Source organism: Hyalella azteca, unplaced genomic scaffold (assembly GCF_000764305.2).
Source record: "Hyalella azteca isolate HAZT.00-mixed unplaced genomic scaffold, Hazt_2.0.2 contig6498, whole genome shotgun sequence".
Lineage (NCBI taxonomy): Eukaryota > Metazoa > Arthropoda > Malacostraca > Amphipoda > Hyalellidae > Hyalella > Hyalella azteca.
The window spans coordinates 697825-764161 of record NW_025936659.1 but is presented as its reverse complement, the minus strand read 5'-3'; the positions used below and the strand labels follow the sequence as shown (position 1 = coordinate 764161).

At 35.3% G+C, this 66337-nt stretch overlaps 2 protein-coding genes across 2 annotated transcripts; both read left to right on the top strand.

Moving 5' to 3' along the window:
* The first annotated feature begins 15322 nt into the window (after window positions 1–15322).
* LOC108675889 (nephrin) lies at window positions 15323–35903 on the top strand. The gene is made up of 13 exons (XM_018163935.2): window positions 15323–15603; window positions 26562–26694; window positions 27177–27379; window positions 29468–29554; window positions 30034–30231; window positions 31145–31296; window positions 31674–31818; window positions 32135–32265; window positions 32904–33063; window positions 33548–33710; window positions 34015–34151; window positions 34921–35033; window positions 35700–35903. Exons 1-13 carry the CDS (start codon window positions 15513–15515, stop codon window positions 35901–35903), a joined length of 1917 nt encoding a protein of 638 aa, XP_018019424.1. The 5' UTR covers window positions 15323–15512.
* A 407-nt stretch (window positions 35904–36310) lies between these two features.
* Window positions 36311–38858, top strand: LOC108675893. The gene is made up of 3 exons (XM_018163941.2): window positions 36311–36490; window positions 37856–38118; window positions 38498–38858. Exons 1-3 carry the CDS (start codon window positions 36334–36336, stop codon window positions 38822–38824), a joined length of 747 nt encoding a protein of 248 aa, XP_018019430.1. The 5' UTR covers window positions 36311–36333; the 3' UTR covers window positions 38825–38858.
* The last annotated feature ends 27479 nt before the right edge of the window (window positions 38859–66337 follow it).

Here is a 66337-nt window from a genome sequence, read left to right as displayed (position 1 = left end):
TGAGCTTTTGGAGATATTGGCAGACTCGTTCGTATATATCGCTTTCCTCTAACTTCTAAAAAAGCTTCCGTCCTTTTCCGATACTTTTTTGTTTTTAGTCAATATAAAAATCTATATCAACTAGAATCTTTATAATGCAAGTATGGAAAATGTTGTCACTGACACAATGAGGAAAGCCACACAAGCGAAAATTTAAATGAGCAGAATTTTAGAATTCAATAAGTGTTTATAATATAAATTTGAATAATACTCATACTTTCGGTAATAAATTTTGATGAATTATTGTTCTTCAGCAAAGAAATACAAGCAAGTTTTAAAATACGGAACAATAAACTAAGACGTCGAATTACGCATTATTTTATAAAAAAATAATTTTGGATTTAGTGCTCGTGCTGGTGAGAGCGTGAATTTTTTCATCGGGAATTTCTTTCATTGCATAATTTTTGTCAATTCCTGCTGTTCCAATTTTTTCATAAGTCACTGAATAATTTTTGTTTTTTCTCGGCTATTCTTGAGAGGGCAAACATGAACAGGTAAATAAATTTAATTATAAGCCTTTCTAATCCATTAAAACTTGACTTAAGTTTACACGTTTGTTGTTCCAGTGCAACTCGACATTTTTTTCAGGGGGTCCTTGCATTATCAATGTTCTGAAGATAATTTAATGGTTTTATACATTTATTCCCAACGTCTTTCGTAATGGAAAAACGTTGGAACATTTTCGGAACTTCAATGATAATAATTGCAATCAAAATGCAATTTTCAATTTTAAAAATATACAAATTCGTAGGTAACATCAGAAGCTAACAGGGAACAGCTATTCAAATCTTCCAAACTCAATTCTGTGTTTATTTTAATTTGCCCACTGAATGCTTAGTGTTTTTTTAGTGGATTTTTTTAGATGACTTGCAAAATGATGTTCAAAATTGGTGTGCAAATTTCATCTCAAGTGCATGAACTAATTTATCGGCATTCAGATATCAGTTGTATAGTGAATTCAATTGACTCAGGCACTGAATTGTGAATGTTGGAATTCGAAACATTTTGCAATGGTTCGAACATGGAAATTATGTAAGCTGTTTTGAACTTATAAGGTTGCATTATCAAACTATATATAATATGGGCATTAGAAAACAATACAGTTTATTGCATCATTATAGTACCCTTATTGGTGGATAATAAAGAGTTTTATATCTATTCATACAGTAAGTTTCGAGCTCCAGCATCTGCTGTACGTGTAATTATCATACAATTTTGAAAATCGTTTATCTTTATCATCGTTATAAGCAAAGTTTTAAAATAGTATAAAATAAGAATTGACGTCCACGTCCATTAATGCACTTGATTCGGCCATCATTGATCATTTCCGCACATCAATTATTGAATTCATATCTTTTACAGCATTTCTCGCCTCCAAATCCAAAATTTCATTAAAATCGTGCATGTTAAATCTGTTTTGTCTGCAGAAGCAATAACATAATTAGTTTCATATACTTTAGCACCTATAAAGTATTTCTGAATCGATAATTTTGGTCTTCGATTAGCTTTAATTAGTAAAGTCTCTCTCAACTTTAAAAATTCAATAAAGTCTCTCTTCTATATTAGAGACTTAACTTAATCACTTTTTGACAGAAAAAATTAAAGGAGTTTTTTATTAGTAATTGTTCAGATGATATTCTTTATTTACATAACTCAGGTCTCAGTAACGAACAAAAATGACGAATAAGGTAAGAGTTCGCACTGTTCACCAATTGTTCCTGTAATATAAGGCTTCTGAAATTTTGGTTTCAATGTCCAGTGACTTTAATGATGTGTCGTCGCATGTTTGTATGATCCCCCTAATATAAGTGAGGTGTCTTCTATTTTCAGTGTATAATGTAACATAAAATATTGATAAAAGTTTCATCTAAATGTGCCAAACTGTTTTTATGTGCCTCATAATTAAAATATTATAAGAATAAAAATGACATGACCAATGAATGTTTCTTTTTATCCGCAGAAACCTTGAAATTTCCCATCGAACCACCAATATGAAACACTTTAATTATAAGCGAATCCATGAGAAAATTGTTCAGAAATACCTATTAACAATCGCTAACTAATTCACAACAGCAAACCTTAATAAAAATCTAAATTAAGTTATGAATTATTCTGATTTATTCGAAAAATATAACAAAGCCTTTTCCAAAGCCCAGGTGATCGTCTAGGTCGGTTCCGTGAGACAACGTGTATAAGTTCAATTGTTTATATATAGAATTGTTAGTGAACCTCTAATAAGGATGAAACCAACCCTAAGACAAAGGCTAATGAAACTAATAATAATTGGCGACGACTTGAGGCAAGTCCAGAGAACAGGTCTGGGACTATATCATTATTGAGACTACTGAAACGAAATAGACAAAGGAGACTCCTGCATAAAACAAACGGAGACACGAGTATGCAACAACTAACTGACTTGGATGGAAACGTCGTACTCAAGATACCGCTACTATGGAACTTCATCAGAAAAATTATTGCTATCTACGATTATAAATTATCAAAATTTACGATGCAAGTGATTACATTATTTCGTAAACCTTAGACCTAGAATTCACTGTATTCAGTGTTCACCACACACGATACTACCATATAATGTCAGTTTCAGTCAAGGTCTCAGTCTAAGCTTAAAATGTAATAAATAGGCAAACTCTGCTCCATCCCAAACACCAGCAAGCTCATCACAACAACAAATTAAATATGAATGTAGTAATTGAAGCAAATTATCTTTACGTAACATAAAATTACGAATAATGAACTATATTATCGTTACACTTGACGCCAAAATCTTTCACGAAAGCGCAATAATATTTTTAAACGAGGTTATTTATCACCAAGTCGTCAACAGAAGCCCCGATGACACCGTACTGAAAGCATGCACAACACTGCTTCAGTCTGGAGAAGTCCGTCTGTTCGAACAATGTATTTACGAATGTTATGGGATACGATATGAATAAGCAAGCGAGATTAGTGCTAAGCTTGAAGTTCAGCCACTCAAGCTGTAGCTCAACAGGAGGGCTCGTCTGAACCTCGTCATCCTTCGAAACCCACGTTAACATTTAATAATGCATTCTCCTTCCTGTATATTCATTTTTACTTCTGAATGCACGTGTATTCTATACATTTTTTGAACGTATGAGGGAGCTGGTCTCCAAACTTTTTCAATGCAGATAAGGTGAATTTACTTGGCGTTTTCTTTCCTCTTAAATTCTTACTAATGCGTTTTGTTTTACGTAAGATCCTTGTTCCAAACAATTCATTTGTAGAATTTATGGACAAAATGGTGTTGACAAAGCGTTACTTTTAAGATGAATGAGGGTTCTGCTTGATTTAAGAATTTTCGATTTAAAAATTATTAGGCATTGTTATTATCAACAACATTGAATTCGTTATAAACTTTACTTAATATTATGACAATTTTTTCCNGGTACAAGCAATTGAAGCCATCAATGCTTTCCTGCTCTCATACGACCAGTTTGCTTTATAGATTATCGATATAACTGTTCAGGCTTAAATTTGTGAGCACGGTCTTGCGTCGCTTCATTTAAACATTTTTCATCTTAATTCTTCATCCTTGTCGTTAGCTCGTCAATATTCGACCGGGTTGTGCAAAATTAGCATGACTGTGTCGTATCCACAATAATGAGTCCTCATGATGTTCCCTGTCAAATTGCTGAGATTATATGTACATAAAATAGTGTGAAATTGAACGTATATGGAGAATAATATATAATATTGTGAAAAATTACACACTGCCAGCGTCAATCAAGATTTTGCAACGGTGTCTCCAAAACGCGGAATGAGGGCTGAGGACCTTAGGAATTTGTTGAAAGGTTAGAAAAAATTATTGTGCTAGATTATTCCAAAGAAGTAGCGAAAACCTAATGGTTACGATTGGGACTTTTGGACATGAGGTTTAATCCAGGATTTAAGTATTTTATTTCAGTCCTATCTTCACTCAGCAGTTTGCCCTATCTTTCGTACAACAGATACAAGTGTGCCCTCAGTCGATACTTTAAAAGAGATTAAATGCTACTTAGTGAGACGATGGCGATGTCATGCTTATATACTGCAATTATACTGCAAGTCTTATATACTGCATATATACTGCAAGTCGTATATACTGCAAGTCTTAATATGGATATGATGTAAGAATAATATACAATTAGTTTTACATGAATGAAATGATTGGATTGAATAGGAACTTGAACATTTCAAGCACTGAATGAGGCACAAAAACTCGTTTTCATTAGGAGCTTCTTGGTCAGTGTTCAGACACCGCTGCACACTTTGCCCAAAAAGTTAATCTGGCATGAGCATCGATGTGTCGGTTAGATAAGTTAGTTTATCAGGCATCTTATTCTCGTTTTATTATAAAATTAGGGAATCTGTAATAGAGACGCAATAGCTACTGGACGCAGAAGATATTGATTTAATTTTAGGTATTGATTCAGCATCAGCAGCATCACGTGAGCGAGACGACATTCCACGACAATAGACTTATTTCCACGACAAGGGTGGAAGCTCCATGAATTAAAGAATTAAATGTGTGGCAATGGCTCCGCTCCTAATTTCTTGTGCATGTTGTTCGGGCAGAGAGCGGGTAAAGTAAATACCGTTAGCATTAGTAAGACATTTATTGCTTAGGAAGTCTCACGACCAATAAGAGTTGGTGGCCGAACAAGCCCTCTGTTGTTCAAGTAATATCATCTGTAAATCATCTTTATTCTCAGGTAAAGTCGTCATAAATCTAATAAAAAATTAGGATTGAGGCTGCAATTTTGGCAGTCAAGACTATCATACCTCGCAAGGACAGATTGAATATAATGGAACACTAGGATAAGACATGTTAAAGGGGAATAATCGAGTAAGATTTTTTATTTTTAAAAACGAATAACTAAAACGAAACTTATACTAAAAATAAAATACATAAAAATAACTTTTTTAAAAAACTACGTTTTTTTCTTGTGGACTAGAAAGTAGAATAAGTAATTTTATTAGTATAGCTCTACAACGTCACTGAGAGGTTTATGATTAGAATTGGATTGAACCATTACGCGTTGCAGAACTTCACGGGTCCAAATTGATTCGCGTTGGAGAAAACAAAAATTAAATTCCTTGATTTTGCTAACGCAAAAAAACCCTAGGACAAAGAATCACTAAAATACACATAATTTTCGATGGTCATTTCGTAACAAATTTTTCGCTGACTAAAACTAAGATTGAGGAACATGAGAAACATTTGTTTAGTTGCATGTCGAAAGATGCTTTTTATTTGCCGGCACTTGATACCTGAAAATTATTTTTTTTGACATTGAGACTAAAGTGGCTAGCGCTGCCTTGACCTGAAAGAATGCGATTGTGCACCAACGATCCTTCTGAAAAACTTAAATTTAATTTCTGTTTTATTTTGCGTACATTCAATTTTTAATATAGATACATAATTTTGCAAATATATGTTCTTATTTTACCATTGAAGTGTTGTTTGAAATCATTCCTCAAGCTAATCTCACTGAAATATGAATTATGATAGTTTTTCCGGCATCTACAAATTGATTGTTTAGAGAAAAAGCGTATTTTTTAATTGCATACAATAGTTATAATTGCGTTTATTTTTCTATATAAACATAAAATAAATTTTTAATTNACCTGTCTCTTATACACATCTAGATGTGTATAAGAGACAGAGCTAGATGAGAGCAGAAAAAAAATTTAGAAACAGCTGCACAGAATTTCTCAAATTTTATTAAACACATTAATTTTTAGATTGATTTCCTCCTGAAAACGGCATTGGGCAATCCTTAATTGTCATCGTAAGTATTTAAATTAAAATTTCAGGCATTATAGTGAAATCACTTTTACGCATTTGGTGTGAGAAAAGTCCCGGGTGATGATTAAAAACGATGGAAAACATAAAATTAATGACAGAGTTCAAGTTAAAAAAATTCATTCCGTTTGCACAATACAAAAGAACATACCGCATTTAAATCATATAATGCCTTTCGAAAATTTATTCTGATTGCACAATACAAATCAATATGCCGCATTTAAATCATATATATCTATATATAAGACCTTTCGAATCCGTGCAGTCCAATAGCTGCCAAAATATTAGAGTGATTACCTGCGCCGTTTATATGAACGTCTTATTATACAATTTGGTATACCATTAAAGATTAAATTAACAATTCTCGATTGATATAAATTTGCTAATGCTAAATCAAGGGCTCTTGATGATCCCTAGCACCTGCGTCTATGCAACAATTCCTGCAATAACCGGACCCGTGAAGATTCTTTCCGCGAAGCTCAAACGAGCCGAAGTTTGTATTTGCCAACTTACAAGTTTAGCTTTACGAAGTTGGCGGCAAAGATGCCCGATGCATCGACTACTTTTCAAAAGGAACTCCATGTAGAGTGGATATCTGCCCTCTTGATCTGTCCTCTTGATCTGCCCTCTTGATCTGCCCTCTTGATCTGCCCTCTTGATCTGTCCTCTAGATCTGCCCTATTGATCTGCTCTCTTGATCTGTCCTCTTGATCTGCCCTCTTGATCTGCCCTCTTGATCTGCTCTCTTGATCTGCCCTCTTGATCTGCCCTCTTGATCTGCCCTCTTGATCTGCCCTCTTGATCTGCCCTCTTGATCTGTCCTCTTGATCTGCCCTCTTGATCTGCCCTCATGATCTGACCTCTTGATTATGTTCACAAATTATCATTGTAATTATGCTATTTGCCTTTTAAGTAAATCATTTGTAAATTTTAGCTGTGATATTTTTTCAAAATATCCTGATTTCATTTGCATATGAACTCTTTCATGTTGCCGCCAGATAATTTCTTGCATCAGAAATGGGGCCTAGCTTCCAGAAATGTAAATAAAATAATATCTCTATTATTGGCGAGCATCGTCGCCCTTTCAAGTGATAAAAAATTACAATCTTGCAACGAATTGTGCTGAAAAGTAACGTAATTATTTTTTTTATTAAGATGTCGCACAGTAGTCGAAATGTAAACAGGAACAGCATTTGAACCCAGTGTATCCAATCACAGATGATTGACTTTAAAATGAGTCTAAATAGCGCTGTAAATTATGAGCTGTGACATTGAAATAGTTTCATTTATATTTCTTTTATAATTTCCATGTATTACAAGTTTATTGTGTGATTGCCTTTTTGTTAGCATTGAAATGGATAGAAATTGTCAGGAATTATTAATGTAACACCATGAGGCGTGAGGTTTGTTTGAAAATTTCTTTAGTATCTGAAATAATATTGTCATTTTAGTTTGAAGTTTATAAATGGAAATTGCGGGTGGCTGATGTTGGAAGATTTTCGTGCCTTGCAAAGCAGGGACGGAAGATGAGCCCTGTTAAGATGTGATGTTAAGTGAATATATAAATAATGATTGGGATGATTTCTGAATACATTATCTCTTGATCTGCCCTCTTGATCTGCCCTCTTGATCTACACTCGTGATCTGCTCTCTTGATCTGCCCTCTTGATCTACTCTCTTGATCTACACTCCTGATCTGCCTTTTGATCTGCCCTTTTGATCTTTCTTCTCGAACACTCTTCTCTTTATTTTTCACTTGATCTAACCTCTTGATCGGCCCGCTTGATCTGCCTTCTCGAATTGCACCCTCTATTGCATCACTTGGTCTGTTCATCTGATCTTCCCTCTTGATCTGCGCTCTTGATCTTTTTCTTTTGACCTGTACTCTTGATCTGCCCCTCGTCTAGACGTGACTTCTTGATTATAGTCCCAAATTATGATTGCAATTATGCTATATGTTTTTGAAGTAAATCATTTGTAGATTTCATATGTGATATTATTTCAAAATATGCGGATTTCATTTGCATTTGAACTCTTCCATGCTGCCGCCCGATAATTTCTTGTATCGGATGTGAGGTTTAGCTTCCAGAAATGTAGATATAATTATATCTCTGTAATTAGCGATCGTCGTCGCACTATCACGAAAGAAAAATTACAAATTTGCAACGAATTATTTATTATTGTGCTGAGAAGTAACGTAATTATTTTTTTATTATGATGTCGCAAAGTAGTCGAAATGTAAACAGGAACAACATTTGAACCCTGTGTATTCAATTGCAGATGATTGACTTTAAAATGAGTCCAGATAGCGCCGTGACATTGAAATATTATGAGCTGTGGCATTGAAATGATTTCATATATATTTCTGTTATAATTTCCATGTATTACAAGTGCATTGTGTGTTGGCCTTTTTTGCAAGCATTAAAATGAATAGAAATTGCTAGGACTTATTAATGTAACACAATGAGGCTTCAGGTTTGCTTGAAAATTTCTCTAGTATTTGAAATAATATTGTCATTTTACTTTAAAGTTTATTAATGGAAATTGCAGGTGGAAATGGAAATTAATGGAAATGGAAATTGCTCATTAATGGAAATTGCTCATTCCCAACTGTATATTAATCAATGAATTTGGTTTTAAACTATATGGGGTCAATTTTAAACTTAAAGTTAAGGAAAATAGTCTGTTAAGTTATAACCAATCGCACTACCTGAATATTTAAATATTAAGATCAAAGGCACATTTTCAACAGCTGATGTTGAAAAATTTTAGTGCCTTGCAAAGCAGGGACGGAAGATGAGCCCTGTTAAGATGTGATGTTAAGTGAATATATAAATAATGATTGGGATGATTTCTGAATACATTACTATATCCAGAACTATTATGAATGTATTCAAATTTGTTTGTTGTGTTATGTTTATGATTCAGTATATTTTTTAATTGGTTCTTTTAACCTTGGGAGTTAACATCGAGTCTCAAAAGAGTCACCGAGAAATAGCCACCCATCAAAATGTTAACTTTCATAAACGTTTCTTCATTTATTTTACTCCGCGGCGCGTGCATTATTGTGTATGTTTCGCCATAAAGGTGCTTTCATGTGTTTTAAGTACGATTTCATCAGCAACTCTTAAACTCACAGCTCTATGTAACGTTCACGGTCAAAAACTTTCGAAATCATCCAAAATTAAGTTCTGATTGAGTATCAATAAATAATATTCAACAATAAATATTTGTAAGTCACTTTTGACAAACCTGAATCCTGAATACTACGCATGAAAGAAAATTCTAGAACATTTCGAGTAGAATGTACCTAAATAAATTTTCATCAGAGCTCCATCCAGACATTTGAAAATTTAAATTTCACCTCAAATTTGACAATTTCAACAACGGCTTTTGTAAGCCAGAAGAAATTCAAGGCATTTCGACGCGAATAAGACTGACGCGACTGGGAGTGGCGGAAGCCATCCTTTTCTGCTCGTCTCAGGCGTTACTGAAGCCCTCGAACAAATCCAAAGATTCCCTACAAAATTGGTCCGCTTTGATGTCGCTTCGCTTCCTTGATGCATGCGCGTTCGCTTTGACCTAACCTAAGTTGAACGTGAAGGGAATCCATAGCAATACCTATCTTATTGTAAATCTCCTTGCAACTTTTTTCCACTTATAATTGTACTAAAAACAGAACAAAAAACAGATGCATGCATGTTCAGGGAATCCATAGCAATGCCTATGTTATTGTAAATCTCCTTGCAACTTTTTTCCACTTATAATTGTACTAAAAACAGAACAAAAAACAGATGCATGCATGTTCAGGGGATCCATAGCAATGCCTATGTTATTGTAAATCTCCTTACAACTTTTTTGCATTTTTAATGATACTAAAAACAGAACAAAAAACAGATACATGAATGTTCAGGGAATTCATAGCAATACCTATGTTATTGTAAATCTCCTTGCGACTTTTTTCCACTTTTAATTATACTGAAAACATAACAAAAGACAGATACATGCATGCTGAAGTAATAAAAAAAACCCCTCATGGGTATCCTATACTGGTGTAATTTTGGTTTCAGAACCTTGACATGTAATTGCACGTTGTCAAACGTAGTCATAAGGGCTTTGTGAATGCCGAAAATTCAGTTTTCAACAGGAAGAAATTTCGACAAGATTTGGTAAGGAATTCCTTGTAGTTCTATTAAAAGCAGCCGACAAACAATGAAATCAGCATCTTATGATATGTTGAGTGTTAGCTCTGAATGTTGTCGATAACGAAGTACGTTAAATATTTTGATTTGAGCCTTTGAATTTAGCTTTAGTTCGGATCCAGTCAACTACGGAATAATAACGATAATAATAAGAAGCAGATGTTTCCACATCATTTTTAAATGTTCCTGTATAATTAACCTTTAATATAGAGGTTAGTTCTTTTACAAATTTTGGTTTGAATTACACCTTTTAATCAATTATGACTTCCATGGCGACGAAATCAGTATAACCCGAAATGTCTCGTCAGAAAAAAATCCTGTGAATCCATGGTGGAAACTAAATTTATCAGATCGATCATCTTTCTCGCTGTTCGTAACTATGCAAATGAAATTTGTCAGCGACTGATTGCTCTCGAAAAAATGAAGAGCAGGAGTATTTTTGAGCGCTCGTTAGCGTGCCTTCAATGGCACTACGAGCAACATTTGATGTGCAGCGGCGCGCGATATTTGGTCGTTAGCGATGTTCTAAAACCACCCGCGGGACTACCGTTGTGAAGTGCAATGACGTGAATTCCAATTCAGTGAAGGTCGCATTTTTGCGTACAACCGTTCTTTAGGCGCCTATGGCACCGAAATTTTATCAGCGAAAATAACGCTGAAATTTATATTTTTTCTAATTTAAACAAAAAAATCGGTATCTACCTCTCAGAACAACGAAATTTTTAAGAGAATCAGATTTAGTAGCTGACAAATAAACTTTTTTTAACAATTTATCATGATCAAATAATAATAATTATTTAAAGTTTGCCGGAAAATATGCCATATGGCTTTCATTGAACGGTCTCTCGAAATCTGAATTTTCCCAAATGATTTTATGCTGCGAGCTTCTTCAATTATTACGGTTAATAATAATTTATTACGAACACTGAAACCATCAACTACATATGATTAGGCTTGATTTATCATTGGCAAAGTATTCAATTAAAACTTAATTAAGACGAGTCAAATTCTATCATATTTTTAAGATAAGTGCTGAAACATTTAAATTATAAAATATTATGCGTAACATATGCGAATGCAAACAATTCTCTACGCTCCATGTAATGAGTAGACCGCCGGGAATTCCGACTTAACATAGAGACCATAAGCCGCGAAATTATTGTTCGTTGGAGAGAAGAGTTCAACTTAGCAGAAATAAACACCACCAATATCATGGCCTGAAGAGCTTGAAGACCAAGCCCTGTGTCAGTTTAGAGTCCAACATTTCGAGTCGAATAGACACGTTTAGGCCGGGATAAAGCAATGGTTATAGAGCCCAACGGCCATTCCTCGAAGGAACGCCAGACATATTTTGCTTTTGATGGGTGGGCTGATGTTGAACTGCAGCGCATTCTGGGCTTCATAGTCGTCGGGCGTGATGCAGAGAGGAGAGCAGTCGTGTGGGCTTGGAAAACAAGAGGGCTGGGCGGCGGTACTCACAAGCCTACGCCGTGGCGTGGCTGCTGCCCTCGCTTCAGTGCTCATATGACCGTGTGAGGGAGAGGTGGTGTGTCGTTCTAGAGTCTGTACGAGTCTAGCAGCTAGGCAAACGACAAGTGCGTTATCGGCACCAAGTTTTGCATCAATTTGGAACTAAAACAAATTAAGCCGATACATTCCAAGTGAAATACCATTCAGTATCACTTGTGTCGGTGACACTGTCAGCCAGCACCTGCCATGCTATGAGTTTATCGATGATTTATTGGACGGCTTTTAATTTGAGTTGTCCGGCGAGAAACATGCTGTTGACCGCATCGACTTTCTTGACACGATATGACGGCATCCGTTAAATTATATTGTGAACCAGTGTGGAATTTTTGACGCACGATATGATTTTTTCATCCCATATTGGGAAACTGAAACATTGGAAAAACGGAACTTTTTTCCGGGACATTCTATGCATAATTTACCTCTTGTTTCTTAATTGGAATAAATTCCAACCACTTGTAGATAAAATATTGTCTGGTGGTCAACGTATTTTGTTATTTATTGACAAATTCGAATTTAATTGACAAATCTCTGAGCCTTTGTCCATGCTATATTTCTGAGCATTATTAAGTAATTGGTATGAACTGATTGACAGCATCACAGCAGTTATATAATTTGGTTTCGACTCCTCAGAACGCCTGAACATTATTAATTCTTCTATTGGCAAAGAAATACGAGTTAGATGCTTCTAAATTATTGGAGTCTATTTCATCTGTAACAGATACAAGGTGCCAAACTATATTGATTGAATTTAGTTTAATTTTGTTGCACATGCACACATTTTGAAACATTTTAAACTCTTTGTGAAGCAAATCATTATTTCAGTCTCTTTTTTTGGGAGGCAGTTCAAAAATGTTCGTTAGTTGCAGCATTAATAATGACTTGACCTCACGCTACTTCGGCACTCACTCATGCCCTTATTACCCATCGCATGAGCATCGTAAGCTACCCGATTATTTTTTCTTTCATTATTAATATTAAATGGTCTGGTCGTTTGTTCACTTGCTATAGCCACAATTTGAGATAAGAAGAGAACTCTGTTGTTCTTCGAAACTTTTATTGAACATTTATCAGTATCCAGCTCCTCTGATGTTCTAGAATAGGGCATGCGACAATATAGTTACGATCAATTTTGGGGAAAAGTTATGTTCGAAATACAAAAAACTGATTCATTATTGCAACTTGTTTAATTTGAGAAGAAAGCTAATGACATAGCCTGTATTTCACTGAAGAAAAACTTCCTCTAAAATATTATTACGTTACTTCACAACCTCAGTTCATAGAAAACTTTGCATCTTTACATGAAAGGATGAAATTGTTGCCGTTTATGCTAGACGACTATGCAACTAAGCAACAATTCTTTCATTTGCAAATATTTCATGTGAAACGAAATGACAGCATATTCGGTCCCCACCTTTTCGCAGAAGCCTACATCAGATATGTTAACCTAAACATATTGTTGCCCTTTATTTTACCCCGCATACTTTTAACAATAGCGATGGATGTCGATAAATAACTTTGGCGCTATAGCAGCTGTTGGCCGCATGCTTTGTCAGCGGAAAATCGGCATGTGCCTATTAATTTACCCAATGAAATCCATTTCAACTTTAAATGACAGTGGTAAACTTTGCTCAATGACCGCCGTTCCCGGCACATTTACCGGGGAAGCACGACTGTAGCATTTGATGCATGAAATAAATCTGCTCCAGCGTGACAGTAATGCATACTTATAACTTTTGTGGACTAACCCCAGAATAAAGTTGCTTATAATCCAGTCTTCCTATTTTGCTCTTAAGATAATTATTCTTGCATGCATTATAATTATTTTTGGTGATTCCTAAGCTGCACAGTCAAACATAAGAGGAAAAAAAGGACATAGTTAACTCTTTCTTTTGTCGGCTGATTCATTATTGCACTGTTGTCTCTGCCAACAGTGCACACACATGTCATTCAAGTATAGCATTGACAGCTGACGACGCGGTATAAGCTGACGCTCACACTAGTAGAAGCCTATAGTTAATCACATATAGCACATAGCCTATAGTTAATCTCAACTAAACCTCACGCTACCGCCCACTGTCGTTTTTGTAAAATCTTACTAGCCTATATCTAGTGACTATGCAGGAGCATATGTTCAGTCTTAAAATGCCTAGCAAACTACGGACCAGGCAATAAGTCCAGCAGCTATCTCAATCAATTCGTCAGTTATGGAAAGATCGGGTTCCAAAGGCCGGATCCCTTCTGAATCAAGTCACGAAAAGTTCAAGAAGCGGCAACAGGCCATGGGCCTATTTCTTCAGCGCCGACACTTCTATTCTATTCTAGTCTCAGCTTATTACCCATCGAATAAACTTCATAAGCTAACCAATCATTTTCTTTTTTTTCAATATTAATATTAATTGGTCTGGTTGCTTGTTTACTTGCTATACACATTTGAGGTACAAGAGAGAACTCTGCTGTTCTCAAAAACTTTTAATTTAACATTTATCAGTAATCAGCTCCTTTGATGCTCTAAAATAGGGCATGCGACAATATAGTTCGATCTATTTTTGGGAATATTTATGTTTTAATTCCAACAAATTTTCCGTAAAATTTTTTAGAAATACACGGCCCCGATATAATCTGAACTTATATATAAAGTAATAGAATTAATGTCATGTTGTTGAATGAAATAAAATGAACATCAACACTGGATATGATTCATCCGGTACCCAAAGTACAATATTTTATTCTATATTGCAACTGAACAAATATTTAGAAACACCACATAGAAAATCTCGTTTAATCTCTTTAATCATAGATCTCGTTTTAAGCAATTAATCTATGAGCTCTCTAAAGACAACTATTTAAAACAATAACACTTGCTCACTATTTCGAAAGGTCGATTCCTTACGAGACATTAAAGAAATTGAATAACTATGAAGCTGGTCTTAGCATAGTAATGTAGTATAAAAAAATAAACTCAGTACTCACTACAGTGAGTGACAGAACGGATTTTCTCGTCGACGAAAACGGCATGAAGTCTCGGACGGACAGACAGACAGACGGACAGACAGACGGACTTGGCGAGCACAATAGCGCCTTTTTTTCCATAAGTAAGAAAATTCGCTAAAAACTGTTTTCATTTTCACGATTTCTTGATGACGGACGCTACTGAATTTTAACTTGTTTACGCAATCCAGAATGAGAATGAGTGCACGTCACTCTATCATGGCCCATGCCGTAATTTTGGCATTGCTGAATATGAACTCTGTGCTCGCGCGTGTGCAATAACCTAAGTAATATAGAATAAAAGATTAGCGACGAATTATTACGCTTTGGAAGAGATTACGGCGAAGCAGAGCGCCGGTCTCGCTAAGAATACTTCCTGAGAATGGGGTACTTCGAACTCCGGGCAAGGCTTGCCGCTATGAATTGATTTTTATTTACCATATCTCAAATTCTCGGTGTTATAATCGCATACATTTTGCAGATAATTAAAAATATATTACATGATCCAATTTAAAATTTGATAATTATTTAGTAAATCTGTGTATTTTATCCTCTTAAATATTTTAGTATTAAATGCAAGTTTACAAAAATATATAAAAGAAATTTGTGTTTTTTGCCTCGTTTTAACGTTTTAATTGAGGAAATATAAGAAAATTAATTGTTCTTCACAGTGGGACTTATATGCAATTAAAATAAACGATCAGGTTTCGATATTATCGACCGAACGTATTACTGTGAGTTGAATAAGTTTGAGTTTCAACCCTCGAGGCTAAATGCCAGTCAAGTTTATTTTGCGTATTTCTCGCACCATTGGGAGTCGCGTATCTCCCATCTATGGACCAGCCTAAAAGAAAGCCCAAGACTCCACGACAGAAAGAAGGATTCTTCTACGATTATTTTCGTCGCTTCGAAGATCTGGTGTTCTGGAGATGAGGCGGTCGTTGCTGATGATCCTTGTGTTGCTGTTCGCGATCGTTGTACGATCCCTGGCCTCTGCCCTCTCCAGCTTCGAGGCCTCGGGTAAGTAGGTAAAAATGACAGAACTCACTTTAGGCGATTGGATACCTGACCTTTTAGCTGCCATTTCACTTCAATGGTGAAAACGCGACGAAATACATGGGGCTTTTTTGCATTTACTGGCGGGAGGGTAACAGCCGTTTAGGGCATACGTTGTTTTCTGATTTAAATTATCGAAAATAATTGCTGGATTTTTGCTCGAGGCTTAAATAATAAGGGTCAGTATAACTCAGTTTAATGCATCCATTTACTTAATTAAAGTAATTTTATTAGTATAGCTCTACAACGTCACTGAGAGGTTTATGATTAGAATTTGATTGAACCATTACGCGTTGCAGAACTTCACGGATCCAAATTGATTCGCGTTGGATAAAAAATTCTGAAAATTCTTCGATTTTGCTTACCGGGCTCAAAAAACCCTAGCGGAAAAAAAATCATTCAATGACTTATACAATTATTAAAAACATTTCTCAAAAAGAGTTTTCGCTGACTAAAGCTAAGATTGAGGAACAGGAGAAACATTTTTTTAGCTGCATGCCGCCAGATGCTTTTTTATTGACCAGCACTTGATAGCTATAAAATAGTTTTTTAAACAGAGACTAAAGTGTCTAGTAAGGCCCTGACCTGAAAGTATACGAATGTGCCCAGCGATCCTTCTGAAAAAACTTAAATCTAATTTTTCCAGCATCCCTTAATTGGTTTTTTTATAGAAGAAACGTATTTTTTAATTGCGTATAATAATTATAATTGCGTTCTTTTTCAATATAAGCATAAAATAAATTTTTAATCGTATTTATAAGTCATTTGATTAAACTTAAAAAAAGTGCAGAACGAATTACGTCCATCAGCATTATCAGCCTATATAAATAGAGTTTGGAGCCTTCTGGTGCACTGAACGGAAATTGAGGGCGTCAACTGAATCCGTCGATAATCTGAATATCAATGCTTAGAAATGTTGAATGTGCGTCAAATTACTTTGGATGAATGCATCCGATGAATAGAGTGGAATGTTGAAATTACAGAGTTCACAGTCATACATACACAGCTCAGAGACTGCTGTCATCACATTCACAGCTCAGAGACTGCTGGCATCACATACACAGCTCAGAGACTGCTGGCATCACATACACAGCTCAGAGACTGCTGGCATCATTCGGTCGATACGCAATTTTCTGGCTGACTCAATCAGCAGCAGGGATTCAGGCAAGAGGTTTGGGAATCGTTTGGCTTTTTCCGTCGTGGAAGGAAAAAAAAAATTCCGACGCAATCGTTTGACCAGAATTAGTAAAGCTAAGTGTCAAGATGTTGAGGCGTGTCAACCAAAAGCAGATTATCTCAACGAATTTTAGTTTATATCCCTGATAGGTATTTTATGTTCCTTATCAGATATATATAGTATTATATATATATGAGCGGTAGTAAAAATTTTTCATCGTAAAATGCTTCAACAGTTCTCCATTTTCTGTGTGAATAATGTGTATTTCTCGTTTGAGTAAAAAACTTGAGGGTGTGATATGTTTTAATTTCAGGGTAAGTGAAGAATTCCTTTCCTTGGTCTCGATATATTATCACCACGTAAATTATATTATTTAATGCATTTTATGTCGAAAGCCGTACGAAAGTTAAAATTTCGTCACTGATTCATCACCTAGAGCGAATTTTAATAGCATCATAGATCAAATGACAGGCATAATGATCGTCATTAAAGCTCTAGGCTGCGAGTCACAAATTATGGGGCGATCAAATGATTCACAGAAATGTTTTCAGTTTGCTATTAATAAATTCCCATGTACGTGTGCTGCTCTTCTCACGCAAAAAAGCTTGCCTTAAACTTTTTTCTGTCACTTAAGTAACCATTTTATGCCATCAATCTAAAATTGGCAGTTTGACTAAATTTTGAAATTTCAGTTATAAGTATTTATTTCATCGCATAATATAACTGTAATCAATTCCAATCGCTCCAATTGTTCACTGATATAGTGCGGCGATATTTATAGCCTCGTGAAGTATGTTTTAATTTCAGAATAAGTGAAGCATTCCTTTTCTCGGTCTCAATATATTATCACCACGTAAATTATAATATTTAATGCATTTTATGTCGAAATCCGTATGAAAGTTAGAATTTCGTCACTGATTCATGTTCTAGAGAGAATTTTAATAGCATTATAGATCAAATGAAAGGCATAATGATCGTCATCAAAGCTCTAGGCTGCAGGTCGCAAATTATGGGGCGATCAAATGATTCACAGAAATGTTTTCAGTTTGCTAAAAAAATAATCTCCCATGTACGTGTGCTGCCCTTACACACAAAGACTTGCCTTAAAAATTTTTTTCTGTTATTTACGTAACCATTGTTTGCCATCAATCTAAATTTGGCAGTTTCATTAAATTTTGAAATTTCAGTTATAATTATTTATTTCATCGCATGATATAACTGTAATCAATTCCAATGGCTCCAATTGTTCACTGATATAGTGCGGCGATATTTATAGCCTCGTGAAGCCATTGAAACGAAATTGACGACTCGTTATTGATTGTAGCTGAGATATGCTGTGCCGTGACAAAGAATTGATCGAGATTCGGGCGATCGATGACAGCTTTTTGAGCCTTTTATGACGTCAGTAATCACGAAAGCACCTTAATGCAACCTTAAGATAAGTTATGTATAAGAGTAAATAATATGCTTGATCGCTAATGTTGTTTTAATGTTATGTGTAAATTTACTTTGGCTATCAAGAAGCCCAAAAGACTTACGGAGGAATTCGAAATACAGTTTCAAATTCAAAGTGATAATTTTAGCCCTAACAAGCTCATCACGAATAACCACAATCATTACCAAGCAATCTGCTCTCTAGTAGATATTTTGTTCAATTTGATAATTTTGATAGTTTGTTCAATTTTTGATAATTTGTGTTCAATATTATTATTGTTCTTGAACATGCAATGCCATTCTGTTCTCGTCATATACGGCTGTCTAACTTCAGATTTCCAATAGACTGACTTGTTCAGTTAAATGTCAGCTTTAGCCTGGCAAGAATTTCGGCCTGACTGCCAGAATCAGCACATCGCATGTCAGCAGCTCGCTGCCATCCAATANACTTTCCTCGCGCTGCAGTACATGAGTTAAGAAATATGGTTATCCTATGAATAATATAAGAATTATTAGAATTAAGCATTCCATAATTCTGTAGCGAAGAAACTTTCCTCGCGCTGCAGTACATGAGTTAAGAAATATGGTTATCCTATGAATAATATAAGAATTATTAGAATTAAGCATTCCATAATTCTGTAGCGAAGAAACTTTCCTGGCGCTGCAGTACATTAGTAAAGAAATATGGTTATCCTTTGAATAATATAAGAATAATTAGAACGAAGCATTTCATAATAAGCTACAAAGAAAGTAGAGAAAGATTTTGTAATTGTATAGATACAGTTTTTATTATTCAGAAGGGAATGAGGTGTCTTCACCAGCGTGTATGCGCTCGCCTTGGTTCCGTCATTTGGTCAGGGTTTTGCTTCCTAACTTTTTGTAGACAGAGCTATCAAGAATGGAGCACAGATTCTTGTTTACACTTGATATTTTTAAATAAATTGAATAAGCTTTATTCATTTATTCCTAAAATTTAAAAATTTTAAAGAGCTTTACTTAGAATTTTCAGAACTGTTGTTTGTTGTTGTCAGAAACTGTTGTTTGTCTTCCAGTTATGACTATCAATGTAAATAATTTTTAATTCATTACTACCTTTTTGCCACATTTTTATTGCATTTATTTTTGACACATTTTTATTGCATTTACCGCCTTTTTTGCCACATTTACTGCTAATTTTTTGCATTGACCACCATCGAATTTTAAATTTCAATCCCATAATAAAAACAAACAAAGCGCTATTGAGCATTAATCATCTAAAAATGTTGCCTATATGAAATTAATGAACTTATCATTTGGGGTAAATTAAAATTAGACAAACCTCAAGTAACGTGCAAGAAAAATTACATGACATTACGCGATGGTCAATTTTCAGTCACAACCTCTGTTATCAGGGCTCCACGAAAAACTGACTAACATTCATTTGAATAAATCATTCTGTTAAAATAAAACGCTTGCCAGAGCCATGGTTATCCTAACTGTGGTAATTGTGGCAATATATTTATCTTCCACGTTAAGCAATAGAGATGTAACTTCAGGTTGCCCAGTGCAGCATTATGGCGCAGTAATTTAGCACTTGCACGGCCGTTGTCATGAAGGCTACACGCAAGCACCTACACGCCATGCGAGGCGTGTCACACTAATGCAGAACATCCAACCTATTCTGGACATGTCGCCCACTTGGATAAATTAGGTCACGTCTCTAAAATACTTTTTCTGTAGGTGTGCTCGATGCTGTATTATTGATGATAGTAATTCACTTCAGTCACCGTAGCCGCAAATAACGACCTGTTCTGGCTCCATAGTGCACACTGTTAGAAAAAAACGGCGAAAAAACGGTGAAAAAACGGTCACATTGGCGTTCTAGTGGCCGGTCGCCCCGTGAAAATAAACTGATTCGCCGTTTTTATCAGATGTTTTACGTATTTCTAGTGTTAAATTAGAATAAAAACGGCGACACGGTGTTTCTTTTTCATATGTCTTGTTTCCGATCCTGGAATAGCTTGTGTGAGTATCGGATTTACAAAAAGAAAACATTCTCATTAGATAGGAAATCATTAACTCATATTTACTTGTTTACTCTAATTATATTTCTTCATAATGAAATATTGATGCCGCTGTTGGATTAAGATTTTATTAGCTCATTTTTAAGCCACAGAGCTTATGTTTTCTCGAAATATTGCTTGTGTTATCAAAGCGTTGTTTTGATAACTCCGTTTGTTTTAAAAGATGATTGAATGACGATCAGTCATTAACTTCGATTGTTTGCTTTATAATTACGAGAATGATGATATCATTTGCACTATTTTCCAAGCTATTTGCTTTGTATGATGATTATAAATGAAATCTCGTAAGCGTACGTTGTTTTATAGCAAAACTCGGGGATCATTTTTTTTAAATCGTAGTAATTGTTCATAGACAAATGACCTAGGTGCAAACTGAAGATGCAATTATATTTTAGTATTCTTTTATTTTGAGTATCAACTGAGTTCTGCGAAAATATTTGAGTTAGCAGGAACTTTTCTTTTTGAGTTCCAAGCAATTGCTTTGCGTAAGCTCAACTTAAGAGATTATAAAATCTCTTAAGATTCATATTATTGTATTATATTATTATATTAAGGTCTTAAGAGATTATGAAAATCTCTTAAGATTTATACTATTGTATTATATTATTATATTAAGGTCTTAAGAGATTATAAAAATCTCTTAAGACCTTAACGGTAATCTGTGAAACTACACAAAGGAAAAAGAATAAAGATTGACTTATTCGGCCACAGAAAATAGGAGGAAAAAGTATTTCTTTCGAAAAAAAAGGGTTTAGTAACTATAAAAATGAACTGAAGTCAAATTTTGTCGCCTATATGGCAACGTACGACTCTTTGCGCAAATTAACAAATGGCAACTGAATTTATTCGAATACAATTTAGCTGCTATTTTTTTATATTATACATGAGCAATAAATTATGCTCTGTAAATTAAAATGAGTTTCAGTTATAGTAAAAATTCTCGTTAAAAATATAAGCTTAAAATTAAGAGTAAGTCATGAATAAAGAACCGGTGGCTGATGCCTTCATAATGTCCAAAATTGTGTTACATATTATTTGGGATTCAGGGAAGATGTTAAATCAACATTCTAATATAACAATTAAATTAAATTAAATCTAATTAACAAATTAGAGATTAGATAGATTAGAAATTAAATCTAATTTAACAGATTTTAAATCAACATTAAGGGGGATGTTAAATGGCTAGTCAAAATATGGCCCTCCAGCCCAAATAATACTATTCAGCCTTAATTGAACAGGCTTACTGAATTCCTTTTGCAAATTTATACTCTTCTATGAAATTAATTGTGATTAATTAACATTTTTTAATCAGGTAAAACAGCGTGATCGGCAACAGACTTGAAGACGCTAAAATAATGGCATTGTCAGAATTAAGAGATATGTAGTCATTTGTACTATACTATACTATACTATACTATACTATACTATACTATACTATACTATACTATACTATACTATACTATACTATACTATACTATACTATACTGCTTCAAAAATATATCCAATGGCATTCTTTGACCTCAGCCGTAAATGATTAGAAATGTCACATTTATCATAAAATATTTATGTCTAAATTCTCCCCATAGCAACGTGTTGAAGCTACTCCTTGCTGCAAATTGCGACAAATGAGAAGTTAATTATAACTCGATATTAGTTTCTTGACAAAACCTTGCTGATAAATCAATGGCAATTAAAAAAAAGCACATTAACGATAAAAACATTGGATCAAAAGCAGATTTTTCACTTTAATATTGCCACCGAGAAGTGCTTAGCGGACAATTCGTTGTCAAAATATTACAGAGCAGCGGCACTATAACGAGCATATACAGGGAGTTCCACTGTCATGACAATACGTTGCAAAAAATCAGTCCAATAGTTCAAACTTTATTGTTTTTTCGTGCCTATAGGCTGCCAGACTAAAAATAGAGGCAGGTAACTTAGACTGGAGGGGCCGATAGTTCTATTATACAGCACTAGCCGAAAAAACCCAAAGGCATCACCTGAGGGACCTCTTGGAAATAAAACTGCGAAGCTGCGCTATTCGCGATAGGAATACGCATCAATAAGAAAACGATCTTGAATGTAGCACTTATTTTTAGTTTTATTCCTGTTATTATCTTTTTTTTCCACGCCACGAAGTTTAATATAATCGAATTTTTGCTGGATATCGCTGCAGTATAAAATATTTTTAATGTATAGTGATACAAAAAATGTAAATAGTTATTTTAATTTCCAAAATATTTTAATGAAACGGTATCTTTACAAGTTCGTATTTCGTAAAATTCAGAGCTCATATTTAATCGGTAGCTTATACTTCACCACAATATCTAACTAAGCTTTAAGCGTACATGTACGTACCTATATAAGTCACGCATAATTATACCGTTACATATAATTAATTAGAATAAATAATGTCTCTCAATTTCTTATTCATTTTACTCCACAATCAATTAAGGCACCAAAAATGAACGACTTGTGGCCTGGCTTTTACAGTTGATGGTACTAATAAATAGACCACATCATATTATAAGGTGAGCACTTCAACGTTGAGCTGCAGTGCGCAGATTATTTTTATAATGGTGGTAAGTTAATAGCAAGCATCATCATTAAGTGGAAAATACCAGGTTTATTTTAATGTTGATATTCTGTGGATGACTGAAGTGGGCCATGATTTCGTAATGATAGCATAATTTTTTATGTTTTAGCGCAAATAAATTTTTTAGATAAAATTGATTTTCCTCTCTCTTAGTTTTTGTTATCTTTTTTCCGAGTTGGTGACTAGAACGATGCAGGAAGAAAAGGTGTGAACTTCAAAATTTTCTGTTCAGAATTTTTTAACGTTATTAGCCATTTTTTCTAAAATTATGTTTCAAAATTCTTTACCTCTATCGGTATCTTGCGTGCATACCTTGCTGGCTCAAGTTGATCTGTTCGTGACAAGAAAATATAAACTTAGATTGAAGTACCTTGAATCAATCCCATCAGCTCACTAATCAAATTATAGCTGATCGGGTGTTCTATTAACAGGTTTGAGAACCTACCAATCAGTGCTAGTTAATTCCAGGCTATGTTATTGAAAAACTTCGAAAACATCTGAACATCTTTCTAAAATTTTAACATCCGAGTAGTGAGTAAACTATGCGTTGCAGTCACTTGCTGCTGTGCCTGACCAAACCCCATCAGTTTCGACCGTAAAGAGGTTTACATCCGCTCTTGAGTGTAGTTAAGTGCCAACTGATGAATTGATTCCGATCGTAACGGCTCTCCGAGTCCAACATAAAGCACAAGACAATTGTTTTCGTGGTATATGACTGGGTTTTAGGCAGCTCACTTTGCTTTGATCTTTTGAACCCATCTTTTACTTGAACAAATGAATTGAAAATTTATGCCGGTTTGGCATGTAGAAGGAACGTTTGATAAGGTTGCACCGATGTTAATGTTGGCTATCGCGCGCACGCAGTTCATTGACATAGCGTTGTGGGAATGTTATCCCTATTGGATCAAGTTCACGTTGTGAATGAGTTTTTTTTCCTCAGAAAGTGTATAGAAATGAGAACAATCTTTATGCTTTGAGAATCATAACTCCTAAATTCGTTTCCATACATAATATTTAGCCTCCGAACACATGTTAATCTTAAATGTATTTGTATAAATCCTAAATTTAGTTTAGCTGACAGTATTGTTGTCTGTTAATTAACTACCTAAATCTGTAAATCTGAACTCAATCAGCATTATGAAGCTTCCGCCGTATTATTCACATTTTAGATTTAACCACCAACGGCCCTAGGCGTTTCCCAGCTGCTCTTTCTCAAATTTCTTTCAGTTTTGGTAGATTTCTTTCTCATTTACTTGCGCGCTCCCATTGAGTTTCAATTTTCAGCCTATTCTCGCACTGTTGCGCTGGGTATTTGAAAAATCTGAACATTAGTCAAATTTCAGCCAATCATCCTTTCTTTCATTGATCAGCAAGCATCGACGAGCATCAAAGCTAAGAATAATGATGGCCGAGCAACTCTAATAGCTGTGCTTAGGATTGATGTCAAGAACATTATTGTGATTTTTGATCCGTTCGTCATACACCAACATTAGTAAACGTAAATAATTTTTCATACATAAATGAACGAACATTACAGGCTTATAGTCGCATAGGTTTCAGATATTTCTTGTGCATTTCCGACGGAAGCCGAAGCACAATGACTTTAATTAACTGCATGCACTCGCAGGTCTGAGAAGATCGCGTGTGGGCATGATAAGTATCTTTTTTGCATAAGGTACTATTTTATTTGGGTGAATGGCCAATACTACATGTAGGGTAATATTCAAGAAGTGTTTCATGCACAATTACTACCTCATTCAGCTGAGCGCAGTCACGCGGAGAAGTGCATTGTCCCAATAATTGCAATTGATTTAATTTTGTCTTTCACCTGAGGGAGGGATTTCTGAAATGAAGAAAAGTTTGAGCATGATGTATTTTGTTTTTAATCTATTTTTGAAAATTACCGGCTGGTTTCAATTTGTTGTTCCGGTTTTATTTTTTTTTTAAATACGTGGTTTGTATCTAGACAGCAAATTTAATTAAAAACTAGAAGTTGAGAAAACGTATTAACGGTAACACAATTTATCTAAAATTATCTAAAATAATTTTCAATACTAAAAGGTTTATGATTTTATTCGCAGCGTGATGAAACGATACATTTGAACCACAACAGTAAATAAAATCAAACGATATAAAGAGACGAATTATGCATAATAAAACATACAATGACATATTTTTTTTTACTCCCTGCCGTATTTGTTCTTTCGTGTCTACAGCAATGATTCGCAGCAGTCATCGAAACTTTATGCTGCATCCTCAGTCATTTGATCTGTGTGATCTTCAATTGCTAATTTACAAACACATAAAAACTATACATCGAATTTTTAATTAATGTATTTGCTCTAATTGCTCTTAGGACCTTGTAGAGAGTCCTGCCGTAGTCCACACTTAAATAATTATTTAATATATTAATCAAAATAATCTACTAACATTAATCGTTATAATTTTAAATTGCTTTTAATTACGAGATGCAGTATAGTTCGACTGATAGACGGCTAGAGGTTATTACCATTATATTGTGATGCTAATTTATGTTTGCTATGAATTAAGAGCTAAAGCACGATTTACACCAGTATGAGGTATGAAGCTGAGATTAGCATCGAACATTTTTTTGTGCTGAAATCGAGTAAGTAATCGAACAAAATTGCGTGCTAAAATTGGTCATAATGAATACGCTAATTTAGGACCTGTGTTTATATATAAATTTTACTTGGGACAAAAATTGCATTTGTCTTATGCTGGGCAAACTTGGAGTTAATTGATTTATCAAGTAATACGCAGAGCTCTGCGTAACACAAAATGATTTTCGCAGAATAAAAAAAAATAGGCCATGACAATATCTTTCTTATTATCGATCAACACTCGATTGGCTTTTTACTCGGTATTATTAATAAAAAAACATTCAAAAGTTTCTGATTCACACGAATTTCGTTTTGTTATGTTTTTATAATAACTATTAACAGTTGTCTAAAAATAATTCAATTTGTGCAAAATCTCGAAATAGCTACGGCCTGGGCTCATAATTTGATGGCCTGAAAGACCGCTCGTTTGCAAGGTATATTTTTCCAAGGCCCGTTTGATTATAATGGGCAGTGCTGGACCTAGGTAAAGTCATGCAGTAATTCATACATTAGTTGATTTGAGCTAATGAACATCATCCGGGCAACGAGCGCCTCCAAGATGATCAATAAACTCCTTAGCTTTATGGCGTCTATAACTCTATGGTTATGGAGCCCTCGAGAACTACAGACCGCGACCCGCCCTTGGCTGACTTAAGGCCTTTGTGTTCATATCACCGCCAGGCAAAACCATCTTACGAAATTGAGCTATTTTTTCCCCGAGAGTAAAATTAAACAAACATTTTTTTAAGCTCCAGAAGGAGTGTGAAAGTTTTGATTTTTACCTATCTAATGAACACGTAATGATTTATAACTGCCTCCCTCTAGGGATCTATTGAATAAACTTTATTTTTGTATATTAATAAGACTAGTTTTGACTCTTGACTGAAAGTCTCAATGTATGTTTTTTTCAGTTCAATCACGATTTTATATCTGTGTGTGTTGCAGAGTCAGAATCAGTTTCGACTCTTAACTAAAAGTCTCAATGCATTTTTTTCAGTTCAATTACAATTTCTTATTTCTATGTGTTGCAGAGTCAGACATTTCTCAGGTGGAGGTTGTTGAAGGCTTCAACGCCTCTCTGCCCTGCGCCATTCACTCTCCACCTCACGACGAGCCTGTGCTCACCCTCTGGTACTTCGGCACCGATGAAGCACCCTTCTACAGGTACCTTTCATATCAATTTGTAATCAACAATACAATAAATTTACAGTTTTCAATGTCATCTACTACAATTTTTGTAAAAAAATGTGTAATTTTGAACTTTGTCATCCCGTCTATTAAATGAATTTTTTTCTGCTCGTCTAATTTGTAATAGGATGCTATATCATTATTGATAATAGTGGTCATAATATAATATAATAGTGGTTAATCAGAAAAAAATCATATATTGAAATTCTTGAAACGCCAATTATGATGACGAAGTATTACATTCGGTCAAATTAGCTATTGAATAAAAAAATGGTGAGACTTTCTTCATCTTTATGAAACTATATAGAGGCTGTGCTTCGCGTTGCCGAAAACCAACTCATCACAGGAATGTATAATCTGCCAAATTGTTTCATCACTACACAATACACGCTTTATTAATGCGCACAATTAGATCCAACTGCAAACTAAACTGCCTTGGCATGTTTCTATTTATCCAGCTATGACCAGCGCTCGGGTCGCCACCCAGAGATCTGGTCGGACGCGCGCCAGATCGGTCACAGGGCTGTGTATTTGGCACACGAATATCCTCCTGTGTTGGTGCTCCTAAACGTTACGAGCGGCGATGCTCGAACTTATCGCTGCCGCGTTGACTATAACTTCTCCAACTCCAAGGTGGCGCTCACGCAGCTCACTGTCGTGGGTGAGATATCAGCTATCTAATATTATAGTAACTATTAGTACCATAATATATCATGTCACCATATTCTCAAACAAACTAATTATAGACTAGTTTTAAGGTAATGTATCTACGGAAAAACTTCGGTAGGTAGTTTTCACTACAGCAATTCACCAACCGTAACATTGTTGGCCTCTTGTTTGGCATTGTAAGTATTGAAAGTAAAAAATATAGCATTGAAAGTATTGGAACTGAAATTTTGAGGAATATTTTTGAAGCTATTTAAATGTAGGTTCGAAATATATAATCATTAAATATTATATTATAGATTGACTTACATTATTCAATAGTAAATACCTCACATCAGCAGCCATCGAAGTGATAATGACAAACTGTGGTAGAATGATAGGTAATTAAATACCGTGTTAGCATCTCCTGTTCCTAATTGTTCTTCAAATTTATTAATATATGTCGCTAAGATGTGAATGTATTAAGCAGACGGATACATTTTTGCGATAAGAACCAGAAATAATTGTTAAATCGTCGTCATTATTTTAAGACTTTCCGTCAGGTACTAATCAGCTTTTTTGATAGGTGCGCATTTATTTGGTTACCAGTGAATGTTAAGCATGAGATACTGTGTTTCATACTTTTATAAATGATAATTTATTATTACTTATTTGTCGCTAAAAAAATGTACGAAAACGAAAAAAAAAAATTTGAATGTTCATTTTCCTCGCTCACCTGAGATTAAGAGTATTTAGTTTTCAATTCTACAAGAATGTTAAGAAACAATTATAATGTATTCTATAAAAAATATTTTAATTTAATATTATCAATGTTCAGTCACGTTATTTCCTCAAAGAAAATTTTTCTTGCCATCCAGGTTTCATATTTTGTGCATCATTATTTATATCACGGCTGGGATTTGCAAAGGAATACTACTGCCTAAATACTGCCCTACTCGCACTGGCAGCATTCCGCTAAAGGCGCGAATTTCCTGGGATTTGCAAGGAATACTACTCCCTAAATACTCCCCTACTCGCACTGGCAGCATTCCGCTAAAGGCGAGAATTTCCTGGGATTTGCAAGGAATACTACTGCCTAAATACTGCTCTACTCGCACTAGCAGCATTCCGCTAAAGTCTAAATACTGCCCTATACTCGCACCAGCAGCATTCCGCTAAAGGCGAGAATTTCCTGGGATTTGCAAGGAATACTACTGCCTAAATACTGCCCTACTCGCACTAGCAGCATTCCGCTAAAGGCGAGAATTTCCTTGGAATTTGCAAGGAATACTACTGCCTAAATACTGCCCTATATATACTCGCACTAGCAGCATTCCGCTAAAGGCGAGAATTTCCTTGGAATTTCGATGAGGAATTCCAAGCGAAAGTAAAGCAGTGGGGCGACTCTAATCAGAAGTTTGTCGCGCGCACCGGTGCCTCAAAACAGACTCAGATTTGCCGAATGTTCTGCAGCAATCACTTATTTTTGCCGGAAGTTATGAATGGAGATTTGTTCCTGCATTTCAATCTAAATCTCAATATTTGTTGCCTGGAAACGAAATAAATAGGGAATGAATGCTAGGAGACTTTTAGGCTGTAAATACCCTTTTATTTTATTCAATTAAGGTTAAATTCTCGAGGCAGTTTTGTTATATAAATAGAATCATTTTTCATTTCGTTTCGACATGAATAATAGTCGAAACGAAATAAAAAATAAATGACGTTGCCTTGAAATAATTTGGGCTAGAAACAGCGCTAGTGAACATCATTTTCGTTACAAGCAAGACCAATTAAACATTACAGGGACAAATTGTAATTTTCATAATTGTGGTCAATGAAAATAAAAATATCTTATCCATACAAAGCTATGAACATTCATTCTGAAAATAATAATCGAATTCTTTACCTTAATTTGGGTGCTGGCATAGAAAGTTACTGTTTAAATTCAACACACTTTTTCTCGCAGCATTTATCAACCAAACTATATGCTATGCAACATCCAAGCCGTTAGAACAAAGGCACTATACACTCGAATTTTTTTTATATTCACAAATGGTTGGAAGAAAAGTTCAGTTGATTAAAAGCATTGTGTTTTGTGCTGCAGTTCCACCGCGCAGCATTCACCTGCGAGTTACAAAAGAGACCGTCGATGAAGGCCAGAACAACGACGTCGTCTGCTCTGGAGCGGGAGGTTAGAGCCTATTGTCTCGACCACTTTATGGCTCCAAAGAGATACAAATATTAAGCGTGCATGCTGCTCTAGAATTGGGATCACTTCTGCCGCAAACGCTGCAACAATACGGCTAAAGGGCCGCAAAAATTCCTCTAGTGATGAGTATAGATGAGGAAAATGAGGATGAATAGGATGAATTTACGTAAAATATACCTTTTATTATAATGGTAGTTCTACTTTGTAGATAATTACGCTATAGTTAAAAAATTGTATCATATCATGATATTTTGTGGTATTTTTCCCCATATTGCACGAAAATTCTAAAGGGGAATCATGACATAATTTAAGCTGATTTTTAAATAGAAAAGAACGGGTTAGTTTCACATAGGCTCAGATAATCGTGGAAAATTTTATTGCACTTGTTAAGACTCGTCCGCAAATTTGTACTTAATCATCCCTGAAACGTTGTGAAACACGAAACAATTACTAATTTCTAGGCTCGCCTGCGCCGCGAGTGGTATGGGTCCAAGAAGGAAACGTTGTCGACGTAAACTTCAGCGTCAGGAACGGAGTGTCGTACAACAGCCTTGAGACACCGGCGTCTCGTCTCGATATGTCAGCTCCCTACACATGCCGCGTCTCCAATAATGACGTCACTCCGCCTCTCATTAAATTTTACACTAGGAACGTCACAGGTAATTTCTATCGCATTTTCTCATTTATGGAAAAAATGCGCTATTGTGCTCGCCATGTCCGTCTGTCCGTCCGTCTGTACGTTCGTCTGTCTGTCCGTCCGTGACTTCACGTTTTCGTCGACGAGAAAATGCGCTCTCTGTCACTCACTGCATATGCAGTGAGTAGGCCTACTGAGTTATATTTTTAATCGTCTAGCGTCAGTGGACAGAAATTTTCTTTTTGTCAGTGAACGTTACTGTCGTTAATCTCGCTATTGTTCACATTTTGATCGTCTCAATATGTTTGGAAACTTATGTGGTAAAATGATTGCATGATGAATTTATATAGGTCAATGAAGTTGACGCTATATATCTTTTCACCGCAACAGTGAATTATGTAATTACCTCGAAAGAAAAAAGTAAGCAAGCAGTAAAATTAGAATGTAAATCAGATTGAACTTTGGGATTTTAAAATAAGTGAACTGCAGAAAATGGTAAATGAACGTAATTCATTTCGATTTCAATTTGAATAATACATTCAACGCTAAAATCTCTCACCACAATTGTAATCCAATCTACTATAATTGCGCTCATTTCGTGTTCTGTCAGACAAACATAACGCAAGCTGAGTGACCAGATTCTGAGTCAAGGAAATAACATTGTTTGCCAATTATTTTTTCTTACTCGCTCAATACATTTACTGGTACATCTCACATTCATAATGAACCAAAACAACAAATTTAACTTCATAAGACAGATAACCGCTTTTCCCCTGCAATGTAAGTTCCCATACTAATTCTGACACATTTTCTCTCATTCAATTTTATTAATTAGACCTATTTCAAATTTTCCCACCCATTGAAGCTTCCAAAATTTATTAAGACATATATTAACCCTGAATTATAGTTCGTTAGTCCTAAAATGTTTCTTGCAGCGGGACCGCTGAGCGTGAACATCCTGCTGGAGGTGGAGCCCTTGGTGGCAGGACGCGATGCTCGCTTCATGTGTGAGGTCAGGGGTTCTAACCCGCCCCCCTCAATAAAATGGTTCAGAAACGCCAAGCAGCTTCCCCTCGAGTCTTCCATGGTGGGTTGGGATACTGCGCATGAGTAGCTGCAAACCCATGACTTTTCGTAAATTAAATTTATGATCCGTAAAAGTATGTCCCCAGTAATGCATCGATTACATTTAATTAGTAATAATTTTTTTATTTGTTTTCTTGCCAGCAGTTCTAATTTGTTAATACCACTTCTGCAAGTATCAGCGATAACTGATAAAATGTGTTTTTTTTTTGGCAGATACGCCATTCCGAAAACATATCGACTTCTATTATCGATAATGCATGGATTATTTTTTAGTATTAATAATTTTGTTATTTGTCTTCTTGCCTGCAATTCTAATTTGGGAATGCCACTTCTGAAAGTATAAGCTGTAGCTGATGAAATGTGTTTTTTTAATCGCAGATCCGCCATTCCGGCAACATATCGACTTCTGTTCTGGTGCTGGACATCGTAGAGGCAGATCATGGCACGAAGCTCACATGCCGAGCCGAAAATCCTCTACTTCCAGCTGCTACGCTGGAAGATATTTATACTCTAGATGTCGCGTGTATGTATTGATACATCTTCACCTTGTTTCAAATTATTTAATTATTCAAATTATACATTCTTTCTTCAAAACAGTCTATAGCCTTTGCTTAGAAAATATATTTTAAACCAAGTTCCATCAACTAACTTTATCACTTTTTCGGTACCTGCTAACAAATATCAACCACCGTATTAAGATATTTATACTTGAAATTTTTATTATTTTTATTATTTTCGGCCAATTTATTATTTGTTACCATATTTATCTATTACTTTTTTGGCCATCTAGTGCTTTTCTAGTGAGATTTATTATCTGAATCGCTATCTGTCTTCGGCAGACAAGCCGAACGTATCGCTGTCGCTGGGCTGGTCCCTCAAGTCGCCCGAGCTGAAGGAAGGCAACGATGCTTTCTTCGAGTGCCGAGTTGACGCTAATCCCCCGCCGTACAAAGTCACGTGGCTGCACATGGTACACTCTTACTTTAAATAGAAATGAATTATACTCTCTAAATTGCAGTAAAAGCTAATCCCCCGCCGTACAAAGTCACGTGTCTGCACATGGTACACTCGTAGTTTATTTAGAAATAAAATATGCTCTCTAAATAGCAGTAAAAGAGTGTAATGGTTCATGGAAAGGAGTTCTCTGAGTTTTAAAAATAATCAACAACGCGTGAATTTATTGTTTGTTTTCATTTCTAATTATTATTTTATTCAATGAAAAAAGCCTAATGTAAAAACACAGCTATTATAACTTCATTCTCTTTCATAAAATTTCAGGAATTTTCACCTCTCATATGCCTTCGAAAGGTACATTGTGCATATAAAAAGTTTTGTTAGAAAACTAGGAATTCAATACTCATGAGTGCGTTCATAAGTTATTATGCTAGACTTCTGCGGGAATAAAAAGTTCAACCATTTAATACGTACAACCATAATATTCATATAACTCTCCGCTTTTCTCGTAGTTTACAAGGAATGTTTTCAATTATTCAACCACTCATATGTTTATGCCTGACAGTTACCTCAATTCCAGTAAAGCTGTTCTCTGCCTACGGCTTGAGTTAGGCCAATGCATTGCATGAGATGACCTACAAATCCCGTATTTAGGGTTTGGAATTGGAACACAACGTCCGTGAAGGAATCTTGGTGAGCGAATCGACCCTCGCTCTGCAGAGGGTCAACAGAAAGCAATCAGGAGCATACCAGTGCAAGGCTTCAAACGTTGAGGGCGACGCTCTCAGCAACCCGGTCAACATTTCCATCAAATGTGAGTTCGATGAGCCAAATTCTCACGCGATAGTGTAAAAAATATTTTTGTTGATGTTACGTTCAAAACATTTAAGTGAGAAATACTGCCTTCGCACCACATTCTCCTGAGAAAGGTGATTGCAAAAATATGTTGTCACTTTAGAGTAGCCTGAAACATTTCGACTGGTTTCAAGGATCACTGATCGTCGCATTGTCGTTCGCAATGAAATTAGTCATTAGTCTTGTACGGAAAATTCTGTCAATTTCTTAATGATAAGAGCAATTATTATGCGCAAAACACTATCTCGTTCGACAAAATAGCTCCAAATCAACCAACAATCACAATAGTTTCATGTTTAGGAGAAGTGTCTTTCATATGCTGCCATCAAATTGTTAAGTTTATCGGAGATCACCTCAAGAAGCTTTCACGAATATAAGTATTATTTATTAATTTAATATTGAGTTGAACTAATATTAAAAATCCTCTTCACTGTTTCCCTCAGATGCCCCACGCTGCTCCGTTCCCCCGTCGCTGAGGGGCGTGGGGCTGTACGAGCCTACGACCATAAGATGCGCTGTCGACGCTGACCCCTCTAACGTAACTTTCCGCTGGACTTTCAATAACTCCGCCAGGAAAGACGCCAGCGAATCTGTTTCCGAGAGAAAGTAAGTGGAAACAACTCACTGAATATAAATTCAAATTTATAAGTTAGGAGGAACGATAAATATGATAAATACGGCGATAAATACAGATTGAAACAAGCCATTGCATGGGCAAAATAATTTGAAAGTCATCATATTATTTTCAAAGACTTTGCCTGGAAATCTCAATCAATGAATTATACCGCTATTTGGGCAGTGAAAACTAGGAAAACAATACCGCCGAAAACGTATAATTAAATCTCCCTTACAATTATCTATTCAATAATCAAATAAATGTTCTATTACGCACTACATTATTCCTGCTCAGATTTACTACAAACGGTCTAGAGTCTGTACTGTCCTACACTCCTTTGTCTGAACGGGACTACGGTACATTGCTGTGCTTCGCGTCCAACGCGGTCGGTGCACAAGAAAATCCTTGCTCGTTTACGGTCATTTCTGCAGGTGAGCTCTCAAAATAACGAGTTTCTTGTGATAAATGACTTAATTTGTTTTCCTTTGCATTGCCAAGGTATTTGTTACTGTGACTTTCATGATATATAATTATTTTCCATATTATTTTCTCGCGTCATTTTCTCAATGACTAATGATGCCTGTTTTGCAATTGCACAGAATGCGCTAGAATTAAGATTTGAATTTTGAAAAATGAAAGTGTTATTCACGTGGATGCAACGCCATGGTGATTATTTAGTGAAAAAAATGTTGCAATATAAATCCTGCATGCGACAAAGATAATTTAATTTTGTCCTCACTCGCAAGGGATAATTCATCAATTAAACTATACCTCACCCAACAAACTCGTTATGAATTGGTCGGATCATCAAGCAGTCAGTTCAAACAGTCTTAATTCTCACTTCTCTCTCTCTTTCTCTCTCTTTTCTTTTTCTCTCTCTCTTAGGTTCATTAGTTCCTCTAATTTTAATGCATTAATAGCATATAAGTTTCATGTTTCGGTAGGCATAGAAGAGTTATGAACGTTCGAAGTCTACGATACATCACCTAATACGTCCATTACAATTCATCTTAACTCAAAACACGAAATATCGATGGCAGATTCCACCTAACCAAGCCTAAAAGAAATACGAACGGTTCTACTTCCACTTAACCAAACCCAAAAGAAATACGAACGGTTCTACTAATAAATCCTCATCGTCGTTCGACTCCATTAAATTCGTTGCGCCTAGGTTTTCGTTATGCGGCTCACGTTTTGCAGGCCCACCGGAGGAATTAACGGACTGCGTGGTGGGTAACATCACGTCACACTCGGGCGGGGTATCCTGCCAAGCGGCCTTTGACGGAGGGCTGCCCCAGAAGTTCCTACTTCAGGTAACTTGCGAGACCGAGCAAATAATCCTGCTGAACTTAGCGGCAAGATTCAATGGAGGCCTCAGAAACTCGAGTCAATCAAAACGAGAAACGGTGGAAATTTATGTTAGAAAAGAGAATTCTTAAATGTATTTTTATAGATGATAGTTCATAGAAATCTCAAATTTATTACTGTGCGAGAGAAATTTTCTTTTCTGAATGACAAATTGCAATTCGTGAAGGTACAATTGTTCTCGTTATACGAATCATGTTACTTATAATGTAAAACCAAGTTTAAAATAGAATTTACTTTGATTTTGTTCTCGTAACACAAATTATGTTACTTATAATGTAAAACCAAGTTTAAAATAGAATTTACTTTGATCAAATGGAAAGCTTTTTATTGACGATTTTCGATCGATGACACGTGCATTCGAGTAGTCTAGATTTCAATTTAAATTTCGAATACACATAAAAATTGCAAGCTTGAGTATGAAATACTTGTTACATAAATAAAAGAATGCAGAAAATATTTTTTTATTATTATCATTCAGTGTCTTAAACTTCATGTAAGTAGTAAAAGTTGATTCTCACCATGCCCTGTTAAATTATTATAATATAGATCACCATAATTACCTCTCAACGTCAATATAAAAAAATAAATTAGTTCACCCTGATCTACTGTAGGTGTGGGACGTAGAAACCGGCAATTTAGTTTTCAACGCTACAAGCAGCAAACCTTCGTTCACGGCTCACCCTCTGGAGCCTGGCTTGACGTATCGAGCGGAGGCTTTGGCCTTCAACTCGCGAGGTTCAACTGAGCCTTCGCGTTACAGATTTGATACAGAATCTTTGATACAGAAGCTTCTCTTCTTGAAATCAGAATCTTGATACAGAATCTTTCTTCTGGATCTTTGATGCAGAAGCTGCATATGGGTCTTGAAATTATACTTTTCAATACATAATTCAAAACGAAGCATTAATCACGCGTACAGTCATGGATTCATTTGATGGTATATAAACACTGCAATATTATATCATTCTCGTCGAATGTACGGTAAGTCGTACTTATATTTATAGTAGAAAACTCAATTGCATAAATGGAATTCGTGGATCTTTGTTATGATCCATAAAAATACATAGAATGATAAGGCATTATATTCATTGTCATGATATAAGATTTTAATACTGGCCATCATTTAGGCTAGAGATTTGAAATAAACATTTTAGCCTTCAAATAATAAGATTCTGAACATAACGTTTAATTCTTTTCTCGTGCCAAATTTGTATAGGCCTTCCATCAAGAGTGGAACCTTCCCCCATGGTTCTGGTGATGGGTGTGATGGGTGGAGTGTTGCTGGTGGTGGCGGTGTTGCTGATGGCTGTGTGGTGGATGAGGTCAAGGGACAGGAGATCTCATCAATCCACCAAGACTGTTACACATATCGTCAAGAAAGAGAAGAACCCAGATTTGTTACGTGAGTAATTAAAGGCTTTTATTATTGTTTCATGATAAAAAACTCGTACAACATGGATATTTTTATTATTCTAGTCATTTAAATTCTTAACTTTTGTATTTTAACTTTTATTAATTGACAGATCCATTAAATTCCATTAAAATATGTTTTGAATACAACACGAGTTTTGAGCATTTTTTCCAACGAGTATTCTTTGCACAATGTCTCGGTTAAAACAAATCGACTATTGTAAAAGGTTGAACGTAAACTTTTTAGCATAAATATTATTCATGAATTTCAGTCTTAAACTATGCAGTAAGTAGTGCTACAGCATCAGTCAACGTCCAGGTTTCATGCGATAATCATTAAATATGACCCTAATTCCAGGCATTTGTTCAATTTTTTACCCTATGGCCTTTTTCGTCCCATTGAATTTAATTAGCGATACTCAGGGGCCAGGCAAACGGTTATTCAAGGTTGCAGCCATTTAACGACACGCCTGATCGCTGGCATAACTCCCTTGTGAATTGTTATAGCTTGGATATGCAGGAGGGTGAGGTGTAAATCTTCAACAGTTATTTCAGGGCTCTTGGAAATGATGCGAAATAATTTGTAATATTAATTCGTTCAATGTGATCATTTTCTTGCCAGAATTTAGTTATCTAAATTATGTTCACAAAATATTTTATTTCTTAAACAATTCTTTTTAGTATGGTCAGCATTAATTAAGTGCATGCCAACTGCCTAAAAGAAATTGATCGAATCAGTTTTGATGTAAATTAACCCATTTCTTAATATCATTGTATTATGAATTTGTCTTACTAAAGTCACTATTTCTTCTGGTTGCATTTAGTTCCTAATTGAATTGAATAAATCCGAATATTTTTATTTCGGTAAAATTTATCTAGGATATGAGATAAATTTGTGTGAGATAAATTTTATCCTAGATAAAAATTTGTCTAGGATGCGAGAATTGTCGTTACTCAATTTAATTCATCTCAATCATATTAAAAGTAAAACCTTAGTTAAAATCCTATTAATCAATGTAAGTCGTCTCAGAATGCCTTTTCTAAGCCGTGAGCAAATTATTATTTTAGAGACAGAGAAATATAAGGTTTATTTGAAAGTTATTCAGCAAATTCACTAAAAACTTAAAAGCAAAGAAATCTCCATATAAATTTATACTATCTTTAAAGAGAACGTTTCTGAGTCCAGCTCCATCGTCAGTTTGAAAATTCTGAAACACAGATAAATCAGTTTTTTTAATTAAAGTTGGTATGAATTTATGTGGAGTTTTCTTTGCTTATAAGTTTTTAGTGAATTTGCGATTCAAGCAAACGAAAGACATTATTACTTACATTCAGCAAAGCATTGCTCTCTCTGCAGGCATGGACAACACTGATGACAGTGACGGCGAAGACACTACTTGTGGAGTCCCTTTGAAGAGCAGCACGAGTCTTATAGACGACACTTCACTGGAGCTTGAAAAAGTACCAGAAGAAAATGATGGCATTTCTGGGTCTGCAACCCGTCTCATGAGCATGGCTCCTGCCAGAAGCTCTCGAGGTCGAGAAACTAAAGGAAGTGGAGTCCAGAACAGATTCAGTGCTCCACAGCAGCAATCAGTAATGGTGGATTATCCAGCCGCGGTGAGTAGCTTATCAGGATCTATTTTTATCCATTCACGCGACACTGATAGGAGGCAGCGGTCCAGAAATGGGATGGGTTGAATTTCTTGCTTATAAATATACACCACATTTCTGAAAATTATAAGTATCACTTTTTAGCGTGATGAAAGTGCATAGATCTGAAAAAATATGCGTTTATATATAGATGGGTATAAAATGTCGGACTTAAAATTTTCAATTCATGCATAAACCCAGAGAACTGACTAGAATGATTTGCGATACTATTTATGAAATAAGCCACTAAGCGCGAGATTAACGGACTCCTGCAAAAGGGAATAATATATTTAAAACCATTAACAATTGCTTACTAACAAGAAAAATTTATCCAAACTTGTCTCAGATAAGGAACTATGCACGGTACGGTGACGACCCGATATCACTGTACGCGTCATCTTCCCCTGACGTAAACGACCGCACTCGACTCACAGCCTCGGTTGCCTCCCCAGCCACGTCTACCAGAAGCGCAATGCTAAACTTGGAAGACAGTGGCTTGCTCGTTGACTCCATGGGGACTCCGAGCTCCAGCATCGGCGGTATAGGAGGCAGTTTGCTGCGTGGTTCTAGAGACAGAGAAGCAGAACTCAGTATTTCAGTTGCTGAAGCTGATCCCAGAAGACAGACGACAGTCAGGTTACTTCGGAGTTCTAGTCCAGAGAGCTCGTGTTAGAGATAGAAGGGCAAGTGTTAAAAGATACTGCTCACCTAGAATATTAGGTATCCTTTACAGGGAATGCTTTTTTTTTGAAATGAGACATAAATAATATCGATGCTGAATGGTAGTGAATAATGTTAGTAGTTACATAACCGAGCGCATGGCGCCATTTTCCATAAACAGCTTAAATCATAGGTTACCAATCATTTACCCCAAATCTTATCCAACAAAATTACCAATTACCTTCAATATTATTACGAACAATTACCCCGAATCTGCATAAACAGCTTAACAAGGTACCGATCATTTACCCATTCAATTTAAAACTATTCTGCATTATTGATCATATATATTTTCAGCAATGAAAACTAACTTGACTAGTATTCTCTCTGAAACAGAAATTTCCGGTAACATAATGTAATTTGAAACTCCAATACGTCGTTTCAAAATTAAACTTTAAACTGACGCGTTCACCTGTTTAATTAGTCTCATATCAGAGTATTCAAATCTTAAATATAGTGACGCGGCTCATAAATATTGAATAAATTATTTGGAACTTCGTCTCCAAAAATATTTGCATTCACCCAGAAAATGGCGTATAAAATTAAAACTATTGCATGATCAAGTTGCATTATGATTATTAAACATTTTGATTCGCGTATCAGGCTAATTAGGACGTGAAAATGTGGTCGAATAATCGTCTGTGCCTAGCTGTTTCGTCTAAGTAATTAATACATTAAGTAGCAAAGATTTAACAACATATCAGAAATTCATATCTAGTTCGTCGATACATATCAACAATATAGTAATGGGTAATTTTGATTTAATTTGGTAACATCACGCAAATTGCTTCTATGATGAAAAGTGCGCCGCTAACTTGGTATCCGGTAATCTTGGTCGATTCTAATGTCATTTCAAATTGAAGGTTTACTCAGTTTTCCGCTACATGCGCGCTTGACAAATGGTATTAAAAAGAACTAAATTCAAAACGTATTCTCATGCCTGCAATTGGCGAACAGTCATGCAATGTGATAATTCATTTGGCAGCTCGAGTCTTCTCTTGAAAGTACATATCATTTGTGTTCCCTACATCACAATTATTTATTTTGATGAAGATTTGTGTGCTCATCGCTCAGTCGGAACACTTCCTAATGACTGGTATTATATGTCATTTAAAACTCTTAGCATTTGAAAAAGGCACTTTATACTACTATGCTCTCGTTGTTCTTCCCGTTGCAAATTAGAACGACGCACGGATTTCCTGAATGCGCATGTGAAATATCATCCAAGTAAAACATTGGTGAAAATTTGTTGCATAAAGAAAAAAACTACAATTTTTCTATTTGCAAAATTTTCAGAACTCAAAGCCAACCTGTCAACACATATTCAAAGCCAAGATATCTTTTGATTTTAAGAATTTTCTTAAGAAGAAACTTACGAATTCTTAAGTTTTTTAGGAATTTTGTGTAGACAATGTACTTCGTTTTAATACTTGATTCAATATTATTGAAACGTAACATAGACACTTCATGTAAATTCATTTCTATACTTCAAACGCCATTCAAGCTCCTCTCTTTCGGACAATTGTAATTGTTCCGATTTCGTTTAATTTTACATGTTTGCATCTGTTACATCATCCACGGATCGTAGTATCTACGTTCGTCAAGTGCTGATCCAGCGCCAGGCTGTTCCTTAATTAATCATGGCCTGAGGCCCATAATTTTTATTGTTATGGTAACGGGCTTTGCCAGGCCATAACACGACGATGTCGTCAGGTATTTGTGTCAATTATCGCATAATGAGTGTTTCTGGACGGCTCTTGGATGTGCGTTAGAAAATATTTTTTATAAAATAAATTTGAGCTTAGATTGGACTTTATTGCCCTTGCTTTCCTCCCCTCTAACTGGAACAACATAAACAGAGCAATCCTTTTAAAAATAACTTTATTAAAAATTAAAGGATAAGTTATATTATAGATTCTCAAAATTTGAATACCAACTTAATTCTGTAAGCAGATTGAATACCAGATTAACTCTCCGCGTCTGATTTAACAGCTAATGACGCTCTTGAACATTTATAATAATAAGGCTGGGTCGTAAATTGAAATCAGTTTATCGATTTTAACAACACAACCATTAAAAATTTAATGGAATTTACTTTCACACAAATTGTATAATGGACATCAACTTGTGGGGTCAAAGAGCACAAAATTAATTTAAATAAAAAGCAGAATGGTATGCTTGGCAGACTGAAAACTTAAGGACAATAACATGACAGGTAAACTGAATAAAGATTTATAACACAAACTTTATGAGGCGCTCTGCTGCGCGTGTCAATCGCATTGTCACAGTTTCAATGCAACTCGTCTGTCAATGTCTAGCCTTGAAAGATGAAAAACTTGTCTCAGGATATTTGACTCTGGATTCAAAATTAATGATGAATTCGCTCCCAGAGCAGGGAATCCACGACGCATCAGGAATAATGTGCAATAATCATTAATACTTCCTTCAAATAATGCATGTAAGAATGCATGCTGCAAAAGTGACGGTGTCGATAAAGATCTTTCAGAAAATACTGCTTTCTTTTAGTATGCGCATAAATTCAATACCCACATGCTTACTTAATTTTCTTTGCAAGGTATGAATGCTATATTTAAGATTAAAAAAATATAACTCAGTACTCACTGCAGTGAGTGACAGAGAGAGCATTTTATCGTCGACGAAAACGTGAAGTCACGGACAAACAGACAGACAGACGGACGGGCCGGACGGACGGACATGGCGAGCACAACAGTGCCTTTTTTCCATAAATGAGAAAATACGCTAAAAAATATCAGGTTACTATGCAGGTCATGCATGTCAGGTGCCCGAAAATAGTTCCTGGCACGCGTATATGTTGATGACGCGACGTTGGCTGTCCTCGCCCCTGCTTCTTAGTATCTATCAGTGAAGATTACCTCTTCCCCGCTGTGCTAGACGAGAAAAGTTCCGATTGGCCTGCCGTCCATGAGGCTTGCGTACCCAAACTATAACAGTATTCGTCCCTGGCACTTCCGTGCGATCTAATACATGTCGATGGAATTGAATTGGCGGAGAAATAATGTCTGGTGCTCGATAAGCTCTTGGTTGTTGATAAAAAATATCTCGATGTTTATTAGTTCGTTGGAATTATAATATAGTTGTAGCGGTCCATCTTTTAGAAACACTAAAACACTGTGCGTTTGCTTCTGTTGGCCGCCAAACTTCTCCGAACATGACTAAAGATTAGAAGTGCAAGAAATTAGTTCTTGGAAAGTTGGATGTCATATTAGACGATCGAAACTCCAGCCTGAACATTCCTATATTGCAGGTTCGTGGAAAAAAATGTGCACTGTTCCTGTAAATTGTGTCTCTACGCATTATTCAGCTTCTATGTAATACCGATTTGTTTCAAACATTGACTTTTTTATGGTTTAACTAGTGATATGTGCATATAATGAGAATATACTCCCGTCAAAACATTGCTAAATCGTTTTTCCCTCTTCGAATGCTATAGGCAGTTGGAAAATCGGATTAACGTAAATGTAGCATATTTGACTGGCTACATAGTGTTAAACAAGTTTTGGTTATAAGACAAAAATTTCTTTCTCCATTAGGAATAAGTAAAAATGAGCGAGTGTTTCATATGGATTAATTTATTTATCAGTGAGCTTATGAGGTGGAATGGTTAAGTTTATTTTCTGGTGTAAAGCCGATTCTACTTCGTCTTAAGTGAGAAAGAGAGTTGAAGGCTGTATCCATAAAAGTAACCTGTTTGAACTTTCAGCTTCAACAAAACATAATTTGCAGCGAGTTATACTTCAAAGAAAAAAAAATGAAATTACAACGCAGAAAATCAGTTTATAAAGGAATTTGCTTTTCACTATCAAGGATGTTGTGTATGAATATTGATCGTATCGTCAGGAGGCTTCTTAGCGTTGCTGAAGTGGTTCAGTGAGCCTACACTGAAAAATAGGGAGCATATCTCGAGGCATAAAGTTGGGACTCTAAGCTTCTTCTTCTTATGTGTCACTGGCCGTAACGCCTAGGAATTAGCGTTCATCGCGTCTTTTAATCCTGAAATTGCTCTGAGATTGACTGCTGGCAAATGACAGGGTAATTTCTCCTTGATGAAAGGCCAAGGCTTCGAATGTTCCGAGGGAAAGCCTCGTGTTTCATTTTCATTCTAACCGAAAATTTGAGCTGGAGACGAAAAATCCTGTCTTTGTAGCTTTGAAGGAATCCTACTTTTTTTTCAAAGAAATGGAAAACTAGGATAATTTTCTTAGTCTGCGCTAGAGAATGAAAAATTGCAACATTTTATGGAACTTAGATTTTGATTTACTCAAAATTTACAATGGGTGTCGGTTTAAAAATTGATTGAAGTTTCCTCACTTTCAGACTACTAATGAAATATTCAACAGCAGTACGTTGAAGCCTTGAAAAGTAATCGCATCGGATTTTACTTCGAAACTTCATTACAATGAAGCACCATAACACACGTAGGTTTCAACGCAAAAGTAATGTAATCATTTATTAAATTTCGTAAATAATCTTACAGAAGTAATGTACTTTAGAATTAAAAGAAGTAATAGATACGAATTCAGTATAAAGCTCTATCGTGTAGTAATCTTTGGCAGAGATCTCATTGCGTGGTAAAAGGAGTCGTTTGCCAGCAATTGAAGCTCCATAAGTTCAGTGTTATTGCCTTTGCGTTGTTGTTAGAGAGCAAGCCTCCTGCGCGGCTCCCATAGGGAACGAAGAACATACGCCATTACCAACTGCTGCCACAGTGATAGATGTTGACACATATTTTTTGTTTAGTGCAATGAATCTATACAAAGTGAAGCACATTTCACAGACTAAAGAACTTTTAAGAGTGCTACTGCCACAATTAAATCTATCATGAACCCATAATGTTAAATCTTAAAGAACATTAACACATTCAATTAATCTAGAACTATAATTTGTTGCTCTTGAACACACTGTTTTTACGGCAGTGAGGTATGAGGATCAATGTAAGCACTTCGTAGTCAGCGTTAGTTCAGTAAAATTCGAAAATATTTGTTGCAGTGTAAACGTGCGTAATAAATTCAAAACAGGGGAAGGAATGAAGACTTATACCCTCTCAGTGTGTGTGAGGAATCATAAGGGAAAAATGCAGTACACTGGAGAAATTATAATAATTGTTTAAGCATCTGTATATATATCTCAATCATGAGTCATCAAATATTTTGTTCCCAGTTGGCGCGGAGCTTCCAACTTATTTATCAGGAGTCGTACCGTAATGTATCAGCATATTTATCCTTTCTCAGCTTGTGGTACATTCAAATTCTTAGAATATTTTGCAAAATTCTTGAAATTAAATAATTTCAACCTCTATTATCCCTGAAAATGAAAAATGCGACTAAGGTTTGAGTTCTTGTGGGTGATTTTTTTTTCGCTGCCTCTGATGTCTAAAAGCTAATTAGAGACTTTGTGGAGTTGCTTGGATTGTCGAATTATTTAATGCACCGCTTTATTTGAGCGAAATTTGTTTTACTGCCGATGGTCATTGTACTCTATGCGCAACTTAAAAGAGAATTTGTATGGTATAATCAAATAGTAGTAAATATTAGCAGGTGATATTAGCAGTAAATATCAGTATATAAAAATTATCTTCAAATATCAGGACCGGCGATACGTATTAACTGTACTTGACCTTCTATAGCTGTACACAATCAAAAAAACAAGAAGCCACTGCCCCATAGCAATATTTTTTCAGTTGCATAAAAAAAATGCTGGTAGATGTTAAAATACAAGGCAGACATTCTCCTGCTATTCTGATTTTACGAGAGAATTCTAGCATCCCAGTTAATACAGTATATTTAGCGGTGGGTGAAATATTCCTGGAACCACAGGAATACCTTGAAAATGTACAATTACAGCTTCTTATTGATTGCAAGGTGAGGAACTGAAGTGCAATTCACAGGATGATCGGTCATCGATCATGTCTCAGTATATCAATTTCAGACGCAATCGCAGGATTAGGCTCTTCGTTCTCACGTCATACAGAGGCGTGAGTAGGGGGCTCAAAGTACAGCTTTAAGAAGCCTCTTCGAGTAAGATATATGAAACCCTCGAGGCTTGGTCACCATTTAAGCTATTGCTTCACAGAAAGAAAAGAAGCCCATGGAGCAAAGGTGGTACGATTGGATGCGCAAGATTGCTACAAGGTGCATGCATAGAAAAAATATCTCAATGTGATTTTTCTATTGATTGCACGAACGATAATGTTTCAAATATATTTTAAACATATTATCTCTAAGAATAAGGGAAGTATAAAAATCATCGGATTAGGGAAATTAAGGAAGTTTGCGTGAGACGTTAATGAATTTTTCAACATGCGATATACATGAATAAATACATGTTCACAACGCGTCATTACCTGAAACCCAACTTCAATTATTGACTTTTCGAAATTTTTATCTCAAATTTATCATGTTCATTCTATAGCTTAAATAACTTCCTGCTTGCCATTGGACCGTACAAACAGGAATTGGCGAGTTGGAATTGGACTTTGACATAGAGCACAAGGCCCCAAAGTCTTATCAATCGTCCAGATTTATTTTATAGCCTTTGCAATGGTATCGGCTCTGTTTATGGCGCACGTTGAGGGCTGCTCTTGATGAACGACTTCAATAGATATGAACGGTTCCGTTGAACGGCTCCGATATAGTTTCCAAATTTTAAGAAAATATCGATGACAATTTCACCCTACCGTTTATTTTTTCATGAATGTTTGGAATTTTTTTTTGGATAGTTGAATAATATTTCTATGTTCACATACTTGAGTGAAAAATTTTACCGACTTTTCAACGTTCGAATCATAAATGAAAAAAAAATTCACCGATCTGTTTCTTGCATTAGTTATGGCTTATGAGCGTCAAAGAATGATTCCGGAAATTTTTCGGCAATGCAGATATTTGAACGTATACGTATGAACTATACTTAGATATATAGGGTCTTCTTTAATCATACGATAATGCAGAGCACTGCATTGGTAACTGAGCTTTAGGGAGGGTGGTCTTTATTTGCATTATTAACATAGTTTCCTTTTCACCTCGGCGCGTCACTAAATGTGAAGGTTCCCTTGACTTTCAGCGAATCAAAAGAAAATTCTACTTCTTAGTGAAACAAAAGGCAATTTCTTTATGTGCAAAATAGGAGGCCCTGCAATTGCTTATTGATTTTAAAGTCATCAATTTTCAAGATATACTGTACTTCGCGAACACTTCTACAGGTCATTTTTGATATTTATCCTTGTTTATCAATCAATTTATCACTAATTTCTTTTATATCTCCTTTGTACACAATAGAATTTTCCAGTAAAATTCAAAACGTCCAACACACAAAAAGAGTATAAACATTTTATTAGTAAAAATTCCACATAACTATTACGTATTTTAAAAATGTATGTAATACTGAATTATCTCTCATTGTGGTCTATTCCAGCAACATGAAATCATAAATCAAATATACTGCATGCGAAATCTCGGTCTTGCTCTCATAAAAAACTTTGTGTCAACTAAAATTATTAAAATATTCATTTATTTGTGCATGAGGACATGACATATGTCACAGCTTTTTTTCACGTGGCCAGGTCTCTTAAATGAATGGGACTGCAATTTTTTTTTCATTTCTTCTGTTTTTCATGTAAATGAATTGAATAATTTTTCAGTGCATAAACGTAGAATTTCGATGTTCGCTAACAACAATGCAGATTTAATGCTGTGGATTAAGATTGTTAAGGTGGTCAGTCATCTGTTTTTGTTTTAATAATTAATTTTTATTATGGTTCATCTCTACACTTCGTTTCTTGGATAACATAGATATGATAATTATCGAAAGCAAATTTAATTTATCCGTTGCCTTTTGTGAAGACAAAAATTTTACGTCTCAATTTATTTACGCTGTGTTAGCTCATTTCTACAACTCCATTTTAACAAACAAATTTTCGAACATTCTTGATTTTTTTTTGTCGTCGATCTTCACTTTCGCAAATAAATTTTCGAACGTTCTTGATTTTTTTTGTCGTCGATCTTCATTTTCGCAAACAAATTTTCGAACGTTCTTGATTTTTTTGTCGTCGATCTTCATTTTCGCAAACAACATTTCGAACGCATTTTATTCTTTACGCTTGTCAGATCATTTCTATATCTCCATTTTCGCAAACAAAATTTCGAGCGCATTTTATTTATTTTTGTCATCGGTGTTAGCGCAATAAGCCCCAGAAAGAGCATCTCTATTTGATCAGAGGCGATCTCTATGCATTGGCACCGTACTGTGAACGTCGTTTGGATGTCTCAACGACCACAATAAGCGCCTCCTACGCGCTCCAGATGACCGGCCCTGTAACTATCTGCCTATCATGCCAATACGTCTTCAGGCAACATGAGTGCGCGAATTATTCCTTTTGAAGTAAACGCTATGACAAAATAAAAGAATTAACCAGTATTAGGAAGGAGATTATAATCAAAATGATTAAATTATATCATGGAAGCATATTCGTTGATAATTGAGTTCTATGGATGAGCCTTTCAAGAATAAGCTTGTAGTCAAATGTTTTGCCAATACGTCTTCAGTCAACATGAGTGCACGAATTATTCCTTTTGAAGCAAACGCTATGACAAAATAAACGAATTAACCAGTATTTAGAAGGATATTATAATCAAAATGATTAGATTATATCATGGAAGCATATTCGTTGATAATTGAGTTCTACGGATAAGCCTTTCAAGAAAAAGCTTGTAGTCAAATTTTTTTTCTACAAATTGTATGCAAAAAAATTCGGTTTGACTTTAATTGTCATCATAACATCGGAGTGTGTTTTCGATGTTTGTGGAGTCGAGATACACGCCATTAAAATATTTATCCATGGAATGCTGATTCTACGAGTGAAGTGTTTACGCCACAGAGGAATAAATTAATATTAGTAAACACACCAAGTGTAATAATTAAAAGGTTTATTTCGATTGAAGAACGATTGTTCTTGAAGACCCATGAAATTGCAAGGTGGTCGGTTTTTTCTATATTACTGTAGTCAACCGTCTAATTTAAAGCATAATTGGAATCAAAGACTAATAACGCCGATGAAGGAATGTCGTGTAAAATCATAAAGATTAATTTTTCCCGTAATGCCGTCTCCTGCACCTGCGTGTGCAATTTTAGGTTCGTAACTCGGAGAAATTGCTCAATTAGATTGCAGACACCGCAGTAATATGTACAATTAGTCAACTTTACAAGGGGCAGATATAGAGGTGACTTTTAATTCTATAGTCGAGCATTTTAATTTATTTCCACCTCGTGAAATTGGGAAAATTACAGCGGCTGGAACAATGCACATGTGGGTGTGAGACAGTGTTTATCATGATATAAATATGATAAACTAAAACAAAGGTTAGGAACAAAAAAAATGTTTAAAAATTTTTATTGACAGTACACAATGCGTGATATTTTTATTATTATTCTGCACGCGGTGAGGAGTTGAACTCAATAAATAATTTCCAAATGTTTTGCGACGCAAAGAAAAAACAGCCCATAAAATGTTTTATGTGAGAAAGTAATGATAATCAGACAATATTCTTGAGGTGAATTAAATTTATCTCCAAAATGTCTTAAATAAAAATTCGAATATAAAAATTAAAATTTTAAATAGTTCGAAAGAAGGGATCAATACGATCTTGCATATTTTAACATTCTTTCTAAAATCTGTAATCCATTAACAGAATCATTTGAATACAAGAATGCAAATTTAGAATAATACACACTGAATAATTAATATAAATTTCATCATCGCATTCCAACATGAAAGAATTCTTCAGGTTTCTTTCTATTTCTTGGAGCCAGCGTTTAAGATTTCAAGACTCGGAGTTTCTACTTGGGGCTTTAACAAAGTTGTGGCACGTGTGCAAAGCAACCTAATCCTGTCCTCAACTTTCCCGTAGTCCAGCGTCTTTATATGATCCTCAATGACAGCCTCGCTGCCTCGCAGAGTCTAAAATGCTTTTAAATGCCAACCTTGGGGAGTTTCAAAATCTCTGTGCTGGATTTTCAGAAAAGGCGCTCAACTCGGTCGTGCGCTGGGCTACGGGGAGCTTTCCTTCAACGCAATCCTTTACTTTAGGACTTCGAGCTTCAGTGCGTCGTCCCATGTCCTAAATTTTTTCATATATGGTAAATTTTGTTTAAATATGATGTTCTGTTTTGCAATCTTGACAATTAGATCAATATTTATTTAATTTCAATTTGTTTAAATATGCCAACTATAGGACACCCGTTTCAACCACGGCACAACCGCTATTGTACCTATTGTATACCTTTTACAAAATTTGAAATTTTTGTATTGTTATTTTTTTACATTGGCAATGGAAAGTTGTAAGCCCAGCCAAACAACGCTCAAAAATTTCCAGAAAGAAAAACTTTAGATTTCTCACATCCTACGAGTCCTTGACAACGAAACTAAGGCGAGGATTTCAATAGCTGTCCCCTCAGCTTCAGTGGTCCGTGTGGCCTTGAAGCGATGGAGCGACAGAATTGCAGGCGTGTGACCAGCTCGCCTTAAAATTGCTTTGCTCTTCAGTTATCTCAAAAATTTTAGACCAACAATCCTCGAGTACTTCCCTGGCTTTGCTGAACTAAATTACCAGAAGTTGAACCGAATACCGTTGAGTAATAAAGAATACTGTGCGTGTTACTATAAGTGCACGAAATTTGTTAGCAATTATATTGCTCCATAATGAGCGGGGGTTTGGGCGGAACAGGAGTTACAGTCTTGATCAACTTAAACGAGCCTAAAATATAACTTATGAATTGAACAATGATTGATGAACAGTGAACCAGTGCAATCAACCCTGTATGTGATCAAAACAATTAAATCGGAATGAATTCTTCAAAGACTCAACAAGCACTTTTTCAATTCCACAGCGTATATCAAACGTTCTCTTCGGCAATTTCAAATTTTATTCTTCGTCAAACACATTTGAATGATTTGCCATTTAAAGTTAGTGTAGTTGAGTGCCTTACCTTTCATATTCGTTTTACTCTCCATTTTCACATATAAACTGTGAAAAATTTCCTCGCTGTTACAATATTTTAATGCGATGATAGAAGCTATTGCTCTCGCGTGAGTTCGTATTTTTGTGCTACTTCTTCACTAAAAAAGATAAATTTTACTTGCAATTTACCCACAGAAAAAGCGACTTACTTCAACTTTCTTCAGAATCGCCGGAATTCAGTTCCAAACCGGCCGCACAACTGCATGCTGTTGTTTTGTTCGAAACTGCATCATGGAAATTGGACCTCAAACCAAATTCCTCGGCTTCAGTTCGAAGATGAGATTTTTGGCTTTCATTCGGGTCGTCCTTCCAGCTGAATGAGGCTATGAAGTCGCTCGCTTTTTTATTTCAGCATCAGTAAGAGTTACTTCTGTTTTCTTCTGTAAACGCACAGCTTCTCGTAACCGGAAATTAAACAGAGCTCCTGAAAAACTGGATGAGGCTTCAGTTGCTTGCGACTATTGTACGTTGTCTTGCATGGAAGCACGACGCTCTACAACGGACTTCCTGGAACCTGGAAATAATCCAAGATAATACGTGAAAGCAAAAGCTGATGATGTGAAGCTTATGATATATTACATGTTCCCCGTTATGAGTATATTATAAGATGTGCCGAAGGACGTCGGATGCCGTTATATAGTGCATTCTATTTTACATGACTATAACTAACGAAAACATATTTATTAATCATCAGACTATCACAGGAAGAAGTAAATCTGCCAGCCTCGTATTATATGCTCTTCATATCCTAAATAGAAGATCTTTTTAAGATGTGTATTATAAACAGACGTAGTGAGTGTGCTTATTTTTCCGAAATAATTATAACATTTTTAAAATCCTCTATGTTTGTGTTTTTTATGGTTCTTATTTTTCTGGCATAATATGCAAAAAAGCAAGAATGATCGTTCACAACTGTCTTGTATTTTTCGCTATTGTCTCATGCAGAAGTGCGATTCTATAATTGTAAGCAGGTAAATAATTCGAAATTAAATATGGACGGAGTCTTTGTTCTTTTACCGATCTTTATTCTATCTTGAGCCGCCTTTATCATCCCGGCCAGGTCCTCGTATATATAATGGCTGGACTCACGGCTGTTTACAAGCACCCATTCATCTCCCCAATTTGTCCTGCTATCGACACAGGACACGAATAACAATTAGAATGAGGAACAGCCCAATAAAAACGCCAGTATGTCAGAGTTAATGAAGCACGACTTTCATCTGACTAGGCTCTTGGTGTTCAGTTTTTTCGAGAAAAGCTGTGGTCGAGGCATATATTAAAAGCACTTATCTTGATCAAAGTGAAGTTACAAAACCTAATGTGTGTGAGTGCGTGTTTTTTCATTAATTTATTGTCAACATGCTAAACGTAACTGAGTCATGCATTAAGCATTTTTAAATTCTCAAATTAAGTTAATTAATGTTGCAGTTTTTACTTAATTGAAATAAAAACGTGCTCGAACCATGTTCGAAATTTCAAATATTACATTAATACTTGTTTCCTTGCCAAAATATCTTCCGTCTTCACTTGAAAATTTTTCTGTGGCCAAGTCGAGTGTCTTATGAGGAAAAAGATCGTTTCACATCATCGTAACAGCAATACTCATAGTTGAGCGCTCGACGAAGATCATAAGACTATAGCACAAACTTATTCAATTTGTTACGAAACGACGAGAAGGCTGGATCCTCAATTAAATCATTTCTTTTAGCTACACGCCTCGAAAAATTCAATTTTCAATAATTAAAATAGGATGACTGCGTAGCACTAGGTTCAGTGCATCACTGCTGCTAATTGACAAGTGAAGCATTCCTGTTCGCTGCATCCACTAACTGAAGGCTTTCCGGACGATGATGTCCGTGTTCAGTCCAGCGTGAAATGCAGCTCAGGGAGTTACAGGCCGTGGCTCGGTCAAAACCTCCGCTCTTACCAAGGACGCCGGTGACCAGTGATGCCTATGTTCCCGACGTGTGGATTACGAAGGTAGTTGTTATTGTAACGTCTCACTGCATCAAACAGATAGAAATAATTGTTAATTTTGGCCAGGTTAATGTATGTCTGGTCAAAAATATTCAGAGATGCTGGTGACATGACAGTGAAGAACACCGAAGTTTGGATGACAAAGGATTTTTCAGTTACTGTTTAACAAAAACAAAGGTTTGTGTCAAATTTTGTATCGTCACTGCGTTAGGACGTATTCAAGGAGAAATAATTGGGAATGATGGCTTGGTTCATGCATGTCTGGCCAAGAATTCAGTCCTCCGGTGACTATTTGGTGACAAGTATCCACACATGCAACACGTGGACGGCTAGGTAAGTAGTTTTGGTGAAACAACGTCTATATGTTGTTTGTATTGGAGAGAAAATATATTGTTATTTAAATGAAAAAAAGCTTGGTTCCGTGATATATGATAGAAGCAAAATCTCAAAATTAGGAACATCGGTTATAAATTAATGAACGTGCCAGAAGACCAAAACAGAAAAATATTATTGGATACAGTTATAAAAAGCTCCTGTTTTCAATCGCAGGTTTTAATGAATTGGATTGAATTGGCAATTCGCATTGAAAATATGCTCACTCTGAAAGCAATAGGTCCTTTCAAGCCGTAATGATGCCTTGAATGGTGGTACAATTTGTTTACTAGAATCCACACTAGATTTATTTGCAGCCAGCGTTAATGTCAATAATTTTTAGATGAGTAATAGTGATGAAAATCAAATCACTCAAATTGAAAGGAATCGGTATTATATATTCTGCGAATTAAACTTTTTACAGAAATTAAAATACCGATGTAAATACCTGTGTGTAGCCTATACAGTTGTAAAATATAACGACAGGACACCTGGTGTTGATTGTCTTACCTTCTACGAAAAAAAATAATGTCACGAATAAAACATCCCTCACACATCTACCTCAAGCTTAACTAATTTCCATCTGAACCTGAATTGCAGTAAATAGGCAATTTTTTCATTATGAACTTATGCCCAAAATATTGCACAGAAGACAAATGGAATTTTTTCCAAGAAATTTTAAAGAGCCGTGCACGACGTATTTCCAATATGCTAGAATTATTTGAGTTTGAAATTAATTAACCTGAGCCGTAATATTTTTAAGGTGGTAATCCGCATCTAAGTCGGATTCTAAACTTAACACAGTCTTTAAAGACCACTTTTTCCAAGGTGCTCTTTATAAATTTATTTGTTCACTGAAAACATGTGATGTATCGAATCTTATTTCTTATGCCCATCAAATAAGTGTGTAAGTATTCACAAATAAGAAAAATACATTTATAGTCCAAAATTTGGATTTTTGAAATTTTAATTTTAGTTGGTATGGGAAGAAACAGCCAGGTCTATTACGTCTAAAGACAATGTTTCAGTGCAGTGGGTGGAGTTCAAGATAAGCTTTTTAGCGCTGCATAAATGCATTGAACATTCAGGTTTATTTTTCCCGATTAACTTTTATGAACATCAACTGATATTCCCTTGAACTGAATGATGGAATTCATAAAACTTAGTTTAATCAAGGTTTTATGCAAACCGTGGACAATAGAACTCTCGGTAAATTGGATAACGGTTCCCAATATCAGGAAAGGAGTTGACTATCAATGCTGCCATGAAGGAATTCAGTTCCTCAATGAAATATGAATATTTTCATCAGAATACAGTTATTTATGACTCCAGGTCAGAATACGACATGTCAAGAAATGTCAAGTGTTTCAGTTCACGTCAGAGTTTGCATATATTATATTTACTACAAAATAAAATAGCGTCTGTCTTCTCTCGCTATTATACACTCAATTGTTTTTTTTTTTTTGTAAAATTTTGAATATATAATTTCAACTCTTTCTTGTTTTTCATTTGAAGTTATTTAACAATTTATGGTCGACGCTGACACTGTTTTTTTAAACGTGTCACAAACAGTAAAAAATGAATTAAACCTGTACTTAAATATAAATATTTAATAATTACTCGTTGTTCCCGTAATGCAATGCACATATAGACGCCGCTCAAATACGCGCTTCAAAGGCACAAAGAAAGGCAGTTTTGCTGTATAATTGCTTGCTGTTTACCTTCGTGCCGAGTGAATTTTTTAGTCCTACGTTTGCGTGAGTAGAATTCGCATAATTTAGGCATCCAACTGGCGGCTGGCAGTTAATTATATAATTGCTGGAATGGATCAATAAAATAACACGAAAAATTGAAATAGGATAGCGTGATTTAAATAGTTGCAATGATTACTAAGTTTGTTAAGGTAAGATTATTCAACATTGTATGTTATATGTTGAACTATCTTACTATCTTATCTATATATATAAGATATCTATCTCTTATCTTATCTATATGTTTGTTAGGTCATTGCATCGTATACGAGAAACGAACTGATAATGTCCCCAGATGCTGGGTTATAATCGTCTCAGTTTATCACATCATTTATCACATGCGAATGTTGCTCCTGCCTGATTGCTATCAACTGGACTGCTTCTCATTAGCCTTCTAATGAGCTTCTACAACTTGCAGTCTGCATTCATGACGTAAATACTTCATTTGCAATGAGATATGGCGGTGATCTTGCAAACTTTAACTTGGAATCTGCTACCTGCTTCTGCCCACAGTGCAGACTGAGTGGAAGTGTTCCTGATCCATTGATTGGAACTGCAATCCAAACTCATCCGAAGTTTACCTGTGGCAGAACTCATGTTGTGGGTATTCAGCTTTGAGATGGCCGGAAGTGCGAGCACACTTCCGCAATTGTCGGTATTAGTTTAATGCGAATTGTGAATAAGTTTACTGATTATAAGAGGTGTATTTTCAAATAATGAATAGATGGCCCCGCTGGTGATATTACTCAAGTAACATTGTGATTTATGTACTAAGATTAACAATAAAAGAACGACGGAATTCTGGAAAATTGTTTTCTGTAAAAAATTAGTTTCAGTCAGTACGTCAAAGAAAGAATCATTTTAAACCTTGCTATACGCTTGTTCTACCCACAACGCGCATGTGATGCAGAATTTGCCTGACAACATAACGAGCTGCTGGGTTTGATCTCATTCGTGCAATTAAGTTTAATTACATAATTTTAGGTTCATAATGAAGATAATTCGTAAATAACAATCGCAGGATTTCAATGCTTTCATATAAAAATTTGGAGCACCAAAATTTGAGATGAAAATGATTGAAATTACTTATAAAATGAATAAACAAATGAAATACAATATGTGTTGAATGGTACTAGGAAAAAAACCTGTAATAAATAATATTGTCTTCTTTCTCAGCATCGGTAAGTTTGAATAGCGTGATCTTTCATTTTGCTCGACAAATAAAAATTAAAAATTAATCATTCCAGATCTTAATAATAATGTTTTTTTCATGGTCTAATTTATGGGGTTCTCAAATTACATGCTTAAATTAATTTCTATTCCCATTTACCTTATTCAACATCATTATTCAAAAGATCACAATTGACAAATTATTTGAGCTTACTAACTAACGAAACAAACAAACAGAAAAATTTTATGTTTGTTCTATGAGTTTCTACGATATTTTGCTTTAGGCATGGAAGAATAATTGTGGCGATTGGGTGAGATTGAATAAATAATTTTGATGCCAATTAACTTCGTTCAACTAAGAAGATTTTGAGGTCTGACTGGACGATTATTCGTTAATGAGGCTCCGATCTCGTCGTCTAGAGGAAGTTCACCCAAAATTTTTAGTTTATAATGCATTACTTGATAAACCACATTTTGATTTTAATAATGCCTTTGTTGTAATATGGTCCTTTTTATCTATGAATAAAGTTCATATTGAGTTGACCATGAGACGTTAGATGGTCTGGCTTCAACCCCGTACCTCACCGTAATCTTACCTTCAACACCGTAAAACTAAAACTACCCGTCAAGCTGAAACGTTCTATCCACTGTCGTTATGTAAAGAAAGTTCCCTGCCACGAAAATTGCTGACTTTAAATCCACTGCATAATTTCTATTGTTTGTTATATTTATGTTATGTTCATTAGTATTTAATATCAGTTACACTTATTTCAGGTAACTGGACATGAATTTTTTTCGCATAAAGCTTGGATTGCCACGTCTTACTTATTTCACAACAACCTGCACTACCAATACCGTCTCTCAGATCCAAGATTTTAGAAGGCTCGCAATAACGCGGAATTTTTTGGTTATACTCATTATAAAAACATATATACATGGCATCGATATCGCTTATTCTGCTCTTGCTTGGCTATATTTCTCATAAGATGGTTAATTTAAAACTTCAGGAGTAGGTGGCCACTAAATTAATGTACCTCGGCTGCTTGTGGGCGGAAATTAACAGCGCTCAGGAACAGAACTGAAATGACAGTCGATTTCAACTAATTTATAGCAACTCAGAACGGTAAATAGTAACAGTTAGTATTGGAAAATTTTACTGGCTGCCGCTGCTGTCCCGTGTACAAGTTATAGACAACTAATAACTTGTAGACAACTGAAAATTAATACGTAACTATACGCACTACAAAGTAACTGTTGAGAATCCCTGTTCTAGAAGAAATTATATACTACGCAGACGCGACTACCTCATGTAATCAGTCATGGGGAAGCATTGGGCGCACAGACCACACATATTACCTTTTCCCCACAAGCTGGAATCGACTGGGTGTCCCCGGTCTGCAGTAATTCGTCTGCAGTTTTAGACGCAATTTGCTAGCGGAAATGTTAGGCCAACATGAACATTATTCAAAATTTATTCATACTCTTCGCATTTTTACTTATTGAGTAAAATTTTTTGTGGCCCATTTCGAATTGCATTAACTGAAGATGCTAATTTTTCAGATAAACAGTGCCTAAAAAGTAAATTCTTTGCTAGCCGTACATATTTAACATGCCCTAGGATTACACCCGTCAACGACGCCCATTTTTCAATTTGATTTAAAATATTGCATCCATCATGCAGCGGTTGCGTTGAAACGTCTGTCAAAAAGTGAAAAGTTCAGTCATTTCAGACGCTTTTATAAGATTTAGAACATTTTTGACATCTTATAAGTTCCGTCTGCCTCATTTTTAGGTAAATCATTATTAATGCAAGCAACTAAAAACTACCTTCTTTTTAGTCCGTGCGTGACGCCATTGATAGCTACAAATGTTTAAATACTCGGATCATAATAAAATTAAGTTCCATTTAATGCAAAACCTTTGAAGAACATTTATCTCATCCTGAGGTATAATAGTTTAATTTAAATTGCAGTGGTTGCCAAAGTGTTGTGCATTAAAAAAAATTGAATTTGTGCATTTTTTAATGATATTATTGCCTACCTCGACACGATGCCGATACATTTTACATCGCAACTCAACTTGTCGACCATTACGAGTTAGTCTATGAAGCAAAATTAATCGATTTCCAATTTATGATATTCAAAAACAAAAGGATTCTAAAAACAGGAGTTCGCACGAGAACTAAAATAATTGATGCGTAAAACCGTAATTGTCATCTGGACGAGTTTTTCGAACACGTATGCGGAACGCCCAGTGTAACTGAACGGGCGGCCTCTGCAAATATCGCTGTATTCTCAGCTCTAATTCCTGGTTTAAATAATGACGCAATAATCCTGGTTTAAATAATGACGCAATAATTAAGCCAACTAACTGGGCTTTTTAGCGCGCAACAATCAGTGAACTGCGGCAACGGAGCTCGAGGGAGAAAAATTACCTGCGTTCTGGCGTCAAAAAATAGGTAATTATCCACGGCTCTCGTTGAATTTTGACCACAAAGTCGTTGCCTCATTAATGGAAACCAGTAATCAAAAGTTCAGGATTGTCATCAATTAAATGTGTCTTTTACATGAACTGAAATGAAGCCGGCAGGCGACATGACTGGTTTATTGGAAATCAAATTGTTGAAGGATTGCGTTTGGGATTACATTTTACCTTATGTCTTTGTGCTAATCTACGTGCTTCTAAAAATTATGAAAATTATGAATTATGTTGCTGAAGCAGTTTCATGCAAATGAGAATTCGCTAGAATTTTATCAAAAAGAATTGAAATACTAATTTTTTAATTGTGCAGCTCATAAAATGACAATATCTAGAGAAACCAATATTCAGATAAGTGAAAAATCACAATATGTCAAGTAAATAGGACAGGCTATGCTTGTCCTCTAATAGATCCTTAATTAATGTAATACTATAAACTTAAACTTGTTACCCATTAATAATAATTATAAAACCACATCTAACCAATCTTAATAACCTTCTAAAATAATGATTCCAGTTATAATATCACTCAGCCTCGTTGATCATCCTCCAACAAACAGTCTTCCTTTCTGCCATTGACCATTCCACTTAACGAGAAGTTTGTCATCGTTTTTTTATTCCTTGTATAATGGGGATGGGATTCCGTATAGTGGTCATCACTGATTAGAGCGATGAAAAACTCAACTCATTAAGTATTCGATTAAGAAATAAAAATTAACCAAACGATGCACTGCCATCAGCAGAACTTTTCCTATTTTAGAATGTGATGCTGCATGTCAATTCATATGCAGATCCATAATCCAGGTAATCCATATCTCTACCGTATCTATCTTTGCTGTTATCAAAATGAGCACACAAACTTAATATCTATAAGGGACTCTTTAAATCCCGATATTTTTCACTTCACGACAACGGGTAAAGTTTACCATGGAATAAATTAATGAATGAAATACTAAAATACAGCCATAACTTTGATTCACAAATTTATGTATGAAAAACATTTAGATTACCAAACCTTTATTAGTAAACTATTTTTTGAAGTCATATTTGATGAGTAATTTTGCTTAAACTTATATCGCAATACCTTGTGCATTCGCATTATCAAACTGAATGGAGCTAGGATCATCATGCTATTTGAACAATGACAGTCCCAGGCACGCAGTAACGACATTCAAACTCTAGCGAAGAAGAGTAAACGCTGCAAGGCAGGAGCTCGTGATTAGGTCGGTAATTACTGAGGATTTGATGGCTTTTATTCTGATGCGCATGAGAGACAACGTCAGCATGACTGCCTGCCGTACGATACGCATTCTCTAGGCATGCAGTCAAATAGGCAAAGATAGGCAAAGATAATTTCAAATTAATGAATTTAACGCAAGATTATTACAAATTATTAAGATTGTCGATCACTAATAACTGTTTGAGCAGTGAAATTCCAAACTTTTTGGCAAAATTTTGTTTTTTTTTGCGGAAAATTTATGTTTAAGCACTTGTATTATTAACTGGGCGCAAAGTCATAACGACTGTATTGTTTAAAAACAATAAAAATTCACTTGACAGACGCAAAAATTTTTATCGTCAATCCCTATACACTGAAAAGATACTTCCATATAATTATCAAAATGTCACGTCATTCGATCTAATTTAACGCAAGATTATTACAAATTATTAAGATTGCCGTTAGTTTTACGATTCACTAATAACTGTTTGAGTAGTGAAATTCCAAAATTTTTGACGAAGATTTGGTCATTGTGTAGAACTTATGTTGAAGTTTTTGTTAGAAGAGATGTGCAAAGTTATAACGACTGTATTGTTTAGAAAACAATAATAATTTATTTGTCAGGCACAAACAATTTCATCGTACGTCTCTATATACTAAAAAATAAATTCCATATAATTATTAAGTATGTCACTTCATTCGATTGTTTTATGGTCGTCTCTCACTTTTGCTTAGTATAATACCCAAACCTCTGGCCTATCACATTGCCCTTTCTCCACACACTCACACTGTCAACGTTCTAAGAAACGCAAGCAACTAAAAAATGTCCGAATTATTTGAACTTTTCTCCAGACTCCTATACGTAGCAAGCTGTGTACCTTATTCAGATTTCATCAGCATAAATTTCCTAGAGTGAAGCCGTTGTCTCGTCTTGAAAATTCAGTGTTCGGCTGCCGAGAGATAATGAGCAACGGCGTTGTAGCGAGCCTCTTTTAGGGACGTTTTAATAAGAGTCTCATTCAGTGCGTGCGTTTCTCCTTGCTGGTTATCAGCCACTTTATATATGATGAATAATAAGAGACTGTATTTGCAGGACCGTTGATTGCAAATGATATATTCTTCCGCAGGCAGTGATATCTTATTAGGCTGCCTGAAACTCGTTACAAGTAATCGCAAGTTTCGAAAATTATTTAAGAATCCTGAAAGCCTTGCTTGTATAAGTTTGGGATTTACGCATTTTTATTCCAATCATCGCTTAGTTTATTTTGTGAGGTGTTCACCAATGCACAAGTTCTTTGATTGTCTTTAAGAATTATCAATAATAAGTCAAGTTTTGCATATGTTGAAAAGATTGTTTTCATAATTCTATGCGGTTTTTATTGTTTTCAAAGCATTCAAATGCCGAAGAGTTGAAAAAAATTATTTTTATTATAGGAATTTTTCTTTTTGTTCACTGTTACTGAATTATTAATAAATTTCCTCTCGTCAATTAATGAATATATCGTTTCTGATCATACATATAGTTTTTGATCAAAGGTTTTTTTTGCAACGAAACCAGAACACGTGTCGCACAACATGAAATCTTGTTTAAAACATCATCAAACTTGGCAGCGAGAATATTATTGTTTGAATCAATTTGAGGTCGTTCAACTTCTCTAATCCAGAGTTATTGAAATTGATTAGCGTTGGTAGTCACTCTACGTAATTTGTTTACGCATCTCATATGTTGATATTCAAGCAGTAGTGTTTGACAAGTTCATTAGGAGTACATAGAGAATTGCATTTGGAGCCGCCATAATACATTCAAGCATCGGATATTTTTCCTCGTTACATCGCTGAGGTGTAAAAAGTTTCCCAGAACTAAGCTATAATCCATCACCGATTTGCTTTGAACTTCCTGGAGTTGACGCTTGCAAATAATATTACCGATACTAATTAGAAGGCAATTCAACTGATTAAAATAATTCCAGCCGAAGTGTTCAAATATACGAACATCACTAATGTTGAGAATGATTATGACTAACTAAATTCTAGACTACCTGAACGAGTGATGATTCAACATTTAAATAGAAAAACATATATATGTACTACGCAAAGCAACCAGAAGCAAATGGATTGCAAAATCATGTTTTATATTTACTGAGCAGTCAAATTGTCAGGCCTTGAGCCGACGTTTCAGACTTAGCATACACAGACCAGTTTTGCATTATATGCTCTATAATTATACATAATTATATACCTTCTATAATTCTTATTCGCCGGCAATCACGCACTAAAAATTTCTCGCTCAGCGTATATGTATTGTAGTGTATAAGGGATCGCAATGAGATACATTTATTTTCTCTGTTAGGTATTTAGTGGCCACTGACGAGACCTCTTAATTAAAGCCAAACTTTGTGCTTGTCATTGTGTGTGATTGCACATAGAGGTGTGTAGATCTTATAAGTCCTGTTCATTTAATCATTTAACGTCTATCACAGAAGTTTCTAGCATATGCTTCATTTGGCCCATTTCGAATATTGTTTATGTTCGTTTACTGCATGTTTTGTTAGTAATTTTATATCATGCTGATATATTATTAACAACCCTGTATTCGAGTATATGTATTTTTCAGAAAGACTACGATTTAGAAGGCTGATTGTGAAAAAAGAATATGTATGAAGAAAGCTCGACATGGTAATCTGGGGCTGAGAAAAAACGAAAGATCTGCTTAATATCATGTATGTTGCATGCTCCTTTCATTGGTAACTTTACAATGATATTTTATCAATCGAAAATCGATTCAGACGTGTGGTTTCAGAAAGAACTATCTTCTTCACAAAAAACATCGATTTACGTAAAAGTTTCGTTCGTAAATTTGTCCAGTTACTCGATTATATCAAGTCAAAATATCTGAATAAATATTTTTCCACGTATTTAATGAATTACATAAGCCAAAAATCCATTTCATACTGAAGAAGTCAATTTTGAATTGAACAAAACATTAATTAACCGCCCTCACCTAGAGCTCAAAGCCAGAAATAGTCAGTAAATTTTAAATGCAGGTAAAAAAGGTAGTCATTACGAACTGATTTTGAATAATGCACCTATATCTGCCGTACAGTATTTTTTTCGGGAGCTGGATTACGGAACACATGAGAGACTTCTGACGATCGCACCCGTGATTTTATGAAGCCATGTTCCAGTCGAGGCTAATTTCAATAATAATACTTTGAATTCATTTTTTGTTGGCGATGCATTTAATTGCACAAGATGAAGGGTTTCTTTACTAATTTGACTGTCATCGTCAGAAGCTAATTAAATTAGCAAATAAACCTGGATGACCCTACAAATGAGCTTATACGGAACCATATTACGTCAAGTTTAAGTATTAAGGTTCCAGTATAAATTCACATGAATTTTGTTTTTTAGGTTTTTGGAATCTTCACTTATTGTTGTTGTTTATTACATGAATTTTGTTTTTAAGTTCTTGAAATCTTCACGGATTGTTGTTGTTTATTAGCTTTCCGTGGAGCAGAAGTGGTTTACTAAGCCAGACAAGATCTCATCAATCGCCAAAGCCTGAACAAACACTGCGCAATCTAACCCTGGCTTTGCTCTTCACTAGTGAGCGAGCCGCGGCCAAACAGTTATCGGAGTGAACGGCTGCGCGCGTTGTCACGAAATTTCCAGCCCAACAGAGCTTGCCAACTCGTTCGGCAATTTGGGTTTTCGTCATTCGTGTTTACAATCTCGTGATAGTCTTCTAATGTATGACTGAAGTTCGGTTAAACGCTCATGTATTCCAATTTTATTCCTCGGCCTCGGCTTTGTACAATTTACTCCAATTGAAATCGGAACGTGGATGAAAATATTATATTTATTTGCGAATAAGAATATTGTAAAAAACCAAGTGCGATCAAATTAAAAAAAAATTTAATTTGATTTGTGCGATCACAAAAATTAAAAATTTTAATATCAATATTGATGAAAATTAATTCATAATACCTGTTGGGATACGAGAACTGTTTCATTATTTGTGAACTTGACCTGGTATACACGTAACTTTAAATAATTGAGAGTGTATTGTTAAAAATAACAACGTATCGTTTGTTACAAATACACATTGATCTTATTAAACAACTCTCACTAAAATTCTGGGCTCATTTAACTAACTCAATTCACACGTAACTTCAAATAATTGAGAGTGTATTAATAGAAATAACAATGTACCGATTGTTCCAAATACATATTGATCTTGTTAAACAACTCTCACTAAAATTCTGGGCTCATTTAACCAATGAGGAACTTTTTTCAAGCCATGTAGGAGTGCTCCCAATCTGTATGGTGAACCTGCCTGCTCGCTGCTGCCCTTCTTCTTCTGCATATAAACGACCAGGCTGCTCAGCTTGTAAAGCTTTGGTCTGACGGCTTTTCGGGTTCAAGAAGGAAGTTAAGCGCTACAGACGCTAAGCACTTTTAAGGCGAGAGAAGGACTTCAAGTCGGAGGAAAATGTGCCCGACATTCGGAGCTGGACTCCGAAACGTTTTCTATAAAGATATGAATTTTTGTGGACTATTCTTTGCTTTTAAATTTTTAGTTAACTTGCGATTTAAGCAAATAAGTGACATCAACGTTTGAGATTGTAAGACATTGGCAAGAGAATGAATGATGGAAGGATATTACCGAATCGCATCAGCATTCATGTTTACTGAATTTAAGTAATCAGTGTTTTTTTTTGCAAATAAATGTCACTGCGTAAAGTCTGCAAACGGATCATAGAATTTATTTTAGAATAAAAGCAAGTGACGCCGACTATTTAAGCATGTTTTATTTTTTCCGGTTATACGTTATCCCTTCTTTTTTAAATTAATACTATCAGGGCATTTCGCGAATTGATTGATTAGCAGGTAAGAAAACTGATGAGGACTTGAATAGAACAGCTCTAATATATTTAAAACTAATTACTAGATGTTTAACATCGAAACGGTAGTCGTTTCAGTATTTAGTATTCAATACTAGAATTTTTGCAGTCGTTAAAAAATCGCGCATGAAACCGTAATGTCTAATGCTAAAACACTGAGATCACTCATTTATATAATTTGTTAATTAGATTACCATCATTTGTACGAAAAATTTCTTCATTCAATAGCAAATAACAATGAGCACTTTTGAGTGCAATTTTAGAATTAATTTCAAAACTCAGAGAGGCATTTTAGTTAAAATAGCTTTTTGTAATCTCCAGCTTTTTCATTTAAGAATCATTGTGCAGTGTAATAACGGTTTTAAATTGCAATAAAGTTGACATTCAAGCCATGAAAATTTAATCAGTGGCTTCTCACAACACTTCAAAGGCATCTCAAATTTAAATGAAGCTGAATGATAACGTAAGTACGATTGAGCTATAGAAACTGCTAACGAAAATACACGAATGAACAATAATACAGTAACTTCTTCTCACGAGTCTCCAGNAAATACACGAATGAACAATGATACAGTAACTTCTTCTCACGAGTCTCCAGTTAGCCGGCTGAATACTTTCCTTTCATTACTCTCGACACAAGAATCGAGCTCTGTAACGAAGGCTCTATTTAACATGACGATTTCGTGAATTATCTTATTTTTTTTATTAAATATTCTCAAAATCCACAATATTAAATATTGTGAATTGGGCTCTAAAAATAATTATAAATAAAATAAAAAGATTACTTATAAATACTTTTGTTCTTATAATAAACTTTCATAATACGAGAAAAACTGAAAAATATTTGTTATTAATTCAATGAAACAACACATGAGACCAGCGAGCTACAAGTTACATATAGAACGTGAACGCATTTAATCTTCCGTATTTACCGTTTGTGTGCCTCCCAGCATCAGCCGTATTCTGTGATGAATGAAGTCATGTGAGGCAGCCAAGGCTGCAGGCGATGACTGATTGAGTCTGGATTGACTTTCAGAAGCCTGATACGAGTATTATTGGCCCGCCTCTGAATGATGGCCAAGGTACTAAAGTATAACCGATTTCTACAGTGATGGAAATACTGAGCACAACTCGGCTGTTTGATATCGAAATGGAAACCATTCACCATACTAACTCTGATATGTTATTAGGTTAGAAAAATCCATTTGGGCTGCTGGAACGGAAAATTGGCAAAATTTAAAATTGCGAACGTCCATTGAACTTTTTGTTTTTCGTTGATCTTTGTATTGGAAATTTGATTGAAGTACAGAAATTAAGTGCCATGATTTAATCAAAAAAATTCTGGCTCATATTCTGACAGTCTGAGGATTAAAAAAAATTGTACGAGGTCATCAGTAATTGGAAAAAGATGCATAGTGCATCAATAACAAATTGTTTTATTTGTCTATAATTTGCGATACAGTCTATGAAATTTATTTTTGCCATTACTGCCCAGCAACTTGTACGGGTTGAATCAACTCTTCGGAAAAGTTAACATCGATTTTGACTTTTATTGATTGCCTTTAAATTAGTTGGCCTTCATTACCTTGAGTTAGGAATCGACGAACATGGGCACTTCAGCATTACCGATTCAATTGTTAAAGTTGCTCGGGTTGGGGTACAGACGATCAGCGGCAAAGGTTTCTTTATTAAGACATCATCGCCATGAATTCGATTAAAAGATGATCTGAATATTAACATGTGGTGACGTAACAGAACTCAAACTACTCCCTGCCAAAGCAATGAATTTTATAACGCTGACTTTCGAGAAGCCGGATCTTGGGCCCCTACGGATGTTCAAACTCATATATTTAGACTTGCCGCAAATGATTCTGAACGCACGATAATGAGCAAATGTGAAGTGTATCTTGACTAAAAAAAGTAGTAAGACTAAACGTACAGAACTATATGGGTGTGATTACATAATATTATCTAGCGGTTCTTATCTATACGCATGTTACCCCTGAGTAGCTTACACTGACTTTGATATGTTATAATTTGCGATACAGTCTATGAAATTTATTTTTACCATTACTGCCCAGCAACTTTTACTTGTCTATACGCATGTTACCCCTGAGTAGCTTACACTGACTTTGATATGTAATTCAACAGACAAACTCCAGACACGACTAACAATACGCTATAAGAATTTATGAACAAATAATTTACATTTTTTAAATAACGTTTCCTCACAATTTAGCATTGAAATTGTTAATTAACAAAATGTTGAATAACATCAAAAATACTTTCCTTGCATAAGAATTAAAAATGTAAGTGTTAAATTAGTCGCAGAAACGATAACTTTTGTTCCCTTTTAGTGATATAAATCGATCAGAATCTCTGCATGTGTAATGCATTTATAAAAAAATATATTCCTAGCCTTTGCTCACATTCAATGCAGCATGAATTATTCATGGGCTGCGAGCCCTGATTTTTCAGAAGCATGTTTGCTTTGTCCAGCTGAGCCAAGCTCTGCCGAGTAGGTCTACGTTTGACCAGCAGGAA

Coding starts and splice junctions, on each gene's coding strand:
- LOC108675893 (XM_018163941.2), top strand. CDS start 36,334: ATGGTTCTGGTGATGGGTGTGATGGGTGGAGTGTTGCTGGTGGTGGCG. Junction 36,491..37,855: donor GAAGAACCCAGATTTGTTAC/GTGAGTAATTAA, acceptor CTCTCTCTGCAG/GCATGGACAACACTGATGAC. Junction 38,119..38,497: donor TGGTGGATTATCCAGCCGCG/GTGAGTAGCTTA, acceptor AACTTGTCTCAG/ATAAGGAACTATGCACGGTA.
- LOC108675889 (XM_018163935.2), top strand. CDS start 15,513: ATGAGGCGGTCGTTGCTGATGATCCTTGTGTTGCTGTTCGCGATCGTT. Junction 27,380..29,467: donor CACGCAGCTCACTGTCGTGG/GTGAGATATCAG, acceptor TTTGTGCTGCAG/TTCCACCGCGCAGCATTCAC. Junction 29,555..30,033: donor CGTCTGCTCTGGAGCGGGAG/GTTAGAGCCTAT, acceptor ACTAATTTCTAG/GCTCGCCTGCGCCGCGAGTG.